At 38.0% G+C, this 72,089-nt stretch overlaps 3 protein-coding genes across 5 annotated transcripts; 1 reads left to right on the top strand and 2 right to left on the bottom strand.

Annotated features, from left to right (window-relative positions):
• Nucleotides 1–10,878: 10,878 nt before the first annotated feature.
• On the bottom strand, nucleotides 10,879–12,474 carry FOXE3 (forkhead box E3). Its single transcript, XM_026706974.2, has one exon. The coding sequence runs from the start codon at nucleotides 12,272–12,274 to the stop codon at nucleotides 10,958–10,960; it is 1,317 nt and encodes a 438-aa protein (XP_026562759.2). The 5' UTR covers nucleotides 12,275–12,474; the 3' UTR covers nucleotides 10,879–10,957.
• A 16,595-nt stretch (nucleotides 12,475–29,069) lies between these two features.
• Nucleotides 29,070–41,404, bottom strand: CMPK1 (cytidine/uridine monophosphate kinase 1). Its single transcript, XM_026707059.2, has 6 exons — nucleotides 41,090–41,404; nucleotides 34,821–34,967; nucleotides 33,606–33,758; nucleotides 31,987–32,063; nucleotides 31,802–31,898; nucleotides 29,070–30,331 (listed from the first exon to the last, which is right to left on the bottom strand). Exons 1-6 carry the CDS (start codon nucleotides 41,273–41,275, stop codon nucleotides 30,290–30,292), a joined length of 702 nt encoding a protein of 233 aa, XP_026562844.1. The 5' UTR covers nucleotides 41,276–41,404; the 3' UTR covers nucleotides 29,070–30,289.
• A 2,138-nt stretch (nucleotides 41,405–43,542) lies between these two features.
• Nucleotides 43,543–68,421, top strand: STIL (STIL centriolar assembly protein). 3 transcript variants are annotated; one of them, XM_026707058.2, is made up of 17 exons: nucleotides 43,543–43,679; nucleotides 46,039–46,105; nucleotides 46,386–46,490; nucleotides 47,635–47,750; nucleotides 48,473–48,660; nucleotides 49,007–49,254; nucleotides 54,805–54,888; nucleotides 55,074–55,160; nucleotides 56,110–56,257; nucleotides 57,253–57,362; nucleotides 58,062–58,173; nucleotides 59,243–60,286; nucleotides 60,723–60,885; nucleotides 61,473–61,695; nucleotides 63,260–63,452; nucleotides 63,974–64,221; nucleotides 67,049–68,421. In XM_026707058.2, the coding sequence occupies exons 2-17, from the start codon at nucleotides 46,071–46,073 to the stop codon at nucleotides 67,869–67,871; spliced, it is 3,927 nt and encodes a 1,308-aa protein (XP_026562843.2). In that variant the 5' UTR covers nucleotides 43,543–43,679; nucleotides 46,039–46,070; the 3' UTR covers nucleotides 67,872–68,421. The 3 variants fall into 3 exon arrangements, with proteins under 3 accessions (XP_026562843.2, XP_087785989.1, XP_087785990.1); XM_087929863.1 differs by lacking the exon at nucleotides 46,039–46,105 and having other exon boundaries at nucleotides 43,572–43,679; XM_087929864.1 differs by lacking the exons at nucleotides 43,543–43,679; nucleotides 46,039–46,105; nucleotides 46,386–46,490 and having other exon boundaries at nucleotides 47,669–47,750; nucleotides 48,460–48,660.
• The last annotated feature ends 3,668 nt before the right edge of the window (nucleotides 68,422–72,089 follow it).

Below are 72,089 nucleotides of genomic sequence, written 5' to 3'. Positions count from 1 at the left end.
AGTTACAGACAGATTACTGATGCAGCAATCTGAGCATCCAGGCATGGGAGGAAATTGGCAGTGGAATAAAGGTTTAACTTAAAATTGATTCAAAACTATAGGAAGAAATGTAGAAGATTGCACTAGGGAAATATGCATTGTTAGGCTACCACCTAGTGGTGAAATGTATCAGATGTTAATAATAACATAATTACCAGCTTCAGAAAGTTGCTGCAAACAAAATCAACAAAAGGACAATTCCTATTGATGTGCTTTAATAATTTAACAAAAAAACCCTCCAATATTTTGTATAAGGGAAACATAGTCAATTAAGTAATGCCTTTATTGCACTGATGAAGTTTAAATATACAGGCTTGTTGTAATCCTGAAATGTAAGTGCAAAACAAGGGTGAACCGGAAGCAGAAAGTGAGCAAGGAATTCTTGCATAAAGAACCTTTCCTGATTTACCCCAACATCAGGTATTCTGTTAATACAACTGCAATAGAACTTAGTAAAAAATGTAGCTGTGTTCTAAACTTTGTCCTCTAATTTTCCTTACCACAGAAAGCCGGTGCTATGTGTGGGTAGGACAAAACTTGGTGGTCTCCTCTTCCCATGAATTTCCCAACACTTTCTCTGACTCATGCATGGTTGGATGACATGATTAACTGGCTCAAAGGCTGTCGGTCCTCCCAGGCATACCAGACAGGAAACATAACAATATGAACTAATTCTACTTTATTGTAAGGCTACATTGACAGAATCATGGAAAGCTGAAGGTACAGACTTCCCACAGCCCCTTTTAACTACTTAATCCATTAGGGTAGGTCTATCTCAAGTTTCTTTCTCTGATCTTAAGCAACTGCGGGCTCTTCCCTGTCCAGTCTGGTTGTTTCCTAGGCAGCATTTCCTCTTTCTTTTCCTTATTCTAGCAAGCCAGAATTTAACAAGGGCTAATAGAATGGTGGTCATTCTGTGCCCGGCTCATACTCTGCTGGCTTGCTGTATTTCCATCTTTCCCAACATTTAGAACCTTTTCCAGAGAACTGGGTCTTCACACAGTGTCTGAACTTGGATAATTTTGATTTGTGATTTGTGCTTAGAGTGAGAACTCTGGATTGATTTGTTCACTCCATTGGTTTGTTTTCTTGGCTGTCCACAGTATTCTTAGGAGTTTCTCCAACACCACTTCTTCCCCAACACCAGTGTTAAGATGAGACTACTGCAAATGTCTCAATCGTACAACCACTGGAAAAATGCCTGCTGTGCTATTTCTGTGTGTCCAGGGTGCAAGGACATTGCTACTCCATTGCCTTCCCGTTTTGGCCTTCAAAGACAGATGAGGGGAGGACAGGATGTTATGCTACAATAGTGTTTCTCAATCTTAGCACATTTAAAATGTGTGGACTTCAATTCCCAGAATTCCCCAGCATGGCTGGCTGGGGAATTCTGGAAGATGAAGTCTACATATCTTTAAACTTGCCAAGGTTGAGAAGCATCACGCTAGAGTGAAGGTTCTTCTATGTTTAGGGATTTTTAGTTTAGTAAGATATGCCATGGGGGACATTGGGCACCTGTTGGCTGCACTGTGAAGAAAATTAACTAGGTTCAAATAAATGAGTTTGTTGTTCGCTACAGAGTAGTGTTTTTCAAACTTGGCAACTTTAAGACATGTGGACTTCAACTTCCAGAATTCCCAAGCCAGCATGAAGTTGAAGTCCACACATCTTAAAGTTGCCAAGTTTGAAAAGCACTGCTCTACAATTAGACAGAAATTCTTTCCATACATTATATTATGAAATACGGATGCAGAAAACGTTCATTAAAAACAGTGGATTAGTATATGAAACAAGAAAGGTGTCCCCCCCCCCCCACCAGAATGTTAAGTTAGGGCAGAAGATCCTTACCCTCAAAGTTCAGTTGTTTCATCCGTCTTATGTGTTGCCCTTCTAGTGATTAATGTAGCACGAAAGAGAAAGCTTGTGGGGGCCATTTCAGAAGAAGCAAAGGTCTCCAGATTATTTCAAACGCTTATTGGTAAAGGAAAAGGAAACAGCATCTTAAATAAGGCCTCTCAAGAAGAAGAAGCTCTTTTTAGAGTGGGAAACTTTTGTCATGCTACCATTGCGTTTCTTCCTGCAAGCAGGGTCCTACCCATAATAATAGAGAAGACAGCATTTTGTGATCCTTTTAGGTTGGCAAGCTCTTTAAAAAAGCAGAGAAAATGCCCGAACAAAGGTGTGTTTTCACATAATGACTGCTAGAGTCAGCACAGTCATTCTCTTATACAAAAAGATACAAACATATTATGCACATCTCTTCCCCCTCACACACAAACACATGTGCACACATACAAAACCTTCCATAGATGTGGAAGCAAACTATATAGGGGCAGATAGCCTTCCACGTAACAATCACACTTGACCTCAACTTTTCTGTTGCCAAGTGAAACAGTTTTTTAAACAAATTTTGCTCCATTTTCCACAGTTGCAATGTTAAGTTAGTAACATGTTAAGTGAATCTGGCTTACCCACTGATTTTGCTTGTCAGAGGGTTGCAAAAGGGGACACCACAACGGTCATAAATGTGATTCAGTTGTAAAGCATCCAAATGTAAGACAGGTGACCATGGCGATGCACGCTATAGTTGTCAGTGTTAAAAAAACAGTCATAAGTCACTTTTTTCAGTGACATAACTTTGAATGGCCACTAAATGAACTGTTGTAAGTTGTGGGCTACCTGTATCTCAAACAATCTCTCACTGTTTTTCCCAACATTGCCTTCTGCTGGTTTTCTTCAGCCAGTTTTAAATCACTTTATCCTCAACTCCTCTGTTACTCTCTACTACTACTTGTATAGTATATAAAATCATACATTGCAATGTCCTACCTGTCAATGAATAATACTTCAGCTTCAACCATAACAACACAAGAGCACACAATAGATACAAACTCAAGGTAAACTGCACCAAACTTGTTTGCAGGAAATACGACTTCAGCAACAGAGTGGTCAGTGTCTGGAATACTCTATCTGACTCTGTGGTTTCTTCCCCAAACCCCAAAAACTTTAACCTTAGACTGACTACCATTGACCTCACCCCCTTTCCCTTGTTCAATCCAAGAGATTTAGAAAACTGTATTATCAGTGAAACTCCCTTTTTTTCTGAAAGAAAAGGTATGGATGGATGTTAGAAAAAAACATTGCTAGTAGATTGTATTTCCTTCATTTCCTAAGAACACAGTATGAACCAAAAAGCAATTAAGTTACCTAAAAGAAAATGATTATTTTAAAGGGGCATTGCATTTCCAGAGAGGATACATTAGTATCCTGAGGTGTACTTTGTACTAATGCATCCCTCAATTCAGTGCCCTTTGCAAACCTTCAACGCTTTCTCTCCATCTGATGAGACCCAATGAAGAGAGTGGTTGTCCCAGCTTCAAGTCCATATTCACGCACAAAGCTCACTAGATGATTTGAGGCTAATTGCTCTCTTTTAGCCAATCCAGTAGGCAAGGTTTGTATTGTGGGGCTAAGATTATGGGAGATCCTTGTGTAAGTTGGTTTGAATACCTCGATCGAAGGACAGAACTAAATGTAATAAATACCAGTTCAGTTAAGCTCACCTTAAAGCAAGAGCATTTAAATTCTCTCAGCTTCTGGGCTATAACAGTTTTAAGCAGCCTGTCCAAACACAGAGAACCATAATAAAAATGGCCCTTCCTGTTTATTTTCTCCAATATGTCCACAAACAGATCCTGAAATCCTTTAAGATTATTTAAGCCTATAAGTAAGCAATGATTTGGGGTTAAAGGAAAGATCATCCTAAAACACAGTACCAGGGGGGAAAAAACGCATTTGTATATCTTTTACAGAAGACTTGTGCACACAAACGTTAAGAAATAATTTGGATTTCTCTTCCATATCCCTGGCAAGCAGAAGAATTAAAGCAAAGCAGCACCTCAGTTGCTATTTTATTTTATAGCACTAGGGGTTGCACTTGAGCTAAGCTATCTCAATTAACATTTTTAGCAGTGAGAGACCCCTGGTGTTCTCTGATCTTGGCTGTTTTTTGGCAGATGTTTTATTACTCAGATTAGGTAACATCATCAGTGCACTGATAATATTAAGTAGTTTGGGTGATGAAATGTCTGCAAAACAACCAAGTTCAGAGAGCACCGGGGATCCCTCATGTCATCCCTAAACTATAAATATTCTCCCCCATCAGTAATTTTAACAGTTAAGGTGTTTTGGGTTTTTTTTTGAAGAGTGGAAAGGGACAAATTGGGTGAAAACAGGGACAAAGGATTATTGCAGACATTTTATTTCCAGAAAGTAAACAATGTTCCCTCATCATTGGCAGGTGATTAAGTCAGGAATATATATGGTGTATCGCCTCAGATGCAAATTTGACTTAGTATAAACCCAGTGAAATCATTGGATTCTGCATACTTATTATTATCATCAAACCTCTATGATTTCAGTAGACCAAAGTATCTGGAACCAAGCCATTAATATGAAATCATGCATGCTAATCACAACAGTATAAAATTGTACAGTACATTTTTACTGTTTGCAGTACAATACATTTACAGAATAACTTCTTAACAATAAGTTGATGAAAGTGAAGGACATGATTTTGGCTTGTTTCATTAGTTAGCCACTGAATTTTGAATATTTTAGACACAATTTAAATGATTAATTAGTTCAATAATGCTGTTTTCTTAAACAGGAAAATATTTTCCATTCCTCATAAGCCGGGGCCACTGAACATTTCTTTTACATATGTACATAATTCCTGAAATTTCAGTCTCTACAAAAAACATTTTGAGAATTTCTAAAATATCTTTGATAAACTGCTAGCTTCCTTTGGTAATTCATGGTAATATAGTTTTTGCTCCAGATTATGACAAGTAAAAGACTTGAGGGGAAAAATGTTCCCTTATAATGGCATAATTTGAAAATGTACTGCCCAAATACAGGCAGTTTTGCTTAGAAAAAGCATGTTGAAAAACATACATCCTGCAGTGTAACATCACAGTCCATATTCACTGATCCTTTAATCAACCCATATTCTAAAGAAACTAAGTGATTTAAAAAAATATTATTAACAAAGCAAGGCAAAAAATCAGGCACAGCTCGGAATAGGGGGATTTGGGGTAATTTATAGCAAAAAGCTGGGATTTGTATAAATTAACTGTAGGTTTGTAAACATCTTTTTTGAATCTTCCTTCAAAGGAAGAACACTTTGCTTGATGAGATTTCCAATTCAGTGTAGTAAAAACCACGTTATTTTTGATATGGTGATTTTTCTTAAATTATAGTTCAGTTATAAACTGTTAGAGATGGTATTTGATCCAATTTTGCCTCCCTTTCTGTTTGAATACTTTTCATTCCTTTAAGCCACATTTAACATCTCTATTTCCAGAACTGAGGAAGTTTGCTCGCATGTTTAGTAACAAAGCAGTTCCCCCAAATTATTAAATTAATTGAAACAAACTGTATTATCTACATATGGTTAAGTAAAGGAAGAAGCAGCTATTTATAATTTGTTTTTCTTTGTTAATAACAATTATTTCCATTGGAGTTTCACCTATCTAAAATAGCAGAGTTTTTATGCCATCAGCAAGGCACCCATAATTTTTTTTTTGTCTCAACCTAAATCCATCTTGGCCCTGCTAGGCTTATGCCCTTCATGACACTTTAATCCAACTCATTTGCTTGATTCATCCCTGTTATAAACAAGCTTTTGAAATGAAAGCTTAAAAGGCTAGTTGTGATACATTAAGATAATCAGGATGGCACTCCTTATATTTGTTTAAAAGCTACTCATTGCCATTTTGTTCATTTTCTCAGTTAAGGGGGAAATTATAAGATTGCCACCTTCAGCTTTTCCCCTCAAGGCTGCTCCCCAGATTCATCTAAAGTCAGCAAGATATATATTTATTCACATTAAGTAATGTGTATAAGCTTTGTTCCTGATGGGAATGCAGGTATTTTTCTAAAAAGTTTCAGAATATGAATATGTATATATGAAGGACCATCTCATGTCCTTCAAGCCCAGATTCCAGTCTTGATTATGATCAAGCTGAATGTCAAAGATGAGAGTCCTCTGTGACAAACAAAAATCCTTACCTTTGGAGCGGAATGATTCCCTTAATTAAATTCAAATATGATGCTGTTTAGTGCTTTGCATACTTCAGTCATTGACTATTGATCTCTTTGGAAAATATTAAGCTATTTAAGTTTCTTAAAACAACATATCATGTGTAAAACACACACACACACACAAATATTAAAATGGATGGGCTAAGTGTAGTATCAGAAAATAAATACTGCAACATTCCAGAGAGGGCTCAGTTGGAAAAAGTTGAGAGTCTACAAGACAATTTCAAGGGTACAAAAAGGAGTCAGGTAAAAAACATAAGAGAGAAGTAATGCGGCTCTTCAGACAACTGGAGCCCAACTGTCTCCGGCCATACTTCAGAGACTAAAAGCCAAAGCTTGCTAAGATCTTCAAGAGCTTTCAGAGAAGCTTCCCAGACAGATGCAGCTTTCAAACTTTCTTCTGGTTTGCACAAATGTGAGATCAGCTTTGAATAACTCAGTTGCCATTAATCAAAGCCAAGTCAACTGAACTGAGGAATTTTTTAGTAAATGCCAAAGACATCTCTGCCCTACATAGATATTGATGTGTACGTGGTACACATGTATTATTAAGTTGGAGGAATAAACGAAAGGATGGTTTGTTCCCTCAGACAACTGTTGTTTTATGGATGCTGTTATTTTTTTTTTATTGAATTACGGTGCTGTCCTTTTTGCAGAGCTGCCCAAAATAATCTGGAGTAGGGTAGCCTAGAATAAATAAATAAATACATACATACATATTTTAAAAATCTTTATTTGAGGCCAACTAAAAATTTTAACCGAGCCCATATTTATCAATGAGTGTCACATTGAGAATATTATCCTTAGGTGAAGGATTAATTTCAACTAGTCAAAAATCACATTTAGATACAAAAAGGAATATTCCACATCCTTGTTTTCTTTTTGTAATGCTGAAATGACATAATAGTATAGACTGACTTGTGACACCTTGAAATTTAACAGTCTGAGTATCCACAAAAGTGTGAGGATTACAAGCTCCCTGTTTCATTGGGATAGGGGGCAATTAATATGAACTGGCTACTTGTTTCTTTTTTTGACCTTCATTTATGTCTTCAGCAATATCTAGAAAAGACCGAGCAATAAGAACATATCTGATCAAGATGTACCACCTAGATCTGTATCCAGAAAAGGAGTTGCACTGAGGCTGTTTCTAAAAAGAAAATCACTTTTGAAAGATTCACATGTGTTCACAGAAGATCGCAGAAAAAGTTCAACTTTTTTTTCTTTTCCTCTTTCTTTAACTCTCATTTGTCCTTTTCTTTGATCACTTTTTCCATGTGTAAATAGAACAGATTGTCACATTCTAACTCAACCATGTCCTGTTATCAGGTCCTGGAATCCAAAATCTAATAAAGTGATTTACTTGCAATTTTCATCTATTGACATTGATAAAGATAAAACTTCTCAGACAGCTATAATTCATTGGAATGTATTTGCCTAAGTTGTAAGTTCAGTGAAAATGAAAGCAAGTTCTGAGTAGAAAATATGTATAAAATATGTATAAAATTATTGCATCATTTATTTATTGTTTCCACCAAAACATTTTAATATATTTCTGTATAGAACAATTAAGAAATCAAATTAAGAAGAAGAATCTGTTAGTCTTCTGAATTGGGCAAATAAAGTAAACCTTCTTTAGTGCAGGTTTTTGTCATGAGTATTTTGATTAAATGTTGCTTTACACTGTCACTGCTCATTTACTAGAGACCATCTAGCTGAATACAGGAAGACCAAATCAAAAATCTCTAAAGCAGAGTCCAAGGTTGACTATAGAAACAGGGCTCTCTGAATGTGGAAACAAGGCTGAATCTCAAACATAGACTCAGAACAACACTCCCTATTAATAATTGCACACATAGTTGCCTTTAGATGCCTCCATATTGGAAAACAGCCATATTAATCCATTCTGGATATGATAACATTCTGGGAAAATAAACCCCTCTGCACCCCAAACCTAAGGATTGGTGGGTCAAAATTTAAGATATTTTTAATGGATTAAACACATTATGTGCCACAAAGAACATTTCAACAAGCATAATTCACTTGCTTTATATCTTTTTTCCATTTTAATGATATACTGTATATTCACATTTTAAGAATAAAGTATACATTCAAGGCAATAGGCAAAACAGAAACAGCTTTCTGAAGCCTGTCCAAAAGGAACACTTAATTTTTTCTGTTTTTTTTAAAAAAACTCAATTGAACAAAAATTCATTCTTATAGTAATAAGTAAAGCTTGTTCTTGTAGAAGTAATAAACCCATGGCTAAACTTACTCAGTGATGAAGGTGGGATTCATATGATTAAATATTTCTGCAAACACACAGATAAAGTCATAAAAAGTCATAGAATAATACCCCATCTAGATACTGAGGGAAGAAGAGTTCTAATCCTGATCTACTACCTAGCATACTAGCTCTGTAAATGCAGAAATTTTATTTTATTGTATTTTTAGTAATCCCGACAAAGCACAGTTCAGATATTGGCTTGCTCCTCCACCCAGGACTAGTTTGAACAAAATTAAAAATTAATACTGAAAATTCTGATATTCGATATTTTCTAACTATCATTGACAAATCCATAATTCAATTAAGACACAAGTATTTAACTTGAAGACAGTAGAAACTCTGAACTCAAAACTCTGTTGCCAGAAAAATTGGAATCCTAGTGTTGTAAGTTAAAAAGGCAGGGTCCAGGACTGCCACTAAATCATTTAAATCATAGAACTTTCGATTAAATAAAGGAGTTTACCAAGATCTTTATTTGGTTACAGGTTTTCAGTCCAATAAAAAATTCTAAAAGTATTTACATGCACTATATGTAGGTGTATTATTCAGGAGGCACTATTGTTCAAAATACAATATGTACAATTAATTATTCCGGTACTATATATGTCATACCTACTACATAGTGTACAAAATTCACATATAATTTTGCTGATACATGGTACAGCAATCCAGTAAACAAAACTGTCCAATTCATGTATATTGAAGCATTACCATGGTGCTTCATGGACACCAAATCACTTCCATACCCAATCTTTGTAAATATCAGTAAATAATGTGCAACGGTGCACAGTAAAGAGTAAATAATCTGCACAACACAACTGTTGCGCGGTGGGGATTTTCAATAGGTGCACATTGCACAGAACTACTGTTGTTGACCCAATCACAGCACAATATACAAAAATTTGCTAGCCCTTAAAAGCTAGGATGCTCTCCCTCAAGCATATAGGTGTAGAATCAAAATGGAGATGTAATGGAACAAATATCACATGCTCATATATTATCATTAGTGATCCAGACATTTTCCAATGAATATATTTTGCAGAAGATAAAAGTTTTGAATTGGACTTGGGAAGAAGGTACTTAAATTCCTACAAAGCTACTAAGTTAATTGAGTGGCATTCAGGCAAATTGTCATCTCTTAGGTCAACATGCCTAACAAGACTATTGTGAGGATAAAAAGACATAATCCCATAATTTCTGCTTTGACAAATTGCTGTTGCTTGGGTTAGTTGCTACTTCTCAGGCTAAACAATGATTAATGTGAAATCATGACAATAAGGATCTGCTGTCCCAAAACACCTTGGAGAAAAGGACAAGATGGAAATGAAAATGCATTCAGCATTAAAGGGAGCCTTAGAAGCTTCTCGGACTTTGAGCCTAGAATTCTTTCCCCAGCCTGGTCTGTTTTTCTCCACATATGGTGGAATAAAAAATCCCTCCAGCCACATCGATGATTAAAAACTAGTTTAAAACTTCTACAGCCTGATAGAGAGACTGTTGCAAACATGCTAGATCCCACCTACTGGCTTTTAAAAATACTTGGGTAGCTGCTTTCCCCTTTTAGCATTTTCATTCATTCAGATTAGCCAGCAGCAAAGAACCCTCCAGAGAAACAGCCTGAGAGAAACTAAGGGAACAACTTCTTTCTTTCTAGAGCAGGGCTCTCCAACAGTGGCAACTTTAAGCCTGGCACACTTCAACTCCCAGAACTCCCCAGCCAGCTTGCTAGGGAATTCTGGGAGTTGAAGTCCGCCAGGCTTCAAATTGCCAAAGTTGGAGACCCCTGTTCTAGAACAGCTTTTCCAATCTCTGCAAGCAACAGAGCATTCAAACTGAAGTGCAGAGCAATTAAGCCCCAAAGTTCACACAGTGGACTGAAAATGAAAATCTCAGAAAGTGAGAAAGTCCCATGAAATAATAAACACTTACTCTGAAAAAGTACCTTCACAATCACTTTCATTAGAGTACTTCTCCCTGAAAAACTGTCACAAAGAAGGCCAGAGGCTTAAATTATTTCTTTCCTAGCTAGCTTGTCTTCCCACTTTGGATGCGAAGGGGTGAATTTATGCTAAAGTCAAGGATGGCACTGATTTTTATTTGAACCCGAGGCAAGGCTTTAAGCCTGCTTCAGTCTTAACTGCCACTCCCAAAACTTGTTGCACAAGCACAAAAAGCCCTATTTGTAAAACAACTCCTTGGGCCAATTGAACATACGGAAAGATTGGACATCAGATGAATGACAGTATTTTGGCCTTTAAGGCCCCAACCCCAGTATTTCAGCTATGGCTGACTGCCCATAAGACAAGATAAATGCACTTTAAGTACAATAATTGAAGGCACGGAATATATATTCAATCCTAAACAGCCAAGGAGCTGCCACAGACATACAGAAAAAGTTGCATTTCTTTGAATCCAATTATGGAATGATTGCTAATGAATAATTAGATACAGACTTCCTTTTGACTATTAAAGAAAAGAGTTCCAAAACAATTTTTGGGTGTCTTTGTAGCTTTGGCTTCCTCCTCTTTACAAATATTTCTCCAGGCCGGAGGAAAAATTTGACTGTCTCAGGTAGGCACCGCCAGTGGCGGCGGCGGCGGCTCCAAACTGGCCGAACCCATTGAGTTGCGAGGCTGCGAGGCCCACCAGCTGTTCCGCGTGTTCCGGGCAAGAAGAAGCCGGGCGGCCGGGTTGCACAGCCAGCCTGCTGGGGGCTCCGTACAGCTGCGAGTGGGGTGGGGAATAGGCGCCGGGAGGCACCGCTAGGTGGCCGGAGGGAGAGGCAGCGTAGGGGTAGGTCGGGCCTGCGGGCTGCCGACCCATTAAGCCGGGACTCGCTTGTTGCGCCTGGAAATAGGTCTCCGTCGGGTTGCCCATCGGACAGGGGCCCAGGTCGGCCACGCCGTTCAGGCCCAAGGAATGGTAAGGCCCCAGGTCCATGCCCATCGCCGAGGAGGCCTGCAGGGCGACTGCTTGGTGCTGCTGCTGCTGCTGCTGCTGTTTGGAACTGATCAGGCTGTCGATGCTGAACATTCGCGAGGGCAGCGCAGGCGGCGCCCCCGGGTATTGGGGAAGGGCGGAGAGCTGCGGGCTGTAGGCGCGGACGGGCGAATAGACGGCATCTCCGCCGCCACCCGGGTAAGCTAAGGCTCCCGAGCCCCCGCAAGGGCCGGGCCTCCCGACCGGAGCCGCGTTGGGGGTAAAGGCGCTGGCGTTGGGCATGTAGCCCGGGTAGGTGGTGAGGTCGGTGCGCTTAAAGCGCTTCCGGCGGCGCAAGAAGCTGCCGTTGTCGAACATGTCCTCGGCGGCCGGGTCCAGGGTCCAGTAGTTACCCTTGCCCGGGTGGCCCGGCTCGCGGGGGATCTTGACGAAGCAGTCGTTGAGGGTCAAGTTGTGGCGGATGGAGTTCTGCCACTTCTTGGGGTTCTCGCGGTAGAAAGGGAAGCGCTCCGTGATGAATGTGTAGATGCCGCCCAGCGTCAGCCGCCGCTCCGCCGCGTTGGCGATGGCCATGGCGATCAGGGCGATGTAGGAGTACGGGGGCTTCCCTCGCTGCACCGGACGCTTCCTTCGACGGCCGCCGCCGCCGCCGCCGCCGCCTCCTCCCGCGCTGGCCGAGGTGCCGGCACCGGAGGGCTGATCGTCCGCCGGCTGCTCGTTTACTCTCTCCGCCGGGCTCCCTCTGGGCTCCGACTTGATCAAGAAAGGCTCCACTTTGCAGCTCGACGGGGAGGCCCGATGCCCAGCGGGGGAATCCGGCCTTGTCCCCTGAGTGGGCGAGTGGAAGGCGTCGGCTGTCATGGTGCACTTACCCGAGAAGAAGGAAAAACCGGCCAGATTCATATACCAAGAAAAAGAGTGTGTGTGAGAGAGAGAGAGAGAGTGAAACAGGGAGTGAGAGAGAGAGAGAGTGTGTGTAAGAGAGAGAGAGAGAGAGAGAGAGAGAAAGTGTGTGTGTGTGTGAGAGAGAGAGAGAGAGAGAGTGTGAGTGAGAGAGAGAGTGTGAGAGTGTGTGTGTGAGTGTGTGTGTGTGTGTGTGTGAGAGAGAGAGAGAGAGAGCGCGTTCGTGCACCAGTGGGAGGGGGGAATGTCGGGGTGGAAGGAAGCAACGGGGTGAATGAAATGGAGCAGCTCCCGCGGGGACCAGGTAATGAGGCTGGTTGGGTCGCTTTATATAGCTCAGTCCTGGCGCCACCCTGGGGCTCCCCCTGAATGGGGCGGTGGCTACCCACAGCCACCACCTGGGCGATTCTCCGCTCCTGGTGGACCAAGCGAGAGTTTTGAGAATGAGGTGGGCAGCTGGGCATTTCTGTGCAGCAGCGCTCAAAAACCCCAGGCGGGGATGTCTTTCGCTACCTGCGCCAGGTGGAGGGGTACTTTTCCTTGCTCCATTGCAAGAGCAGCCCCATCCTCAAGTGCAGAAGTCTCCAAACTTGGCAACTTTAAGACTGGTGGATTTCAACTCCTAGAAATCTCCAGCCAGCTGTGCTGGCTAGAGAATTCTGGAAGTTGAAGTCCACCAGTCTTAAAGTTGCCAAGTTTGGGACCCCTGCCCAAGTGGGTTTCTCAGCAACCTGTCCCAGGACTTTCAGCGGGACTTTACGCAAAGCTCATAAGGTCACTTGGCTCTCATCTTTATTTTTGCAATAAATCCTTAGTAATGTATTACTAACTCTTGTGTATTATCGGAGGCTTCCCTGGAGCACTTCACCGGCTGCTAAGCACCTTTAGTTTTCGGGAGAGACGTTTTTGGCTTTGAAAGCGGAACTGCTCTCAAAGCCAACCAGCTTTGGAGATTTGGAAAGGCCGAGTAGCGAAATTCGCCCCGTAGAGGCGGTGGCGTGAGAAGAACGGGCATTAGTTGGGTGTTTGCAGGAGGCCAACCCCCATTGTGTAGAAATTTGCCGCGGATGAAATTTGGTTGAAAGGCACAGATATCAATAAGAAAGAATGCGTTGCAGTCCCATTGACTCTCCTACACAGAGAGACTTGGGCAGAGGAGAGAGAGAGGGAGGGAGGGAGGGAGGGAGAGAGAGAGAGAGAGAGAGAGAGAGAGAGAGAGAGAGAATATTGTTTTGTTGTTGTTAGTTGCAAAGTTGTGCCTGACCCATCGTGACCCCATGGACAATGTTCCTCCAGGCCTTCCTGTCCTCCTGTCCTGTTCTCCAGAGTCCACGTAAGCTCACGCCTACTGCTTCAGTGACTCCATCCAGCCACCTCATTCTCTGTCATCCAGTTCTTCTTTTGCTCTCAATCTTCTTTTGCATTAGGCTCTTCTCTGGTGAGTCCTTCCTTCTCATTAGGTGGCCAAAGGATTTGAGTTTCATCTTCAGGATCCAGCCTTCTAAAGAGCAGTCAGGGTTGATGATCTCTAGGACTGACCATTTTGACCGCCTTGCAGTCCAAGGGACTCACAGGAGTCTTCTTCAGCACCATAGTTCAAAGGCCTCAATTCTTTGGTGCTCAGCCTTTCTTATGGTCCAACTTTTACAGCCATACATTGTGGGACTTAAACTGTTCTTGAGTGAATTGGCCAATTGCAGAGTTAATTTTATCAAGATACTCCCAAGTCACTTAGCAGTATCAAAGGATACTTTTTTTTTCTTCCCCCAGAGAATTTTAGATGCATGGCATCCACACATGTTTTTCCCATTTGGCAAAAGAACAATTTTCCCTGTGCATTTTTCCCCTTGGGTCCATGCAACATAATCCCAACCCAAACTTTTCTCTTCCCATTGGTGATCTTCTTCCTGTCTTCACTGGCTCTCTATTGGTTCTGTTTTAAACTGCTGCAGATGGTGTCTTCCTGATTCATGTGGAACAAGGATCAGTTTCCCTTCTGACTTTCTGGCTTTTTCCTTTTGGCACATGGAGTGGCGGGGGCCAGAAATCTCCCAATAAGAGGACTGCAGAATTGGGGAAATATCAAACTAGAAATAGCCTTGGAGAGAGAAGAAGCTAGTCCCTGTCCTAAATGTGCAACTAAACTTGATGCTTACAGCCAAAAGACTGCTGTATCCATGGTGGTGCAGTGGTTAGAATCAGTATTGCAGGCTAATTCTGCCCGCTGCCAGCAGTTCGATTCTGACTGGCTCAAGGTTGATTCAGCCTTCCATCCTTCTGAGGTCAGTAGAATGAGGACCCAGATTACTGGGGGCAATATGCTGACACTGTAAACCGCTTAGGGAGAGCTGCTTATATTAAAATGCACCTCTATATCAATGCAGATTGGGAGAACAAACAGCACTCCAATTGGATTATTCACTCTTTATCATGTCCTATCTGCTGAAGAGATCTGCAATTTTTCAAAGCTAGTTAACTCTTTTGTGCCACTTTAAAATACTTTGAAGAAGGGGGGTGGGGGGGGGATAAGAAAAAAATATTGGTACTTCAGAATTTTGATATTGGAGGAGACACCTAAGAACTCCATGCATAGCCAAGAAAACAAAGATAGGGATAAAGACCAGGCTCTCCTTAGACTTCCATAATACTGGAAAAAAATGGAACAGAAAGAGAACCAAAGAATGGCCAACAAGCAGATGATGAATCAACTCAATTATAGCGGTGATGAGTGCATGGTTGGGAGACTGAAAGCCAGGATGGGGACAGATTATCCTGGAGAGGGTCTATGTCATTGCTATAAGTTGTAATAAGTCAATACCAACTTAAGGGCACATTGCCTATCAAAATTGCAGAAATTATTTTGTCGAAAATGTCTCCCTCCCTCATAGGCCAACACACACATTCCTATACAAATTTGGTTTTTCATTTCTGAGTGCAGACTGATGACCTTTTAAAGCATCATCTAGTTGCAAACTGAGCCAGTCGAAAGGAATTTTTGGAACTTAGTCTGTAACTACAAAGAAGTTATCTGATACATACAAAGGCTGTTTCAAACTTCTATCCTTCGTTTGAATCAGCACCCATATAGCATTCTGTCAAGCAATATGGATCACCCATTGTTGCTTCCCAGCTTCAATTGTAGGTAGTCTTCAATTACCAGTTCAGGTTTTGAATTGAAATTGTTTCCTAGTGAAACCAACAAGGATGCAACACAACCAAAAGATGTATAAATCTGTGCTCCTTAATTACCACTTTTCAGCACAATCAAATCAAGTGACCCTTTGGGATTTTCTACAGATGTGAGCCTATTCAGTGGTGTGATGCTATGTCTCTGCAAGATAGCTACACCAAAGCAGATATTGTTGATTTCAAGGATAGATAAAGGAAAACATTCCACTCGCACATATGTACTAGTCGTTTCTGGCTGTAGGGGCAGTGCTCATCTCTGTCACAAAGCCGAAGAGCCAGTGCTGTCTGGAGACATCTCCATGGACATGTGGCTGGCATGACTAAATGCCAAAGGCACATGGAAGCACATAGGGTGCTTCAAAAGACTGCCATCCTATGAACAGCAACTTAGAAAAAAACCTCTGGATATGAGGTTGGACTTGGCATGATAGTTCTGTTGTGCACATACTTAAACTCAGAACTGTGCATTTCAGTTATATAATCTTAGGAAGAGGAGCAAGCAATGCCAATCAAATTGGCAGACAATGGGGATGATATTTATAACAAGATTCTGATGATTAATATTATGTTACAGGCAACTAGCAGTTCTGGAATCTGCCAATTGTCAAGGCTTTCCCACTGTATCCAGTGGACCAAGTAAATGAAACCCAAACTGCATGACTATATGAATTTTAGTGGATTAGTTGTAATAAAATTGTCTGGGAATAGTTCTTCCACATTTCTGCTATCCAGCCAGTGTATGGGAATTGGATAGTTAGGTAGCAATTATTCCCTTAAGGGAATGCATCATGGTAAATGTAGTTAAGGTATCCTGGGAAATGTAGTCTATGTCATGTGAGCACATCTGTAATCCTAATTGGTCACTAAATTGACCCTCGATGGGTTGGGGGAGTTTTCCTCACTCTTGGCTGAATTCATGGACTCCTGGGGAGTTTTCCTCACTCTTGGCTGAATTCATGGACTCCTGGTAACTGTTGTACTTCTATCATTACAAGATGGGAGAAAAAGGATAGGAGATAAACCATCTTTTTACCTACAAGACAGATATGCAAAGGATTGGTTATTAAAGAAGAACTTTGTCACAAATGTGAGTTATGAGGATACCTGATGAACCAATGAAAGTACTTTGTTATGGATGTTTTGTGGAGTTTATCTATCTGCATCTGTACAGGATACAAAATAGCATTTCTCTATTTACCATTTACTCAGTTACTCATTGGTTATTTAAGCATGGGTCCCTCCCTACATAATCTGGGCTTTGCTTTTCAATTGTTTGTGTTTCCTCTTGTAAAGCAGGCACCCACTGATTATTACAATAAACATGGTTCTTCTCAGTGCTGTGCTCCATACTTCTGAAGTTTACTAAATATCCTACCTATGGGATTCTGCTTTCACCCATGCTGCTTTCACCCTGTTTTCCTTTTGTCCTGGAGCTGGAACTCCAGCCACCATCAATCTTGCTGCTTCCATCCTCCCTGCACATCCAGAATGAGATTATGTCCTAGAACTGTATGGCAAATTGTCCTTCCATGAGGTGCAATTATATGCTTGCTTTCCTATGAGCCTTTCTTCAGGTGCATCTCTAAGTGCAGCACAAAGATTATCCTCTTTTCCTGCTGAGTCCTTATTGCCTTAAACTGAATAGAAGCTCCTTTGTGCCTGCAATCTGTGGGTTGAACTAAGAGATGGGGTCTAGACTCTAAAGGAAGATGGAAAGAACAAGCAAACTTCATCCTTGACTGGTTCTGCAATAATTCCTGGATCACACATACTTCCAATAAACAACATCAAAATGAAACTTTGCAGAAGCAACTGAAAATGTGTAATATACGCACTGATAATAAAAGCAGCAGTTCACAGAATCCAGCTCTTTCTGTCCATTGAAATTGAACTCCTGTATCTTTACCTTTACCTTCATGATCCTCCCTTCAGCATAGAACTAGAACTTTCACAAGAGAGTTAATCCAGCTCCCACCACACACACACACACACACACACACACACACACACACACACACACACACACAAAGATGTTCTGGTGCTCTTTCAAACCACTAATTGTATGTATATAAGAAGCTTATATACATAGTTGACAAATGGCCCAGACTGCATCAGGAGAATACTATTGGTGAAGCAATAACCACAGCAAGAATTGTGTTGGGAGAAAAGAACACAACAATGAAAAAGAAAAGGGCTGTAAGAACTAAGGATGACTTTCAGTTGACATTGGGCTGTGGACATTATGAAGGCAAGATCATGAAGGTAAAGGTAAAGATAAAGGTTCCCCTTGCACACACAGGCTACTTGTTCCCAACTCTAGGGAGTGGTGCTCATCTCTGTTTCTAAGCTGAAGAGTCAGTGCTGTCTGAAGATGTCTCCATGGTCATGTGGCTGGCATGACTAAATGCTGAAGGCACACGAAGCACGATTACCTTCCCACCAAAGTGGTCCCTATTTTTCTACTTGCATTTTTACATGCTTTCAAACTGCTAGGTTGGCAGAAGCTGGGACAAGTAATAGGAGCTCACTCCGTTACACGGTGCTAGGGATTTGAACCGCTGAACTGCCAACCTTCTGATCAACAAGCTACTGAGCCATCACGTCCCTATCATGAAGTTACATTACATTAAAACAGTTAACATGACATCTTTGTTTCACTTTTGAAGACGCCTGAGGATAGACATCTTCCATATGTCATTGGGGAGGGCCTTCTAGAAAAGGTTGCGCTCTGATGTCTTAAAGGTGCTTTTCAAAAGGCAACTGTTTTTATCTTTGTTTTTTTATCCTTGTTTTTTTACCTTGAAAACATTTTGCACTCATCTAAGAAGCTTTTTCAGTTCAGTTCTCCAATTCTGAACTGAAGAAGCTTCTTGGATGAGAAGCGAAACATTTTCAAATGAAAAAACAAGAAAGTCCAGGTGCCTTTTGAAAAGCACTTTTGGGACAACCATGACTTGGATGGTTGAGAATCTCCATAGCTCTGGTGTTGGGAAATGGGAAGTTAACAGATTTGGAGAACTGAGGGAATCATGCACCTGCTAAATTGTAGCAATGTAGAATTAATTTAGTTAGTAGTAGTAATTTCTTTCAATATCACTTCTCATGTGGAATAAGACAACTTCCAAGTGTGACAATATCAAGTATGAAATTCATGTTTCTAACCTTGGTTGACCTCCTTTTCTACTGGCCCAATTGATGGGTCAGTAACCTATCTATCTATGCCAGTGTTATAGTTTCTGGGCTGCTCATTATCATGTCCTCCATTGTAGTCTTCACCTGCCTGTTTCATTTCTCCATCTAATTTTCTTGACAGTGGCAATAAAGTTCATTTGTAACAAGATGGGCTCTTCCTGCCCCCAAGGCTTCGAAAATCTCTGTGTCAGTGTGCATTTCCTTCCCTGTCTCAAAGTTTATATGTTCTAAGCCTGAAGCTAATATTTTGAGGCTCCTTTAAAAATTGCTCAATGGCTTAGAAACCAAGATCTCAAAGTCTACCTATCTCACTAGGTGACTCTGTTGCCATGTTCCCAATTGCACATAAATAAAACTAATGGGAAATTCAGTTTCATCTCCATTCAATAAAATGGCAAAAAGAAGAGTTACATTTGCTTTATACTGAATTGTAGATGAAAGGGCATGCTAAAATAATCCGGAGACAATGCTGACTCCAAATTCAGAGATAGCTGTCCAAAACTAAGGATTCTAATAGAGTTTGATAATATTAGTCCAATATTATCAAAAAAAAAGCAACCTAATGATGAATAACTTCAATTAGGTTTTGTCAGCCAATACTGTGGAGGGAAATTAAGTGAATTAATGATTTGATACGAGCAATAAAGGCAGGATAGGGCTCAACCACAAGGACTTCAAAATTCCTTATTGTAGTCCTTGACTTACAACCATTTGTTTAGCAACAGTGTGAAGTTACAATGGCACTGAAAAGGGACTTATGGTTGGTCCTCACACCTACAAATGTGGCAGCGTTCGCGACATAATAAAATTTGGGCATTTGGCTGCCAGTATGTATTTATGAGTCTCATAGGGTCATGTGATTACTATTTGTGAGAGAGGTGGCATTCAGCAGGTTCTGACCAGTTCTGGAGAACAGGTAGCGGAAATTTTGAGTATGACTGGCTGACAAATTCTGGGAGTTGAAGTCCACAAATCTGAAAGTTGCCAAGTTTGGAGACCCCTAATTTAAGACCAGGTTATCTTCAAGACTATTGTTTCCACTATGAACCTATCCAGTTACTTAGATCAATGGTTCTGGTAAGAAGGTCATCTTCAGAAGAACTTTCCTCACTGTGGGTTAAGGCTCTCTTGAAGACAGTCTTGTTGCCAGAATTATTGGATATGCAGGAGACCAACTTCTCCTGTATGGCTCCCAGACTATCAAATGTATTTTTCTAAAGATAGGGAAATAGTAAAAGCATGAGTATTTTGCTGAGCTAGTAAATTAAATTACTAGACATGGTATGTATTTTGATGTTGATTTCAACTGTATTAATTTTGTTTTACTTTATGCCTCATAGACATTAAATGTAGGAACAAACCAAGAAGCGGGTCTATCAATGCAGTAACAAAACATAGAAGTGAGATTTCCCAACTTTATTCTGAATTTAATGGGTAATTGACTGACTCAGCTGTTCATGGTACACCAACCTTTCCATTCCTCTGCAAAATAATGCTGTCGATGAAGCTGCCTCTGCCAATAGAAAATTATAAAGGGGGCAGTGAATATGACTGGCTGACCTTCAAGTCAGATGTTAACAGCTTTAGACAAGTGTGGGAGTTTTACACCCATATCTGCAGAAAAATCTGATGTTTAGTGCCCTAACCGTGAACAGGTCATCCTTAAAGCTCTGACCATCCTAGGGAAAAAAGAAAAAAAGAAAAAAAGAGAGAGAAAGAGGTGGGGGAGGGGAGGGCCTGGGGGGATTGTGCAGGTCTTAATCCTTCTGCCATTCTGCATATTCATGGAACATTGTCATAACACATCGGGCAGTTCAGTGGGACAAAAGATCTGTCGGCACCCCCCTCCCCATTCCTCTGATGAGTGAGACAAATGCTGAGTAAACACTTGGAAACCATTCACTGAGCCGTTCTCATCTGGGTGAAAAAGACCTGGCTCTTTCTTGCAGACCCAGAGCTGCTCAACTTAATAAAGTACGGGCCATGGCTTGTGAAAAGAGTGGCCTACGAATGATGAAAACGTGGATTATCTCATTGCCCTCTCCTTGTAGCCAGCAGGGCTTGCATTTGAAGTGCACTTGGTCTGACATGCAATTACACACACACACACACACACACACACACACACACACACACACACACATCCCCAAAAGGAGGGGTGGCTGGCTGGGATGGCAGAAGCGACAGTGGGACTGCATTTGGAGAATATAACAATGGTGCCTGCAGTTTCTCCCCTAAAACCTATCTGCTCCTTTTTTGGCACCAAGTTATTATTGAGGTTCTAATAAGTATTTTGGCAAACATTGATCCCACACACCTTGCTCAGTAACAGAGACTTGGAAGGGACCTTGGAGGTCTTCTAGACCAACCCTCAAGCAGGAGAGACCTTATACTATTCCAGACAAGTGGTTGTTCAGTAAATTGTTAAAAGCCTCCAGTGATGGGGCACCTTCAATTTCTGAAAGCAAGCCATTCCTTTGGCTAATTGTCCTCTTAGGAAATTTGTTCTTGCTGTTAGGAAATGTTAGTAAATGTTAGGAAATAAGGAGTAACAAATAGTAGTAGTGGTAGACACTCTCTAACTTACAGAATTACTTATACTCTCTAACTCGCAGAGTGTTTGCGATATTTTGATTTTGTTTTGCTTCAAATTTACAAAGATAAAATGGAAGATGGCTGATAGTGAATCTAAGCTACTTAGCACATTTTCATCATTTGAACTCAGGACATTTTAATCCAAACCCAGTTCTCTTATTACTACTCCAAGTATAGCTATACATCAAATATAGTTTCTCCTTTGCAGTATTTTCTTCCTGATAAGTGTTTGGCACACAATGGGCAAGCATATTATACTTCAGTATATAATTGGGTCTACAAAGTCTCTGTTTTTTATATGTATATGTCCACATGCTTATCAAAAAGCAGATTAAGGAGACCGAAGAATTCAGATGAAACATCTTGCTGTCTTCCCAAACTGCTTTTCATTATAAAAAACTCCACTGGATTTAGATATCAAATAAAACCAGCGTTTTATAGGACAGTAATTAAAGCCACTTAACCAAGATGAAAAAGGTTATTTTGCACATGCCCAATAGCAGTAACATTTTTCATAAGGCATCTTCTTGTCATGTCAGAAAAAAAGCAGCTCAGGCAGTAAGCAAAATCTGTGACATACTAAATTAGTATTCAGGCTCTGTAAAATACTAAAATTGCAGCTCCCAGGTATCACAGCTATCAATTGCATTAGCTGCCATTGTTGTTTGCTCAAGAGAACCAAAGTTTTCTTAAATTCAATTGTTTAACATTGAAGGAAAATAACATTGAAGAGGATGAAGCAGCATTAAATACACAGCGCTTAGACCAGGCTATGTTTTCTAAGGCTACTTCAAGCTGACATAATAATATTTATTTTTCTTAAATAAATATTGAAGTGGTGCACTTCTTAATTAATTGGCATGATAAAAGACAAAGAAAGCACGGATCTCCTAGAGAAAGAAGACATAATTCAAATATACAGAAGAACCGAATATAAAGATTCCCCAAATTGCCGATATGTATGCACAACTTGATTATAGAACTGGAAGTAGACTTTCAGAGAAATAAAGTTAAATGGGCTCTAAAAATATTGCTTAAGTTGTGGGAGCTGAAGTGTTTAAAAACTTGCAAAAGGATAGTGTGAGAAATACTTGAGGTTTACAGCTGGTCTGAAACATGTCTATTCCATGTCTATTCCAGTGACAAAAAAGAGCAGTGTTAAAAAAAAAACCTGTCAAACAGCTATATTTACCCCATAGGCTAGTAAGATAATTCTGCAATCCAGGTTTCAAGAATTCAGTGAACAAGTTTGCGAAATATTCAAGCTGAAGCTATTGTAGATAGAAGAGGTTGAGACATAGTGGTTAACACCCCCTGGAAAAGGCAAAAGGATTCTCAAATGATGTCTATTTTATACCTTTACTGTTTTATTCACTTAAAAATATGTGCTGCTAGAAAGTTTTTGACTGAAAACCAGAACAATTTGGGGACAAAGCTGGGTGCACTAGTTCATATGCTTATTGAAGAATTTAGACTAGAATGGAAGAGTTCACACCAAACATGGAGCAACAGCATGGTTCAAAAGTGGGAAAGAACTACCAACTGAAGATTACTATCAATGACCCAAGCATGAGTCTCCAGGAAATTGAAGAAACAGCTGCTGGCAAATTATGTCCAAGAGATCCAAAGAGCTAGAAGCAATTGAATGAGTGAGGGCCAGTCATTTCTGCCATCTCTTGGTTTTAACATTCTGTGAGCTTTTGGGGTGGTAGGCAAGTGACTTGGGGTTTGGGAGCTTAAGGGTCACAGGGATCCTGGAAGCAGCCGAGTTTGGTTTGCTCTGTAGTATTCAGCCTGTCTGGACGGTCAGTTACAATTGCAATAACCCCTGGTATATTTTTCCATGGGACAGTTGTAATCTTGCTTTTGACTAATAGGTTCCAAACCTGACCTTCATCATCCCACTACTCACAACAGTATGGTAGAGGATAGGCAGAGAACAATCAACAGTTACAAGCATAGGAAGGTAAACATAGAATACCCCAAAGGAGTAAGAGGAAAATGAATTTCTTTGCATCTATCTCTTTGAACGTTCAGGGACGGAGCTTCATAACAAATGCAGATTCAGATTCTGAAACCACACTTCAAAAGATAATTTCAGCTAAAAAAGATGGATTGACCTCAGCAAATCAAACTTGATGTTCTTTGTATCTTCTCCTCCACTACAGTCAAGTCTCATTGCCCACCTCAGCTAAGGAGTTCAGATAGTCCTTTTGCCTTCCAGCTGACATTCTTTCAAAGGATTGGAACTGAGTCTAATTGGGGGAATGAATTCTTCCAGAACTTCCACTCTTTGAGGAGTTTTATATTTTATAGTTTTATTTACTTTGCCATTTTGCTCCCAATAGGTATCCTTGCAAAAAGTAAGTTCCTGAAAACAGTTCAGGCAGTCTCAAAATCTCTGTTAATATTTTTAAGCAAACTTTTATCAATTGAATACCGCTACCTTTAATGTCCCATTAGTCTATGACAGATATGAGTCAATCTGAGCAGTCTTCTCAAGGACCCATAACTGAGACCAAATGGGTATTTTCATCCCTCAACTCAAGTTGGATTCTGATACCTTGGTAAACATTTGCAGCATGAGATTTAATAGGCATGCCTGCTGTTTCTCAGGTGGCTCTTAAATAAACAAGGTCAGCTAATCTCAAACGTTAAATTCAAAAACTGTCAGTCAACCCAGGAGGTCTTGTTACAGGGTCAGCTATGTTCTAAAAACTTTCAAGGTTGGGTTTGACATGTCAGTCTTTTGACATACAACAAAGCATTGTTTTTCATGTCAGTGTCAAATATCTAACATTAGGGATTAGTAGCCGGGAACCATAATATGTTTGTTTTTTTGTTATTCCTTCTGTCTTACCAACAAAATAAATAAGAAGGCATGATATAATTCATCTTATTATTACTCAGTAATGCAAAAGGATATATTCTGTTTATAAATTATCTAGCAACATAGAAGGGTTTAGCTAGAAGCTAAATTCTAGCTAGCAGCAGATGTGTAAGTACAATCTATAAAGTTATATTTAAACACAACTCTTACTGAACTCAGCAGAATTTATTTGTTCCCAATAAGAAGGGTATAGAATTAGAATCTTAATATTCTTGACTCCTTCCTTTCTTAATTATAATCATTTAGGACCATTTGGAAACTTCTAGAGGTGATTTAATTTGAAGGAATTCAATTGAAATGCCCCTTTCAACTCAACGTTCAGATTTATATAATATGCCAAATTAAATCAGGGGATTCAATAGCAAAATGCAATCCATTTTTTTAAAAAATTCAGTCTCATCTTGTTTCCATATATAGACAGGATTGGGGGAGGGGTGTTCTGTGATGTTATGATAATTTAAATGAGTACTTGGCCAATTCTCATTCACAAATCCAATTATTAGAGGACTTGGAAGGTGTTGCTCTGCTATTTGTCCCTCGTTCTTCTACTAGTCTGTTTAGGCAGGTTCAGAGAGAAACACACATATACGCAGAATGAAAGCGATACCATTGTTGCTCTTTTATTACCTGGTTTGTGTGTGTGTGTGTGTGTGCCTGCCCACATACATGGGATCTTCTGTTAACCGCAAATCCATATGATCTTCTGCCCTTAAATACTTCCTTAGCTATTTATATAGCCTATAGCACAGTCCCTGTTAATCTTAGTGTCCAATCTGTAGGTCCTCAACTCTTTCAAATTTTTCTTTCATGCTCATTCCCACAAGTCTTATCTTGCTAATATTATTCATCTGGTGGTACTGAGTTTGAATTATCATTTCTGTCATAGCCCATTCAGAACTTTGTTGTTTAAAAAAAACCCATACAAATGCATTAGAATTTTTAATGGCAGTTTATGAGAAACATTAACTTCTAATATTTAAAAAATGGTAAATCATTGTGTGTGTGTGTGTGTGTGTCTATATATCTATATACATATCTATATATCTATATACATATCTATATCTATACCTATATGTTTTCTTAAGTTTTCGCAGGTACTTACATGTATGGTATTCAGCTTTGTTCAGGTATTTTCCCATGTCATTATAGTTGTGCTCTTAAAGTTGTAGCAACGTTTCAGCAGAATCTCATCTGCCATCATCAGGCAGTATTGTGTTCGTCTGTGAGTCAGACTTTCACAGCTGTTTCAGTTTTAAATTTGGGGCTAGCCTACTGCTGTGCCAGAATGGTTTTTTTCTTAATCCTGATTGGTTGGGAGTCTTGATCTGTGTTTATTGGTCTTGGAGTTTGCTGTGTTTTGCTTGATTGGTGTTTCTAATATCTTCTGTCTGTTTTGTGGTTTTTTTTGTCTTGATTGGCTGGCAACATTGTCTTCTATTGGAGGCTTTTGGTTTAGCTTGGCTCCGAGTAAATGGATGGCTATCATTTATTAGGAAGATAGGTTTCATCTGGGTGCCTGGTTGGGGTGTGTTTGAGCTGGAGGTATCAGGGGGGATCTGTTTGTACCCAGGTGTTTGCCTGGCTTGTGGTGTGGAGATTTTTTTGTTTGTGAGTGCAGGTTTCCAAATAATTGACAGTCTGGTGGAATAATCTCTTCTATTCATGCTTTCAGGTCTTTTTTCAATCTCTATGGCTTCTCTGATGATTCTGTGGCTGGGGTTTTCTATAGTGGCTAGGGTTTGGTGCCACTGAAGTTGATGCTATAACCTGTTGCTTTCATGTGTTGGACTAGTGAGGAAGTGTGTTCCAGCTTTTTTACTGCATTTTTGTGTTCATCCAGGCGGGTACTTATTCTTCTATTGGTCTGTCCAATGTATGTGGCAGGGCATGATGCACAGGGGACTTCATATATGCCTTGGTTTTCCAGGTCAATTTTATCTTTGGAGTTTCTTAGGATGGCTGCTATTTTTCTAAGAAACGCAAACCACTAGCTATTCCCCAGATGAAATACTTGGAAATGAGGAATATTCGCACAGATATATAGTACATACAAATGACTTTTTATTCATCCTGTCCTCAAGGCACAGAAAAACTACAGAATTATAACATTCAGTTGAAGTCAGATAAACCTGAATAAGTCTGTCTACAGTATATGGCCACTAAATGCTAAACCAATACATTACTACTGTAACAAACTATAATATGTAACCAAAGAAATGAAAATACTATAATAAATGCTATAATAAATAATATTTTATAGCATAGACATGTGTCTTGTTATTGTTTTTTCTTTAAGGGCAGTTTATTATTTGTTAAACTGGTACTATCTTTGGAGACCTCCTTTCAATGCAGGCTTACAATATGATTTTAGCAGAAAACTGATCAGCAATATCAAAGGAAGTTGAAATTAAAAATTAAACCAGCAAAATGTAAAGCCGAAAATCAGACAAAATAGTCCTCCACAAGTGTGCAGAGGGAAAGGCTCAGCGAGATACACTGTCAGTATCTAACTTATTCTGAAACACAGGACACTCCTTCATTTTATTCTGCTTTGTTTCTCGTCAAAAAAGCTGTTCTTCACAAATTTGGTTAGGCACAATCATGGCAAGCAGCAATCCTGGGCAAGCAGTGAAAGAAGAATCTGACAGTAAATGGTGACCTGAATGCACACCCTCCTTCCCCCGCCAATCCTTCCCCCAGCCATCTTTTATTAAGCAAGAGAGACAAGAAGTATTGAGGAAGACTTAAAAGATTCTGGGATGTGATGACAGCTTTTATTCGGGAGAAGAAAGAAGCAAGGTGATGGGATTTGGGTCCAGACTAAATCTTTAGGGCAGATAAGTCTTCAGTATAAACCAAAAGGCCAGAAATAGAAAGCAGCTCATTTTAGAATAATAAAAAGCTTTTGACTTTATTAGGCTTTTTATGGCATCTTTCTTCCCAGAGACACGAGGAGTGCACTTGGATTTCTTCCTTTATGGAATTTGGCTTGCAGCAGCTTGTGACACCACAGCTGAGAGGCAATATCACTTCTGCACACCGAGGACAAATTGTTGGTTGGTGCCCACCTAGCCCCACCCTACCTTTAAAAATGTACTCTTTAAATCACCCCAAGGCCGAACATTGCTGAACTCCCAGTGCATCTCAGAGGCTGTATTTCATGCTTATCATGTTATGCCAAACAACTTTCCTTCTGAGAAATAGGTACTTTATAAAATTAATATTTAGCCTCTCCTCCAGAGAGTTCCAGCGGTCAAATCAGAAATACTGCAAAATAATGTGCCATTTTAAAATACATCAACGGAGATACAGAAAGTGCAGTTGGATCATGACCAAATCTCTGAGAATGGTGATTCCGGAGGGTTTTCTGGGATCCCAGAGCCACAATTGGATTAGAGGAAGAGGAAAGCCAGAGTCAAAGGCCTTCGTGATAACACTTTGTGCCAACGTCTCAGAGTGCCAAACACAAGAACTGCACATAGAGGAAGAACCCCAGTGTCTTAGTGACATAGACTAGACTACTAGTATTTCTGAAGATAATGAGTATATATTAAGCTTATTTAAGGCTGAATAAAGTTCACAGCACAGGCAAGCAGTTTGCCAATGAAGTGGCAGATTGTCTATTAGATACTAGACTATAGCAATTCCTATGAGGAATGTTTTTCACACTGCATTTATGGCTGCCAGATGCCAATTACATCTTCAAATGTTGCAATTCACTTCTGAAAATGCAGTCTGCTGTCCTTAGGGTGACTCTTTTAAAAATGTAATGATTATAAATGCTATAAGGTTCAGCTACCAGGGCCAGTTGGGAGATTTCCACTCTCACCATTCACCAGGATGCAGCTAATTTACATCAAAGCATCTCATTTTATCAAAGAGGCATCCAATCCCAGAAGCGTAACACATTTCCTGCTTATGCAGTTCCTGTTTTAAATTATATTACTTTTATGGGATAGTGAGCATTTCTGAGGGACAGGAGCACCAAGAACATAAGGTTTTTCCTTTATCAGCTTAGTCCATTCAATACACAGCAAGTATTCCCCCTTGTGGCCAACTGTGGCAAGGACTGAGAGAGAGCACCTACATTTTTATCAAATTTGCAATATTCATGCCTTATTTAACGACAGTGTGCTGCTCTACAAATTAATATTCTTTTCCTGCAAGGCCATCATACAGGAAAAGGAGTGGTTTCTCTTTCCCTAGAAATATTTTAGTATTTTTCCTTAAAATGTTCACTGACTAATACCTAGACATTAATTATGAGCCCTCAAGTCATTTATGGAGATTCTCAGTCATCCAGATCATGGCTGTCCCAAAATAGCTTTTCTTCAAGAGGAAATTGGACTTTCTGGTTTTGCTTTGAAGACGTTTCGCTTCTCAACCAAGAAGTTGAAGAAGCTTCTTGGATGGGAAGTGAAACGTCTTCAAAGAAAAAAACAGGAAGTCCAGTTGCCTCTTGAAAAAAACACCTTTGGGACCTCAAGTCATTTTCAACTGCTAGTGACCATGTAGGTAGACTTTCTCCATGAGTATCTATCCCCTAATCTGTTCTTTCATGTATCTAATGGTGCATTCATAACTGAGTCCTTACTGCTGTTTCTCTTTCCTTCCACTTTTCCCAGCATTAGAGCTTTTCAAGACAGCTGGGTCTTTGCATAAATGAAGTAGGATAGATTTATGTCCTTAAAGATCAAAAACAGCAGCTTAAACTGTGCCTCAAAGACAACTGGTAGCCAATGCAGACCTGCATATTGAGAAGTAACCACCTTGTCTTGATTTGTTCAATCTATCGGTTTGTTTGAAAGGAACCTAAATATAAAAAGGGGAAAAAATACACCCCACAAAATATTCAGTTGTATCTTTTTACATCAAAAATTTAAACTTTAAAGATGCAATCACATCAAATGAGGAAACATACAAATTATGTTTTATACTCAATTATTTATTTAAAATTTGTTTCTCCTACCAGTACAGCATACGTTGAATTAAAAAATAAAAGGTATCATTTACATTGGTCAAATTATATCAAAAGTATAATTGAACAAAATCTTCAAGGTATGGAAAATAATTAGGATAAAACAGTCATACGAATATTTCCCTCCAGCCAATCTCAAACACTTCAACTTACAGAATAAATAAGCAATTTTGTTACAAAATTCCTCATCATTTACCATGCAGCAAAATATGTGACAGAAGAACGTTGGTGTCATAGCTGCCCTCAAACATCAGATTGCAAAATTCTACCTAGTTTTTGAGTATCACAAATACTCAATGCTCCTATAACTGGTAAACACATGTACAAATAAATGGCACCTACATAATCTGCAAATTCAATCTTAAACACATTTAAACACACTGGTTTGTAGTAGCCTATCTCTGAAAATCACATTTACACTCCACTAAAATAATGAGACTTCAAATACCTGTGTCTTCCTGTGATCTGTATGTACCATTTCTGTTAAACCCAACCCACATTACATTGTTGGGTCTGGGTTGTCTGTTAGTCTCTATGATCCTCATATTGCAGCACCCCTAACAGTTTGGCCAAAGAGCCACTCCCCAAACACACACAGGAAGTTTCCGTCCTGTGGGTTGAATGACCACTTTTTGGGAGGTCTTTAGCTAATTCTTTTTCATTTCCTAGCAATCCTTTAAGCAAAAAGTATGACATCAGAAAGTATGCTAGGTCTAAACTGAAACTTCCTTCTTGAAAAGACCAAATATGTATTTATTTTTAAGCAGTACAAAATAAAACTTCCTCATACAACTTCCTATATGGTACAAAACTATCAAGAAACTAAATGGGCCCTTTCATTCATATTTACAATTTCAGTTTGTGAGACTCTTAAAAAACAACATGGCTTTTGGCAACAAGGAAAAAAGCATGCTTTTCAGAAATAATGTGTTTGCTATTTGTTTTTTCCTAAAATTAAGATACTTTCCTAACTTCAAGTCAGTTTCAATGTCGATATTTTAATGAGCCGCTTCCAAGTCATATTTTAAATGCTGTTCGAAATAATATTTTTAAAAATTATTTTAAACACACATATTTTAAGAGGCATATTTCATTACTATTATAAAATGGACTATAGTAGCAGCTCTTAAAGCAAGATTCAAGCATTCTAGAAAGGTGTTCAAGGAAAAAGCTAGCCTTCTTTTTCAAAGATGTTCACCACTTTTCCAAAAACCTGAAAGAGATATTACGAAACAAGGTTGGTATATAATATCAATAAGAACATTGTGAAAAATGAGCAGAATAGTTTACAGAACAATTCTGCATTCAGTTCTTTGATTCCTCTAATCACTCTGCATGTACACTTAGTTTTCTATTATGCAGTAGTGGACTGGCATAACAATTGGGATAAGATAGTTGGGGATAACTTTCAGAGCAAAGTTTAACGCAATGGTGAGTTTAATTTGGAAGCCCTGTCCCAACTTGTTCAAATATAGAAAAATTGACTGCCGATGTTGCACGTTATACATTGGCTGAAATGCATTTCATGAAGTGTTTATTAAAATAAAATAGCGCACTCAACTCCCACAGCAGTTTTGTATTTTAAAAACACCTTAATTCTTCTTTTTAAAGTGAAGAATGGACACTTTATAGAAGTATGTTTTTATTTACTATGTTTCTGTAAGCCAATAACTGAAACTCTCTGGACAGATTTAAAAATACAAATACATTGCAATGTTTCTAAAACACATAAAAAGTAGACAACACACACACAAATACATACATACACATACACACATACATCTCTGGTGTATTAAAAATAGCCGGTTGGGTATAGTGTTAAAAGAACCAGACGAACTCAGAGATGATTAATTTGAATCCTGTCTTAGCCACAAAGCCTGCTGGGTATCTTTGGACCAGTCACTATCTCTCAGCTGTAGGAAGCAGGCAGTGGAAAAACTATTCTGAAAACATTGCCAAGAAAACTTTCAGACTGACTCAAAGTCAAAGAAAAAAGTGGGCTTCAACATTTTTTAAAAGGTGTAAATATAGGTGAAACAAAACTTACTGGTAAATTAGCCTTTTATTGATAAATATTTGCATCTGTCAATCACATTCCATTTTGGAATGATTTTTCTGATTGATTTTTTTTGAATCAGATAGTGTGAACTCTTTCCAATTGTTAGCTACAGAGAAATATACCAAAGCTCTTTGATTAGATATCAGGAGCAATTTGTCCTTCTCCTGTATATCATCATTTACAGTGATCCCAGAATTTTCAATAATGGTGATGAATTCCATTCACCTGAAAGCTACCTATGTTGGGGGAAATACTATACATACTTTTATTCTTTGCCATATTTGTGTGCTTAATGAAAATTTCAATACCTGTGTTCTAAAAGCATACTTTATGGGGCTTTAAATTGCTGTTTTTTACTATGAATATATTATCTTGTGCATGTATGGAAGTCTCAAGAAATATTGCACAACTTACTGAATTTTTAATAACTTATGCCACTTTGAATCAATGATCTCAAAACAGTATTGTTGTACCAATAGGATCATTTTAAGACTGACACAAAATTAGTTGTATTTTGCTTGGTATACAAAAGAAGCAAATATTTGAAATATACAAAATCCCAGGAGCAATTATATATAAAGCATTAAGCAATTTAATTCCAAATTTTTTGTTTTTGCAACTTACTTCATCGACAGATTTGGAGGCATCCACTTTCCTAACTTTGCCCATTGTCTCATAGAGGTCTATTATAGGCTTAGTAGACTCTAGATACGTATGAATTCTAAGATTAAAAATAAATAAAATAAGAAATCATTTAATTAAAAAACATCAAAAAACCAAAACAGTAAAATTCTGAATGCATGCTGTACCTTTTCTCCAAACTTTCCCTGTTATCGTCACTTCTGCCACTGCTTTTTCCTCTTTCAAGACAACGATTAATACATATCTTTTAAAAAAAAGTAAAAATAGAGGTTACAATTTTATATTAAATATTTTACATGCAGAAACTTAAATCTGATCAATATGTGAGATTAATTGCCTAATGGTTTATACAGAGTATTTATCCTATTTGACATTCAACATATCAACAATGAATACTATCCATGTTCTTCTGTAATGCCAGTTCTTACAGGGTCATTTGTCACCAGTTTATTACTCCTCTTTTATTTACATTTGTGGGGCATACAGATAGCTCTTATTTTCTATTAAATAATTATGGTCATTTCTCTCTAAAATTAGCAAAATGTTGCTACATTATGTGTAAACTTCACCCACAAATGGTTGCTAATAGTTCTTGTTCTTAGGGGATACTTTTGTGTTCATTTTATTCATTGTATTGTTACTGATCAATGATCAAAATAAATTTCTATTTGTTTAAAAACTATAAATATGATAAAAACTGAGGCTTTATTACCAGGTTTTTTTAACATGATGTGCATTTACTTTGGACAAAGCCAAACCAAACCTGATTGGAACTTTAAACCTCTGAAATAGTGTAAGTTATCTCCTCTCAAAAGCATTCATCTATTTTGAATAATATGGTCAGATAGCATGTAGTGAATAATTATGGACATACTCCTCACAATAAATAGGAATGCCAAATGGAGAGAAAGACAAAATCTATACACAGTTAACAAATCTTGTCTTGTGGTTTAGGGTTGTCTGAGAAAGACGATGGCTAGCTTGGGTTTGTGAATCACATTGCAAATTGCCTCTGCTTTGTTTATCAATCAGGTACAAGAATCAAAATTAGCAACCAGTCAGCAGCTCATTTATAGTTAGGCAGGAGTTGTGAACAATTCTGAATTATGTGCAAGGATGGCTGTTATATAAGATTCAGATTCAAATAAAGGAAATTATAAAAAATAAAATGAAGCAATCAAAGGAAAAGGTGAAATGGAATGATAAACATCGATATTTTTTGCCATAACACCACAGCATTTCAAATTTAGGACTTTATACTATTATTTGATGCAAAAAGATACAACTTATATCTATCTATATAGTAATTACCCCAGGAAAGCATAACATTTTTCAGCTCGCCAAATAATTACAGTACATAAACAAGGAGCCTCTGTAGCACAATGGTTAGAGTACAGTACTGCAAGCTACTTCTGCTGCAGCCAGCTGCCTGCAATTTGGCAGTTCAAATCCCACCAGGCTCAAGGTTGACTCAACCTTCCATCCTTCTCAGGTGAGTAAAATGAGGACCCAGATTGTTGGGGGCAATATGCTGACTCTGTAAACCGCTTAGAGAGGATTGTAAAGCACTATAAAGCGGTATATAAGTCTAAGTGCTATTGCTATTCTGGGGGAAAATACCATGACATTTACATATTGATGTCTATTGCTGGTCTATGACCATAATAAAGTTATATTCATTCAGACATTTACATATTAACTAACTTAAATCCTGATATTCAATATGTAGGAGAGAAACCGAATAATCTTTATTTGTTCTGTATAAAAGGAAATGTACTAATGTTACCTCATTATCACAGTCAAAAAAGAGAACAAAAGATACATCCACTTTTCCATCCATTGTTTTATTCCATCCCTGAAGATTATCTTCATTTCTGGGAAATCCATCAATTAGGAATTTATTCTTCTGAGAATTAGCTGCCATAGTTTCATCCATAGCCTAGAGAACAATAGCAGATTAAAACATGACATGAGAGAATAATATATGCAATCAATAAAGCAGTTCTAATTGGAAACCGTATTTTATTTTTGACACAGCCAAATAAAATACAACGTTCTTATAATCATGTTTTCATATCATCTGAACACACACACACACACACATATATACACCAGAACTTTCATAAAAAAACCCAATCCACCTGAATTCATTTCCACTATTTAACTATCAAAGAATTTGAAGAGTCTGTCAATAAATTATCATATCATGATGAAAATAACCCATTTGCCATTGTACCTAGTGCCACATGAACAGATTTCTTCATCTTCTCCGTCAAAACTTTTTGAATATTGCTTTACTGTCTCTCCTGAATATATTGATTATATCTTTATTTGGTTAGAAGATAAGAAGATAATCCTGTCCCTCACAATACTACTGCCTCCTCTGTCATTTTGGCATTTTTTCATTTGAAGAAACCGAAAAGATTCAAATGAGTTTACAAAATCTAGCACAATTCGGGTCTGTTTTAGGTCAAAGTATATCACATGTCACCGAGGTAGAGTGCTTTAGCCCAGAATTTTGTCTTTATCATGAAAAGAGATGTAATACATATCTTCGATGAAATGTAATAGGTTTGATTCTCTGGAGGAAGGGGTGCATTCCAGATGAATAAGAGGCAACTCAGTCCAGATATTTTGTGTGAAACCAAGAGGGTGAAAACAGACTCTCCCTATTAATTCTCAGAATATATACTAGCTATAGATAGTAAAGTGCTTCAGTTCGACAAGATTCTATCTATAAGTGTGGAATAATAAAGAGCTCTGCTTGGAAGAATCACTTTCTGTCTTTCTTGGTTCTTGGGTCTGACAATATCTAATGAAATTATTTTGAATAATTATCTATCCATGAATTTATCTATGTTCCTAAAGAGAAAAGCATTACTTCATGAAAAGTGTAATCCATCTGTCATATATGTTATTTTACTACTAAAAGTCAAATTAAAATACATAAATATCTTAATATATTGTTTTAGATTTATATGGGAAATGGAATTAAACTTACCCTTTTTAACAAGCTGATTGTTATCTCAACAGGTACGATCTTCCCATCCTTAATATAATTTTCAATTAGTTCTCCATACTGAGAGCCTGGTCTTTTTCTCTCATCTCGAAGGAGGTCACCCGCAGAAAGATGGGTATAACCATATTTCTAAAGAAAAGAAACCATAATTAAGTTAAATCCATATAAAGTGTTGATTAGATAAATGTGCTTTCTTTACATGATGGTAATAAAGACCTGGCTGTTCTCTCATATATTTGGGCGAGGAAACTAAGTGAGCTCTGTTGACTGATTGCTTTTATTACTGTTCTTTTCAGTTATAAGTTGGAAATTATTTATTTGACTTCAAACATTTGTTTGGATAATTGATTTCGTTTGATTTTAACTTTTGCATGCCACCAAAATTCATTGATATGAGATGGAATAATTTATATTAAATATAAACTGAGAGCAAGCCTCACTCCTTACTAGCACTGATTATGTTACTTAGTTTGAGTAATGAAACAACTGCAAGAAAACAACCAAGTTCAGAGAGCACCAAGGACCCCTCATTTCAACCCTGAGCTACTCTCCTTTATAGATTTCCTTTGAATATTTTGAAAAGAATTTTAAACTATTTAGAAGTTATACTATATAAGATTCACATCAAGGCAAATATAAAATACAGACACTGGCACTTCCATCACATTTCTTTGAAAACAGAAAATTCTTGAAAGTTTAGATAAAAAACAAAAGAATTTTTAAATAAAAGATTTTTTTGTATATATTTGAAGTTCTTCTTCAAATTTATTGTATAAATATACAGTATACCAAAGTATACCAAAATTAGAAGATACAAAGAACAGTATGGGGGGTGGGGAAGAGAAAGCCAGTTTTTCTTGTGGTTAACATAGTGGTTAAGGCACCAGGCTAAAAAACAGGAGACTGAGTTTTAATACTGCTTTCGTTATGAAAGCAAGTTGGGTGACCTAGGGCCAATCTCTCTCACGGAGTCAGTCTCAACCCAATTCACCCACCCCACGAGGTTACTGTTGTGGGGAAAAGAGGAGGAAGGCATGGATATGTTCACTGTCTTGAGTTATTTGTAAAAATAATAAAGGCAGGATACAAACAAACAAACAAACAAAAATGGAAATAAAGCTAAAATCCAAAATAAGTGCAATACTAAACTGCTCAAATGACAACCTTCAAAGGTTTAAAGCAGAATTACTAAATTACAGGATGAAATAAAATCCTAGAAAACTAAAATACAAATTTACTAAAAATGTTAATCTATCAAAATACTAAAACAGAATCTAATGTCAGACCAATGTCAAAGATTCACAGTATTGCTTCATATAAGGCAGGGGTGTCAAACTCACGGCCCACGGGCCACATGCGTCACGTGCTGGCCACACCCACCCCCTTTAGCAAAGGGGGAAGTCTCAATACGTCACGTGACAACAAAGTGACACTGCAAGTTTGGCACCCCTGATATAAGGCAACAAACAAATATAAAGTCAAATAAAAGGGAAAACCACATATTTTTAAATCTTCCTATACTTTGCAGGAAGGCATCATGTTCTTCTTTATCTTTTTACTATATCTGCCAAGAAATATTACAAGTCAGAATTTAGAGGAGTTATGATAAACTGTATAACATAAACATAAGTATATCATAAGTTATATTATATACACTGCTCAAAAAAAATAAAGGGACCACAAAAATAAGACATCCTAGATCTCAATGAATGAAATATTCTTATTAAATACTTTGTTCATTACATAGTTGAATGTGCTGACAACAAAATCACACAAAAATTATCAATGGAAATCAAATTTAGCAATCATGGAGGTCTGGATTTGGAGTTACACTCAAAATTAAAGTGGAAAAAAACACTACAGGCTGATCCAACTTTGATGTAATGTCCTTAAAACAAGTCAAAATGAGTAGTGTATGTGGCCTCCACGTGCCTGTATGACCTCCCTACAACGCCTGGGTATGCTCCTGATGAGGTGGCAGATGGTCTCCTGAGGGATCTCCTCCCACACCTGGACTAAAGCATCCCCCAACTCCTGGACAGTCTGTGGTGCAAGGTGGCGTTGGTGAATGGAGCGAGACATGATGTCCCAGATGTGCTCAATTGGATTCAGGTCTGGGGAACGGGAGGGCCAGTCCATAGCATCAATGCCTTCGTCTTGCAGGAATTGCTGACACACTCCAGCCACATGAGGTCTAGCATTGTCTTGCATTAAGAGAAACCCAGGGCCGACCGCACCAGCATATGGTCTCACAAGGGGTCTGAGGATCTCATCTCGGTACCTAATGGCAGTCAAGCTCCCTATGGTGAGCACATGGAGGGCTGTGCAGCCCCCTAAAGAAATGCCACCCCACACCATTACTGACCCACTGCCAAACTGGTCATGCTGGAGGATGTTGCAGACAGCAGAACATTCTCCACGGCATCTCCAGACCCTGTCACATCTGTCACATGTGCTCAGTGTGAACCTGCTTTCATCTGTGAAGAGCACAGGGCACCAGTGGCGAATTTGCCAATCTTGGTGTTCTCTGGCAAATGCCAAACGTCCTGCACGGTGTTGGGCTGTAAGCACAACCCCCACCTGTGGACATCGGGCCCTCATACCACCCTCATGGAGTCTGTTTCTGACCATTTGAGCAGCCACATGCACATATGTGGCCTGCTGGAGGTCATTTTGCAGGGCTCTGGCAGTGCTCCTCCTGTCCGTCCTTGCACAAAGGTGGAGGTAGCGGTCCTGATGCTGGGTTGTTGCCCTCCTACGGCCTCCTCCACGTCTCCTGATGTACTGGCCTGTCTTCTGGTAGCGCCTTCATGCTCTGGACACTACGCTGACAGACACAGCAAACCTTCTTGTCACAGCTCACATTGATGTGCCATCCTGGATGAGCTGCACTACCTGAGCCACTTGTGTGGGTTATAGACTCCGTCTCATGCTGCCACTAGAGTGAAAGCACTGCCAGCATTCAAAAGTGACCAAACCATCATCCAGAAAGCATAGGAACTGAGAAGTGGTCTGTGGTCACCACCTGCAGAACCACTCCTTTATTGGGGATGTCTTGCTAATTGCCTATGCTTTCCACCTGTTGTCTATTCCATTTGCACAACAGCATGTGAAATTGATTGTCAATCAGTGCTGCTATCTAAGTGGACAGTTTGATTTCACAGAAGTGTGATTGACTTGGAGTTACATTGTATTGTTTAATTGTTCCCTTTATTTTTTTGAGCAGTGTATATTATATATTATGATGTATATCATAAACGTCTAACAGACAGGAAGCAGCAGGTGAAGCTAGGCAGAATCACATCTGATACGTACAATCAGAACAGCCCCCCCCCCAGGCTGTATGCTTTCTCCACTTCTCTTCTCCCTATATACCAATGACTGCATCTCAAATGATCCATCTGTTAAAATACTGAAGTTTGCTGGTGACACAAACAGCGATTGGTCTCATTCAAGACAATGACGAATCTGCATACAGACAGGAGGTTATACAACTTGCCTCATGGTGTAACCGGAACAATCTGGAACTGAACACACTCAAAACCATAGAAATGATGGTAGACTTTAGAAGAAACCCTTCCCTACTACCACCTCTTACAATACTAGACAACACCTTATCAACAGTAGAGACCTTCAAATTTCTAGGTTCTACTATATCACATGACCTAAAATGGACACCTAACATCAAAAAAATCATCAAAAAAGCACAACAAAGAATGTTCTTTCTGCACCAACTCAGGAAGCTCAAACTGCCCAAGGAGCTGCTGATCCAGTTCTACGGAGGAATTATTGAGTCTATCATCTGCACCTCTGTCTGGTTTGGTTCTACAACCCAACAGGACTGACACAGACTTCAGAGGATAATTAGGACTGCAGAAAAAACAATTACTACCAAACTGCCTTCAATCGAGGACCTGTATACTGCACGAGTCAAAAAGAGGGCTGTGAAAATATTTACAGACCCCTCACATCCCAGACATAAACTGTTTCAATTCCTTCCCTCAAAATGACACTATAGAGCATTGCACACCAGAACAATTAGACACAAGAACAGTTTTTCCCCCGAAAGCCATCACCCTGCTAAACAAATAATTCCCTCAACCCTGTTCAACTATTACAAGTCTGCATTACTGTTAATCTTGTCATCGCTCCTTATCACCCACCCCCTCCCACTTGTGTCTGTATGACTGTAACTTTGTCACTTGTATACTTATTATTTATATTGACTGTTTCCTTTTATCTTTTCTTTTATGTATACTGAGAGTATTTACACCAACACAAATTCCTTGTGTGTCCAACCACACTTGACCAATAAAGTATTCTCTTCTCTTAATTTAAATACCCTGAAAGCCAGCCCAGCCCAGTGCTCTCTAAGCAGTTTACAGAGTCAGTATATTGCCCCCAACAATCTCGGCCCTCATTTTACAAGGGTTCTCAGTTCCACCCATTTTAAAAGGATGGTGTTGATATGTTACACAAAGCCTACTGCAGCCCTCAAACTGATGGAATATTCTACTCCTGGTCTAGTCATGTCAAAGCTTTGAAGCTAATCTTATATTTTTGCATTATATTGTGTTTATTATTTAACAATAATTTGTAAAAAAAAATCACAATTGGCAGTATTTACATCACAAAGGCAAAAGCCACCCCATTTATTTATTAGATTTACAGTATATGTTGTGCTTCTGCTAACTGAAGGCAGCATGCATAGACGTTTCTCCTCCAATTTTCTACAAATATATTCCGATATAGGTTGGGCTGAGTGAGGGTAACTGACTCAGTCACCCAATTAAGTTTCCATAACTCAAGGTGGACTTTATCATTTAAAGGAATCTGTGAATGAATCCAGCCTCATTTAACCTCTCTTGCAGAGATCATCAAAGACTCCCCCCCACCCATGCTTCTTTTCAATTAGGTTAACAGCTACACAGTAGAGCTTCTCTAAAGGTTCAACCTTCATACTGCTAATATAGTGCCAAAAATTTCTTTTCCCTTTATTGAAAGGTATTCAGCTATTTATAGCATAGCATTTACTGACCATCTCAATCCCAAAGGAACTTACCTTGTGGACAAATTAAAGGTCATTTTCATGAGCCATTAGGAAACATTCGGATTTGCTTAGGTACGGTATTTGTCTAGTATCTTAGAGCCTCAGTGGCACAGTGGTTAGAACTGCAGTACTGCAATTTGGCAGATCGAATCCCACCAGGCTCAAGGTTGACTCAGCCTTCCATCCTTCAGAGGTCAGTAAAATGAGGACCCAGATTGTTGGGGGCAATATGCTGACTCTGTAAACCGCTTAGAGAAGGCTATAAAGCACTATAAAGTGGTATATAAGTCTAAGTGCTATTGCTATTTTCCTGTTTCAAACTTTAATCTACATAAAACTATCAATCCAAATTTCCCCAAAAGTTTTAACCACAATTATTGGTTGGGGAAAAACTAATGATTAACAACATTGCTCATGTTCAATGTATATTGCTGAGATACAAAAACCCTAGACTTTGGCTACTTACTTTAGGAAGACTGATAGAAACCACTGCAGATAACAATATTTAGCCTCTGGTTTATTTTTCTGCCAACGCGGCAACACCATCAACCGGTAAGAAGGAAGGGAAAAAAGTATCCAAGGTCTTAGCCAAGAGAAATCTCACGCAGAAGAAGGATCAGAATATGATTTTTAAGGGCATTTCTGCTTTTCCTGAGTAACCTATTTGAACGTTACTATATACCAGCTTCAACTCTGGATTATATAAATAGGGGAAATCATTTACAAAAGAAGAGAGAGAAACGTCCTATAGATAAGAATCAAAATCACAAAGATGAAGAGCATTTGTAAAAAGAAAGAAAACAATACCCGCATCAAGAGCAATCAAGCCCATTTACCTCACATTTCCCCCAAAGCCGAGTTTTCTGAGTGTAATGAATTATGGGTTGGTTTCGTTTTTCGTTTTTGTTTTTTGGTAGTCCCCAAGCCCTGATAAAAGTTCTGGGGCACCGCTTTTGATAGCATAGCTGAACCCGTCAGATCCGGTACCAGATTCATCTGGAATACAGTATGCTAAGAATCTTCCGGACCGCAAACCTTTAAAAAACTTCAGACCCCACCATTCTTTGCGCTCCTCGACTAAGCAAGTTGCCGGCACTCCTCGAAACACAACCGCCTGCTAGAAATTGTAATTCCTTCCCGACAGTAAGGAACAGAAACGCGGGGGAGGGGAGGACCACGAAGTGCTATCACCGTCCCTCACCTCCACAATGCGGGCACACTGGGTTCCTTTTCCGGCTCCAGGCCCGCCGAGAACGAAGACAACGACCGGCTTCATGAGGAGCAGCAAGCGAGGTGAAAGGGAGGAAGCAGCGGCGAAAGCGTGGAGGCGAAGGAGCGAAGCAGTTACGCGACCGGCAGTTGCCCCAAAGAGACAACGGCAAAACATACGCCGCCAAGAAAGAGGGAGGGAAACCGGGGGAAAGAATCCGGCCACGACTACAGTCAAACCGCCGACCGCTCCGGCTGAGCTGGCTTGCGAAAGCGCTTCCGGGTTCCCGCCCTTTCCGTCTCTCCCGCTAGTGCGGGAGGGAGAGAGGGGGAGGCCCGGAGAAAGGCCTGGCGGGGGCGGGCCTGGTTTAGTGGTAGTGAAGGCAACTACAGTAAGGTTCTCTGCGAAGGGCTGACGGAGGGGTGGGTGTCAAGGAACCAGTAAGGTCGCTTTGGAAGAGCAGCTTCGATTCACTTGATGAAATGTAAAGGGTTTTGTGTTGTAATACAACACGGTATACGTCTTGTATTACCTCTAGTGTACGGCAGGGAGGGTATGGTTTTTGTGTTGTTTTTTTATATTGTAAACTGCCCAGAATCACCTGTGTGAACATTGGGCAGCCATATAAGTTTAATACATGAATACTTTAATAAATATTGTTTGTTAAAAGTCTAGAGACGGTGCATGCTGCAAATTGCATGCTGCAATTTGGTCTCCTCCCAAATGTTCGCTTCTTTGCAAAACTTTGCCCAATCCTATCTGACTGTGTGGTGATTCAAAAGAAAGTGCGTCCAACTTTAATTCTAAGATCCAAAACTATTTGGTTTATTTGAGGGCATAAGAACACATCCAAAGAGCAAAGGTATTTTAGCAGATATTTGGTACAATTCTTGGAAATGGCCGATTTTTAAATTGGGTTCACTATTCAAAATGTTGAAATAAATTTAAAACTACTATAGTCGAGAAGTGAGCTGGTTTTAGAGAAGTCACCAAGTTGAGAGATGTAGATAAATGTAGCTGATAAATCTTTAGAAATATTGTAGTGCTGAATTTTAAAAGTATTTTTTTATTTTAAAGTTCAAACAATAAGCTAGGTAAAGAAAATTGTAGTTGCCAAACTTGAATCAGTTAAGTAGCCAAAAGGTTCTCCATAGCCTAAAATTCATAGTTTGTAATTAAGAAATTCTTCGTTCAATATGTCCAGAATTTTTTTCTCTAAGCAACACAATGACTATTTTTATTTTCATAAAGTCTTGTATAAAAAGATACAATTGCCCATTCAAGAGATCTATTGTGGCATGTACAGCAATATAATTATTGTAGGGGAAATAATTTCCTTGTTGCCTTGAGTATGAAAACTTATAGAGGACACAACAAGCTATAAGAATTAGAGCAATCTTCCTCAACTTGATGTTCTGCAGATGCGTGGTATTTTCACATAATGCCATGAAATGTTTTTGGTTTCATTCATGCTAATTTCAGAACCTAGTTTATTGAAATGCCCTTGGAAAACAAGGATAGATCTTTGTTGTTTTCTAATGGTAGCCTGTTGGTTTGCAACCCAAATACCACCAGCTTTATAGAGCAGTGTTTCTCAAGTTCAGCAACTTGCTGAACTTGATGTAGACTTCTAGTTCATACTGGCTGGGGGAGATTCTGGTAGTTTGAAGTCCACACCTCTTAAAGTTGCTGAGGCTGAGAAACACTGGCTCAGAGTGAACTAAAATCTTAAAAGCCAGCAGTGGGCACCATTTGACTCCCTATTTTAGGCAGTTTCTGTCAGGCAGGTTATTCCAGTGTTACAGACCACATAAAAGCGCTGCTTTTGCCCTTTAAGTCATCTGGCGTAGATACAGAGAAAGTAGATTAGCAACTCTCCAATTACTTCATGTTGGTATTTACGGAGCTGGTTTCGCAGCAACTTGAAAGAGGCTGCAATCCTATACTCACTTACCTGGGATTAAGCCCTACTGAGCTCTGAAGGGCCTGAGTAGGACGCTCCTAATCCCACCAACGTACCTGAGATTTACTTCTGAGCCAGTAGAGTATCTAGGCTGTAAAATCGTTAACCGTCCTTTCCTAATCATGTTTGCTCAAAGGTGTTTTGCGATTACGGCTGCTGTCTTTGCTTTAGAAGCGATTACTATGGCAACGGAAAGAGCTAACCCCCCCCATCTTGGTTTAACCTTGGCGCTTGCGCAGTAACTGGACTTCTTCAGGCCGTTTAAAAGAAACCTGTTTTTTAAAAAATCCCATCCTTAAGAGATGGGCGCGCGCGCGCAAGCTTAAAAGGCGGTTTTATTTCCTTAAGAAGCTTGGTCATTGGTTACGACAAACCATTAGGCGGGAGCGGTGGTTTTGATTGATGCTAAATGAACGATTCGAAAAGGGTGGTAGGCGAAGGAAAGCGCTTGTCCAAAGCGTGGATTGGCCAAAGCGCGTTGCCGTGTGGGGCTTCGGATTGGCTGATTGTGCCGCCATTGGAGCCGCCACAACAGGAGGGGAATAAGAATTCAGTTGCTTTGGTTGAGCAGATTGTGTCCGGCTCTAGGATAAAAACAGTCTGAATGAGAGTTGTGAGGTAAATGAGGCGATATTGCTCTTGAGGCGGGTATTTTGGGGGTGCAAATTCTCATCATCTTTATCGTTTCACTTCTTATCTATAGGGCGTTTCCCTCTTCTCCTTTTGTAAATGATTCTCCCTTTTTTATACAACCCTGGGTCGAGGCTTGTAGTAAGGGTTCAAATAGGTTACTCAGATAGTGCAGAAGTGCCCGGGAAAATCAAACTCCGATCCTTAACTCTGCTACCACCTTGGATGCTTTTTTCCCCCTTATTTCTCACTGGTTAGGCGGTGTTGCCGTGTTGGCAGAAAAATGAACGAGAGGCTAAAATATTGTTATCGGCAATATTGGTTTCTGTCAGTTTCCCTAAAGTAATTCGCCAACGTGTGGATTGTTCGTCCCTCAACAATGTACATTGAACACGGACAGTTTTGTTAATGATTAGCTTTTCCCCAAGGAATAATTGTGGTTAATGCACGGGGCTACGAATGAGGTTTACGTAAATCGAAGGTGTTCAGAGTATGCTTTTTATTATATTTTATTTATTAAATGTTTTTCCTGCCTGTCTCGTATCAAAATAAGTCTTCGTGCTTCAGAAATAATATTGAAGAATTGCAATAGTTTAAAGGTCTGGGATCTGGGGACATGTATGTTCATCAAGGTTTCTTATTTGGCTATATGTCATCTTTTATAGCCTCTTGGTACCTTTCTACTTATTTGAGTTATTTGGGAAGCATCTTTCTTGTAATTCCACTGTAAGGCTTTTATGTCACTGAATCCAATCTCTTGCTCAGTATAGGCTCCAAATCAGAGGTCTCCGAGCTTGGCAACTTTAAGACTTGTTGACTTCAACTTCCAGAATTCCTCAGCCAGCAAAGTTCACTGAGGAATTCTGGGAATTGAAGTCCACAAGTCTTATAGTTGCCAAGGTCGGGGACCCCTGCTCTAAATGAAAGCATTCTTCCTAGGTGGATCTCCAGCCTTAATCTGAACCCATCCAATTGAGAGGTGGTCACACTTCTTAGTAATTGGCTTCACTATTCAGTTCTTCAATTTACTAAACAATTGTTTTTGTAAACTGAATCAAAAGATGGTGCAAATACCTCACATTTATTGAACAAGATGTAATACATGGAATCTGACTAATTGAAAATATAGTCATTTGAATCAAGAATTGTACTGATCCTTAGACAAAGAAAAATAATGTAGCTAATAGTATTTCCTTTTTCAATAGCATGGCACATTACTGACTCATATTCTGCTTATGGTTAAGCACAATTCCAAATTTATTTTCATATAAACTATTCCCAATCTGAATATTCCCTCCAATAGGCATTCCCATCCTATTTCATTTACTTTTCCTAGGGGAAGAACTTTGCATTTGTATCTCATCTTCCCAGCTTTATTAAATTTAGAGTTCTGTTTGAGCATTAGCTTCATAATTTGAACAAGAAACCTGACATGAAATGACTATTTTGCAATAAATGACAGAATAATCAAAGCCTATCCTTCACTCCTGCTTTATGCCTCCTTCAAAAAAGTATTTTCTTCTGGATACAAAGAGTCATGGTGCTTTTATTCTTTCCTTCAAATATTTAACCCACAAAGACTTAAGTTCAGATGTGTCTGCTTTCTTATTTTATAAGCCTTCTTTTGATCCATGTCTTTCATATTCATATGATCTACTTCTAAGTTTAACATGGCTTAGGAACTGGACACTTAGAGACTATCTGCTTCCACTTGTAATTGCACACTCAGTAAGATTGGGGGAGATAAGCTTCAGCCTGGGTCTCTACTCCTCTAGAAACTTACTTTCCAGTGTCTAAAAATAGGATATCTCTTCTACAAAATAGTGTGATTTGTTTAGCTTAGAGCAGCTCCAGTCATTTGAAGTTTTTAAAGGCTATGGTTGTCCAAGAAGCCTTTGGGGACTGAAATGAATATGCCATACCTCCCTTCCCACAAGACTATGATAGCCTATATTAAACTGTTTTCTTTGTGTATTAGGTTTAATGATGATTACAGAGCATTGTTGCATTAGTTGAATTCTTGTTACCAAGTTGGTTATAAGTGAAGCCAATTTATATTCTTGAGTAATTAGTAATGGGAAAATCACTCAACAGTCTTTCACAATGAATCCTGCTGTTGGTTTATTGTCCATATTTCCTAGTCATATAAATTGCTGCAACATAGCAGGTATAACTACAATTTATAGGAATTGTAAATTGTAGTTATATTTGTTGAAGTATAACTATGCTGAAACTAAAATATATCTGTTTAGGATTAGTGATACTTAACAATAGAAGTTATTTCTGTTGGAAAAAAAATGCTAAAAATTAATGCCAATTAATTTTCCTGTATTATATTTTTTTATAGAGTGGAAAACTTGAATTTCATACATACATATCATGGAACCAATTTCCCCTGAATTTCAAAACCAAAGGTATTGATACTTTGTTCAGATGCAATGGTTTTAAAGACTACTGATATGGAGAGTGAATATTTGCACTGAATATAATTTGTTTTTGTTTTTTTTATAATATTGATTTAGTAGTTTGTTTAGTAGTTAGGTAGGCTATCAGGAATTTGCAGACTAAAGTAGTTTCTTATTTATAGTATGTAGTTATGGACACTAAGATGAAATATCTGAACATTGGTCATCACCTTTTTTCCAACTATACCCAAATCAAATATGGTAAATCCAAAATTGTTTTTTCTTTCAGAGGGGTTTGGGGAAAGATGCCATCCTTTAGTTTTCCTGCATCAAAATTTGCACTTTGGAATCCAGCTCCTATTGGAGAAAGCACTGTTTCTCACATAAGTTATAGGTAAGATTTATAATCTTTCAGGCTCAACATTGTAGAGAACGTTTGGGAGCACCAAACACCTTTTGAGTTAACCTTTAAATAATATAGAATATTGTCATTAAAACATGGGTTTTCTTGGTGTTTAACTTGGAAAAGGGCATATGACTATATTTAGGTAATAAGATAAATCAAAAGTTAAATTTTGGGAAGGATCAAAATGATGCTCCGAGAGCTTTTTCACTTTATCAACTTGAATGTCATTTTAATCACTGAAGTTCTGAAAGACTTACTTTTTAAAAACAAACCTTAATCCCTTAATTTGGGGTAAAGTTGGGGCAACTGAATGGAGCTGAACCCAGATGCCCTTCCTGATGCCTACGCAGAGTTCACAGCAGATATTTTGTTTTTGAGCTGAGAAACATCTGTTGCTACCTAGAATTGAACTCTCAATTCTTCCGAATGAGAGGCAAGTGTCTTTACTACTGGGCCACCACGCTGTTCCTCTTCTGAGTGGCTTATCTATTACTGTAAAATATCAGCATAAGAACAGAGCAAAGAATAATAAATGCATTACATCAGTGGGACAAAACATCCTGATCAAAAGTCAGTATTCTGTCAGGAAGTGTATCACCTCATCCTACTCAGGGCCTAGTGAAAGAGCTATGATTTTTCAGTTTTGCCCATACGTTTTGAGCCATACAAACCTCAGGGGAGATATTGTTCTATAATTAAGTGTACTGTAGCTGCAGAAGATGTTTATTTCCTAAATCCCACAAGATAAATCAGTTAAAACGAGGAGAAAGTGGTCCCAAGATAATTAGACTGTAAGCCATGAAATGTTTTATAGAGGACAACATTTAAATTGTATGTGGAATCTTACTAGTAGCCAATGCAGCCCAGTGGGTAAAGATCTTACATGGGATGCCCACAACTACTATCTCTAACTACTTGACCAATTGTAGCTTCTAAGTGGTTTTCAGGGTATGGAATGCATTGTGATCGATCAGATGGGAAGTGACTGAGATATGACAGCTTGAAATTGCTTCTTCAACTTCTATCCCATTGTCCGTCCCCCCGGTGTGCTCTTTAATAATTTTGGGGAATAGCTAAATATCTTAGTTTGGTATGTTCATAAAGAGTAAATTCTGTGTCTGTTATCTCTTAGGAATCCCAAAGTAATAATTGCTGAAAAAACACTGCGGCTTGCCCATCGTCATGCTAAGCAAAGTAGAAAGAAGCCGTTCACCTGTTTTTTAGTTGGCACTCTTGCAGTAGATGAAAGTAAGTATGCAATGATTCTATTTTTGATTGAATAAGTAAACTTTATAAATTTGTTTCTTCTTAACATGATTTTTGTGACATAACGCCAGGAATAGAAAACATTGTACTGAACTTAGAATCTGTTATTTACAATTATGTGTTTCATCACTAAGCTGATTCTACTTAATAATGAATGACCACCTTGAATTTCTCAGTCCCTTGGGTATATAAATGATTCAAAGATGCTTCTTTACAGCTTAGATTTATTTCAGAGTTATGTTATTCTCTTCTTACATGGAAAGGAATTGAAGGTTTAAGTAATTAAAACAAGAATATTTTATTGGGCTCAAAATAGGATAGTGCACAGGACTCCACATGGTTGCTTTGAAAGCTGTGCCAGTGTATACATAAGTCATTTATAAGAAAGAAATTGAAGGAGGTGTGTACATTGAGTCAACAGGAAACTGCTTTTGAAGCAACTGCAAAATCTGCTTTAATGGATTGGAGATGCATCTTCATTTGTATTCTTTCCTATTGTATGTTGAGTACTCTACCTGTTGTGGAGTACATGGAGTCAAAATTGGACCTTTTGTTTTTTACCATATTCTGAGTGCATTCTAGTTGTAGTCATTCCAGTTCTTTGGATCAGTTTTTATTTAGATTTTGACACTGGTAAACTTTAGGAGTAGTTACTATGAAATAAAAATTGAAAGCATGCTAATTGTCCTAGTTTTCTGGCATAGATGGTGAACGTGTATTGCTAACAGTAGACCGTTTTGATCCTGGTCGTGAAGAACCAAATGGTTTGGGGAAAATTCCCACAGCACCCCTTCCTGGAGACTTTTTCATCCCATGCAGAATTGGTGCTTCAGAATGTTCAACAAATGATACCATAGTACACACCTTTGAGGATTTTAACTTAGCGTTTAAGGTAAGAATTTGGGGAATATTCCTTTTATTCTTTAGAATGATACCTTGTCTTGACTGTGTAATATTTCAGTCTCTATATTATTATATTGCATATTTGAACATGTAAAATCCTTGCAGACTCTCAATATCCCGTATCATTCATATTTTCTGACACTCCTTGGTGGCAGAAGCAGAGATAAGAACAATTGGAATATCATCCGTATTGTTTTGCTTATTCTTTTCAACTGTGTTGAAAACATATGGAAGCATGCCTAAGAAATTGTGCTATTGGTGATGTCTTTCCCTGTTTTAAACAATTCCTAATGATACTTCTATCTGAGATGCATTTTGATACTTTCTTACTATAGATACTGCATCAGAATCTGAACAGCCAAGATTCTTTGGAACTTTCCAAAGTGCTGACCTTAAGAGTTCACATCTCTTCAGTGGAGAATATGGACAACTTAAATTTTGATTTTCACTGGGCAGCAGTTACGATGGCCAATGTTTTAAAATGCACTCCTGTGAAACCTATCCCAATAATTCCTACAGCCCTTGCTAGAAACCTAAGTAGCAGTATGAGTATTACACACATCCAAGGAACTTATAAATATGGGTAAGTTAATTTGAGTTTGGCAATGTCTATTATTTGTGATTCATTCAAGAGCAGTTTTTCATTGAATGCTTTCTAAGGGTTCCAGTTCTTAAATGAAATAAAAAGAGCCAGTTTGAAATAGTAGTTAAAGCCCTGGGCTAGAAACAGCAGGCTATGTGCTCTCGTTCTGCCTTAAAGACAAAGGCACCTGGATGACCTTGGACCAGTGCTAGAATGTTGTACAGGCACACGCATGAAATGCTTCAAAATAATATTGCAAGGCTTCATTCTTTTAAGGCAGCTTCTGGAAGTTTACACTAACCTCCAAGAATTGTAAACTGAAAATACATATTAAGCTGAAAAATGCTGTAATAATTTGTCAAAAATATTTAACTCAGTCATAACTTCTAACAATGGAATACACAGTGATTCTTGAAAGGTTTTATAAAATTCTACAGGAAACCCGCCTGGACCTGGTGCCTTTCCATTATTTTGTTTCTTAAGTGCTTGGCTTAACTCCATCATTGTTATATTGCTTTCTAGCATTTCTTCAATCTCTTTAGGTATCTTAGGTAAATTTGCATTCTGCAGGTACTGTTTAACTTTCTCCTCATCAATATCTTCTTTCTTATATAAATGTTTGTAAAAATCATGAATAATTTCTTTTTTCTTTTTGCTGCCGTGACAAGTTTTACCTTGGTCATCTATTAACTGCAATATTTTCCTCGACTCTTTCTTCTTTCTCAACTTATATGCTAGCCATCTACCTGGCTTATTTGCATCTTCAAAATAATTCTGTTTGGCATTCCTAATTTTCTGTGCCAGTTCTTCTTTCTCTATTAAGTCCATTTTATGTTTAGTTATATCCAGTTTCAGTTTAACGTCTTTTTTCTGTGGCATTTTCTGCAGTTCTTTTTCGAGTCTTTTATATTCATCCTCCAAGGCTTTAAAAGCTTGCCTTTTCCTAATATTCTTTTTTCTTGTATAATCTATTATCAAGCCTCTGACATAAGCCTTCATTGTATCCCAAACGTTCTGTCTTCTTTTCTATTTTCTTTAAAAAAAAAAAAGCCAATTCTTTCTCCATCCATTGTATAAATTCTTTCTCCTTTAAAATAGTATTATTTAATGTCCATCTCGATCTTTTTTTTTGTCCCTTCCATTTGATTGTCAATGGGTTATGATCAGCCCAAGTACTTGTTTCAATATTTACTTCTTGAACGCTAGATATTAAGTCTGTTGAGATCCAAATCATGTCAAGTCTGGACCATGATAAATGTCTATTTGAATAGAACGTATATTGCTTAAGTTTAACATTTCTTTCTCTCCATATGTCTTTTAGAGTTAGGAAGAGTTTTTCTATTATACTTTGCTATTGTTGCAATATGATCAAGTTTATTGTCCACGATTCCGTTGAAGTCTCCCATCATAATTATATTAACATAGTCCAGTCCAGCCATCTTTGTATGTAATTTTTTATAAAATTCTTCCTGTTTATCATTCGGGGCATAAATTGCAATCAAAAGTATCTTTCTATTATTGTCCATTATTTCCACCATTAATATTCTCCCATCTTCATCTGTATAAATCAGTTTTGCTGGGATAGCCTCTTTGATATATAAAACCACCCCTCTTTTCTTACATTGAGTCAAAGAAGTAAACAATTTCCCTAATTTTGGTTGTACTAACAATTGTTCATGTTGCTTTTTAATATGTACTTCTTGTAGACAAATTATATCAAACTGTAGTTTCCTTAATTTATGGAAAATCTTCCTTCTCTTAGCAGCTGAATTCAGTCCATTTATATTCATTGTAATCAGTTTTTTCTCTTCCATGGTTATATTTTATATTTAGATTTAACCACTCTCGTGGGTCTTGATTCACGCTGATCTTTAATATCCACCTGTCCACCTACTGCACCTTCTTCTTTTCCAATCTCCATTTGTTCCTCTTGAGGTTCAATTAATGAAACCTCCTTTTCTGCCTCTCCTTCTCTCCCTCCAAAAAATTCTGCGTGGAACAGTTCTGCTTTCTCAATTGAATCAATTCTATGTCTCTGTTCCTGCCACGTGAACATCAGTCCTTCTGGGATCAGCCATCTGTAAGTCACCTCCTTTTTCAATAACATTTTGGTCAGGAATCGATATTCTCTTCTCATCTCTCTCACTCTTCTAGGTATTTGTTTTAAGACCAAAATTTCTTTACCTTTATATTTCAATGTCTTCTCTCTTGCCACTTGCAAAATTTGTGTCTTCATGGATTTTTTAGTAAATCTAATATGGACTTCTCTGGGCAGATTATTTCTCATCGCATATCTTGTAAAAACTCGATATATCTCATCTATTCCATCCATCATCTTCTCTTCTGTTATTTCCAAGGCATCCGCCAAGATTCCAATCATTATCGCAGCCAAATCTTGTCCTTTTTCTTCTTCTATATTTTGAAATCTAAGATGGAATTCTGACCTATCCAACTCCCACTTCAGCATCCCACTTTTTTCTTGTTCAATCACTGTTAGTCTATTATCAATATTTCCAATCTTCTCCTCTCTTCGTTTGCCCCCTTCTTCGACTTTTTGAAGTCTCTCCTCATACTTTGCCATCATCTGTTGAATACTTTCCACTTTTTCCTCCGTCCTCCCTGTTCTTTGTTCAATGGTATCTGTTTTTATCTTAAGATCTTGAATTCCTTGCATAATCATCTGTAAGGTTACTCTTTCTTGTTCTTTTTCTTTATCTTGCTTTAACATTGTCTGAATTGAACGCTGTCCAGATGGTGGGGAGGCAGAGGTAGACACAGAGGCACCCGAAGATATAAGTTTCTTACTCATTTTAAATAGTTCCAGCTCTTCAAGTTCTTTCAAATTTTAATCCAAAAAGAGTAGCCAATTATAATCCAAAATGAAAAAGCCAATAATAAAAAAAAACCAATAATAAGGGAAAAAGAAGAAAAAAGAGAAAAAGAAAAAGAAAGGGCAAAAAAAGAAAAAAGAAAAAATTCTTCAAGTTCTTCATGACCTTAATCCAATTAAAAAGTAATCCACAAGAGAAAATAAAAATAAAAACCCAGTAGTAGTAATAATAAACAAGACTAAAGCCAAAAAGAAGAAAGAGAAAAAAAAAACAAAGAGAATAAGTTTCTTCAAATTCCACACCTTAATCCAACCAAAAAAGTCTCAATTGAAAAAAAAAATAGTCCATTGATATACATTAAAAAGAAAAGCAAAAATCCCAATGGAAAGGGAAAAAAAATAAAAATAAATCAAAATAAAATAAAAATGAAAAGTTCAAAGGCTTCCCCTTGCAAATAAATCAAACTTAAAAATAAAAACCTTACTAGAATAGAAATATAAATTGATGCTGGTGGAGGGGGTGGCGGAACTAAAAAAAGGGATTAGAAAAAGAAAGTAAGCAACAATACACTGCACTCTGTTTAATTATCCAAGGCTCTAATTATGACTCCCTTCTCTTTCCCACAAGCTTCAAAGCTAAACCATAAATGTTTAATTATAGACAAGAATCCAGAAAGACACCTGTAATATTCTACAAGGCTCTTTCCTCTATCTTATCAGAAGATGTCCTTGAGAAGGAGTCTTTCACCTCTTTCCAGTTCAAGTAAAATATTTCCAAGCCTCTGGTTGGCAGTGTTACAAAGTTTCTTAGTTCTCACTTTCCCCCCTCCTCTCAGAACAGCATAATTAAAATTTTAAAAAAAGCCCGCAAGGAATACACAAACATATAAAAGCAAAAAATAAAAAATAAACAAAGGGAGCCTCTAGCCTTAAAGAAAAAATAATATGAAAAATCCAAAGGGAGAATAAAATATATAAATATAAAAAGGAACAGTCCAGTTATCCCGTAAATAACAATGAAGTCCGGAAGCAAAGAAAAAAAAAAGCAAATAAAGCCTCTCTTTGACGTCTCCCTTGGAAAAAACGCCGCTTAGTCAATTTTGTCAAAAAAAAAAATCACACAGATTTCTTCTAATAATCAGAGTGAACTTTCAAAACTCAAAAAATTAAATAAAAAAAAAGTTTCTCACCCAACCGACAGACTCTCTTTCAGACTCGTTCTTTCTGGAGCCGCCCCGACTTCAGCAGCATGGGGGCTGCCTCTCCGCTGCCAGCAAAAAGAGCTTCTCCCGGGTCATCCACGGATTTTGCGATATCCCCGGAGTCCACAGATTATGCTCTTCACAATAGCTGTCCCTACGGGACAGCATAGGTCCGTTTGGACCGGCCGGTAACGAAGATATCGGCTGCAATCGAGGAGCTCGATTGCAAACCGTATCGTCACGGCGCAAGCTCCTCCCTTCTCCTATGCTTCAAAATAATATTGCAAGGCTTCATTCTTTTAAGGCAGCTTCTGGAAGTTTACACTAACCTCCAAGAATTGTAAACTGAAAATACATATTAAGCTGAAAAATGCTGTAATAATTTGTCAAAAATATTTAACTCAGCTATGAGGGAACACAGTCTCTTATACAGGTACTTAATAACAGAACAGTAAAGTGGATGGACGACAGCTAAGAATGGAAATGGGGTAATGTCACAGTGCTTTCCTCCAATCCTTGATCCAGCATACCAACGTTAATTGCTGATTCCTGTTTTCCTTGTCAGCCCTTTATGAAAGACCACTTCATAAAACAGACACAAGAAATACCCTATTGATATAATATATAATAAATTGGAATGCTTGACAGCATTCCCTTCCTTCCACCTTAAACCAAAGAGGGTCATGGTGGGACAATCTTGAATTTCTTCCTTGTCCTTTCTTATATCCCAGGCTGAGTTTATATTTTCCCAATACTTGCCATGTGTCTTCTTCAAGGCCATCTCTCTACTCTCCTAACACAGAAAGGTTGCTGTCCTTATTGATTTAACATGTGATAAGTTTAAAAAGTAGAACCAGTTTGATGTAGTGATTAAGATATCAAACTATAAACTAGGAGACTGTGAATTCCAGTTCTGCCTTACATATACCGGTAAGGCCAGCTGGTTGATTTTGGGCTATTCGCTTTCTCAGGCCTAGAATGAGGCAATTCTAGGATTACATCACTATGACAGCTATACAGATAATTTAAATGTTTGGTTCTTCAAACAGAAAATATGAGTGGTGGGGTTTTTTTTTTGGCTGGGTAGGGGTTTTGGTCTTCTTTTTAACCATTTGAAAGTTGCTGGAATTGTTTTCATAGGATGGTGGTAAAATTAAATGCGTTAATTAATATGTAAAACTGCCAGTAGCCTGGCTTCTCCATCTTATAAGAGTAATTTCCAGTAATAATTAATTAATACATTGTTCTATTCCTTTTGGGTAAAATATATGCACTGACCATTTTTGTTTCATAAGAGTGCTGAAAAGAATTCTACACAAAATTGTTCTCTTAACATTGTATCTATTGTGTGAAGCTTGTACTTTTCTCTTATATTTAAAATGTGAAGAATTCATTCATGTGTTTATCTCCTTTATTTGCTATTTCTCTGGCAAAACCTTTTTACTAGTTTGGAAATCTCTTCCATTTCTTTAAAATCAGTTTTCTTTGTAAAAAAAAAGTCATTTGTTTTACTTGCAGTTATCTTTCAATGGATCAAACAAGGAAACTTCTTTTAATTCTGGAATCAGATCCCAAAGCATGCACATTGCCTCTGATTGGCGTGTAAGTATTTGGGTGATGACTTTTTTTCCATAAAAAGTTTCTTCATTTGAATTTGTATTATAACAAATATTTGCAGTACATTTGCAGATTACCTCAGATATTCAGTACAGATTTTATTTCTATATGATATGCCAGGGGTTGTAATATGATTGTTCAAAAATATCTTTCCTCCTCTATTCCTCTAGCTGGTTGAGTGGACTAGTTCACATTCATAATCCACAAGTTTGGGCCTTTTGTCTGCGATACTTATACAGTTTATCAATCCAAGAGAGGTAATTATAATTAAAATTAATCTCAACTAATAGTAATAGGGATTTTTTTCCTTACTATTACAGTAATAGGAATTTGTTTTTAGTGTTACAGTGATAGGGATTTTATTGGGTTTTTATATTATTTTATATTTTATTGCTAAAATACCCAAAGTGTATATTTGAAAAGGTCATTAACGTAGATAATTAAAATAAATAGTAAACAAAATCAGAATTGGTAGATAGCATAAAATACTATTAAATATTTTGGGCAATTAAAAATGTACCTCAGAAAGAACAATATATAGTTGTAATATATACTGTATAAATATTATACAAGAATAGGTAAAACAGATTTCTAGACCATAGAAATGTACTGTACTGTTTTTGTATTGTGCTGTTTTAGAAAGTGGGATAGAACTTTTTACAAGCCCAGCTAGATACCTGTGCCCAGTACATAATCTTATTGGAGAGGTCTTCTAAAACATGATCTGAACTAAACTTTTTAAATGGTTGGAGACTGTGTCAAAGAGTTGAGTATTTTATATAAACCCAGAGCAAGACTTTGCTTGCCCCATTGCAAATACAGAGAAAATTTATTTGGGAAGAGATGGTATCATCCTGCATTCTACTTACATGCATTTATTGCTTTACAAACTATAGCAGTAATAACAAGTTTTGCACAGTAGTCCAAGAAGATAATGTAATTTTACTGTTTAATTATTTTATGGTAAATGATGACATGCTATACAGTGATTGAGATTCTAGCATAATTAGCTATATTTTGTATTATATGTTTTTTAAAACATGCTAAATTCCTCTCAACATTTGTAATTGGTTGGTTGGTTGGTTCAGTTTGTATAACCATCTCAAACTAATGACACAGCAGCGAACAATTTATGTTGTTGCATGGAAAGTCTAAATTTGTGATTTTTGCATTGCTTTGTATACATAATATTTTTCTTCTCTTTAGGGTGTTTTCTGAAACAGGAAGGTTTCTTGTAGTTCTTTTTGCTCTGAATCATAAAGATCCAAAGTTTTATGAATGCTTGCCTTATGATGGGCGTACTGAACTAGACTTCCAGCTACTTACATGCAAAGAAACATTACATCTGTTCAAAGTAAGTTGCTTTGACTTTCTGTTATTTTGGATATTGAAATAGCATGCCTCTACTTTGTTTATAAGATCAAAATATTATATCAAAATATTCAAGAATTAGAATGTGTGTGTGTGTGTGTGTGTGTGTGTGTGTGTGTGTGTGTATATATATATATATATATATATTCATATTCAAATTGTGAAATGATTTTGTTTATGGCTTCAAATGTCCTTAACACTCCAATCTCTTTAGAATTTTAAATGGAGCTTCCAAAAGTAACAGCTGCTATTGAAGTTTCACCATGAAAGAACTAATTTAGGATTAAGACTGAAGATCCAGATCTAGATTTAAATTATTACTTAACCTGGGATATTTATTCTTGAGCTAGTCATTCTTTTTATCCTAATCTATCTTGTAGGTTTAAAAAGAGAAGAATATAGATGGAGAATCTTGACAACTACCTGATTTTTGTGTGGAGAAAAAAAAAAGAAAAATTATGGATCTGAAAAGAATAGTTTGGCTTTTTGATTTCAACACTAATCATAAAAGATGTTGGGCCAACCATATCTTAGAAAAAATGCATTTTGAATAATTTACATATTCTAAAAGGTTTAATTGTTACTTTTACAGAGCCAAACTGAAAAATAGGTTTGTGGGATCCCTGCTGTTGTTGAAAGGGATAAACAATTCTTCTCAATTTGGAAATAGTTAGGATAGGATTATTTATTTTGCGTCATTTTTTGGATTAGCACAGTAATTATAACTGCTGGAAATAGAAATACTTCAGTACCTCTATACTGCACCTAATATGATTGTTAGAAAATTGCAGCAATAATGTTCTTTAAATTTTTGCTTCTGAGATTATCTATAGTAGTCATGAATCCCCTACATATACTGTAGGTACATAAAAACTTTTGGGCAATAAATAGTCAGCAGCACTATTGTTTGATGTAGAGAGGTGCACTTTTGTTGTGATTAGATTGTCTGGCTTAGTACCTATATCTATTTCATTTCAGGAAGTAGAACCTTCAGATAAATACCCTATCCAGTTTGAACTGAACTCAGAAAATATAAATGCAGAAACAGAATTCTTCAGAAAAATTTCAAAAAACATTCCCATAAACAGGTGAGTCATTTTTTATATTCTCCATGCAAATAATCTGTACTGTTTGTTTGCTTCAGTACAATCATTTCCAAAGTTTTTACAATATCTTGCATTAATAAAGATTTTCATTAGGAATAATTAATAGCTATCAGATAGGTATTCCTGTCTGCTGCCATGTGAAATGTATCTTCCAGAAAAGTAGAAGAAAAGACAATAGGATTTTTTAGATTGTTCGTTTCATTAACACAATAAATTGTTATTTATTATCCAAAAGTATACCCAAGAGATATCAGGCAATATGTGTGTATTTACGTTTTTGTAGATTTTACTTTCTAATCTCACAGTATAAATTTTCTTTATTGAAAAACTGTATTAGGAGAAACACTATTCCTCTAACCAAGAAACAAATGTAATATTTGTAGATAAAATAAAATTAAAAAATTAAGAGACAATAAAATGTATATGTATTAACTGACTTGTTTATAAATAGTTGTTCAGCTTTCTCTTGTTTAATAATGATCATAAAATGTGTAAATTGCCATGACATGTCAATGAGTTGCAGATACTGTTTAAAGCTGCTATATTATAAAATGGTATATTGCATATAAGAATAAGAATATTTAAAAATCTATTATTTGTAAAATGTTACAGGAGTAAAAAAAAAAAAAAAGATAACAAAGTTATTTTTTACTAGTTTTATAAAATTTTATTTTTTTATAGTTTATCCGTAGATTGTTCACCCAATAAACTTTCTGTCAGTGATCATGACTCTGGTGTGGAAGACGATGTATCTCCAAGACCTTTTCCCCGTCCTCATCCCATCAACCAACTGGTATATTCTCAATTTCCTGTCTGAAACCGGTCACAATAAATTAGCTTTGCAGAATTTATTTTGAGTAACTGGTATTACTGGTATTCTGCTTCAGAGTTCTTTCAGATAGGTGTTATATCATAATCCTGCCACTAGGTTGTACTACAGGACTCTTAACCCTTTATTGCTGCTTTATCTTCAAATTAAGTTTGAACGAGACACTTTCTTAGGACTCTGCATAATTATGCTGTGGGAATATGCAAAACTAGCTGAACCATGGCAAAATTACTTGACTCAATAAAATAGGGAGGTGTTCTCACAACATATTGACACAAGAGCTAGCCAAAGTGTGGATATACTGATATGCTTATTAAGAACTTAAATGAATGCCAACTGAATTGGATTGGTTTTGTTTTTTTCCTATTCCTAAACTGAAAGTAAATCAGTAATAGAAAATCAGTAGCTGCAAACATTAGGTTTTATAGTGTTACGTTGGGTAAAGCATTTTTACAGTCTTTTTCTTCATGTGCTCCTCACATTAAGCAGTTGCCATGTAAGATTAAGAGTATCTTGGTGACGTTTCGGCAAGGTCCCACTTGCCATCCTCAGGCTGGCGCTTTTGGCTTCGTGCTTTTGGCTTCGTGCCTCCTGGTAGAGATATATTCAGTGGTGGGATGCTGCCGGTTCGGACTGGTTCTAGCAAATTGGTATTTGCGACAATTAGCTGACCCCACCCTATCCTGTCCGATATTTCCGTCTTTTTCAGCTCAGCTGATTCACGTGGCGCAGTGGTTTACTGCGCCTCAGCTGTCCTACTTGGGCTGCCCTAGACAGAAGGCTGTAACGGTTCAAATTGTCGTTTTTTGAATGCTGCACACACTTTGAACGCAGTCACAGAACCGGTTGTTAAACCAGTTGCAGCCCACCACTGGACATACTTTTTTTTGTTACAGTGTACACCTAATCTTATTCTTTCCCTTTGCACTAAGTTCTATACAGGGTGTAGATGATAAGAGAAAAATACTTCAGATTAATTTGGTAAACTAAGAATTCATAAATATTTTTATTTTTGAACTGTCTTGGTTTCCAGATGACTGAGATCCATCCTTCAGTTCCTGAGCTGTCCATTGTACTTGAAGGCATCTCCACAGAATCTGTACCAACATCCAAACATGCTGTGATTAAAAATCAATCTTCATTAGTACACCAACCTGCTAAGATGGCATACTCTGTAGCGCATGCTCCCCAGCAGACTCAGAGCTCTGACGCTGGAAGACAGATCTTTGCTTTGGCTGCCAGAGAGCCTCCTCCAAAGCAAATACCAAGTCATCTGAAACACAGGCTTGCATCTTTAAAACCTAACAAAGGACTGCAGTCTCCACTACAACTGCAGTCCAGTCCAGCTGGCTCTCAAGCAAAAAAGGGCTGTGTACCTACTTCTTCTCCTTCAATATCCTGTAACGAATTTCCACAAAATACATCTCTGCTTCAAGGTGCAATTCCTTCTGAAAGACCCTTGGCAAATAGTGATGATGTTCCACAGAAAGGAGAACTTTCTACTAATGGCTTTTCAGCACAAAAATCTAACAAACAAAATCTAACTCCTGTGGTTTCCCAGTATCCCTGGCATGCTTGTACACTATCACCATCTTATTTGCGAAGACCTCTGGGAGTTCGGGTACCAATTCAAGGTCCATCATGCTGTTCTCCTTGTATTTGCAACTGTCAGCAATATGGCCATATACAATATAATCCAGCAAATGTTTGGCAAGGTTTGTGTAATGACAGCCCTGAAAATCATTCAGGTCCTACCCAGGAGAGTACAAAATTAATGTTCCATCAGAATCAAGAATATGTAAATGGCGGCTGCAATCCAGTGTATGCCACAAGTAGCCCTATTAATGTAGGCCATCATGGAATAATAGGGAATTGTTCTGTTAATAATAACACATCCGCTGCAGTAAGAATGTCATCTCCAGTAAATCCTGGTAGTGCACAGTCACATACAACACATTCAGCTTGTATGCATCTTCCTGCTGCAAATGCCGTATCAGATAATGAAATGGAATTATCTTCAGATGTTTACAGAATTCTTGGTGAACAGCATAGGCAAATCAAGCTACTACAGGCTCAGGTTGGTTGGGTTATTTCAGTTATCTATTTGGCTTACTGAAGTATGAGTACTCTTTCACATCATTGGTGTGACTTTCAAACTCGGGAGTTTGAATTTGGGAGTTTCTGTTTCAATCTCTGAGGCAAGTAGAAGTTTTAATGTAACTGGATAGTACTGTGTTTTTAGTGTTACCATTTCTTATGCTGGAAAGTCAATATTGAACAGAAGCTAGCTAAATTAATGATTTTCTTTAATTTCAACTACCTATTTCTGTGTGCTGTGGTATGCTGCCCTACTTTATCTTATATATGAAAGTGGTTTTAAAACACTGCCTTATGTAGTTCATAGAAAGGAAAACAGTTTTCAATATATGTAGGATAAATTGTTATCAAGTAATTCATACTAATTGGTTCTCCTTTTACCCAGACTGTTCAATTAACACAGATTTTGTTTGCAGATCCAGCAGCTTTTAGAGGCACAAACTCTTCATTCCTGTGCTTCCAGATCCATAGAAAACAATAGCATACAGTCTGAGAAGCAAGTAGAATTTGTTGCTATGGAAACCCAGTCTTCTCCAGGATTACACATGAAGAAAAGTATCAGCATTGCAGTGAGTACAGGTAATGTTTTATTGTACATTTTCTTTAAATGACACTAAACTTGGGGGGAAATGCTAAGCATTGGAGCCATTTTGTTCTGGTTGTTCATAGTTTGATGAATCTATCCTTTAATCTCTGCAGAAACCTACTTAGTGTCCCTTGCTATAATATAACAATATGTTTCAGATTTACAATTTTGTAAAATATTCTTTTAATTTAGTTTGCTTATAACTAACATAAAGCAAATGTCAACATGTTTTTTAAAAAATCCCACCAGCTATAAATTGACACATTAGGCCTCTGTTACTAAAGATATATTTTCTAATGGGATCATAGAACCTCAGTCCTGGTTAGAATTATGTATGCCAGTTTTAGGATTTAGCACCACATACAAAGACAAACTGGTGATAGATTAGCATTTTTTGTTGTTTAACAAATGTTGCATGTGTAGTAAGAATTAGCCAGTACAGTAATCAGACCAGTTATATCAGAAATGCAGTAAGTGCACTGTAAATGGTGCAAAGTTGTTTCAAGATGTACATCACATACGGTGTATAGTGCAGCAGCCTAGTTTAAATTGCACAGTATTTTTATTTGATTTCCTACAGGTGCCAGCTTGTTTTGGAATACCCCTTTGGAAAAGAAGAAAGAGTCTGTGAAAGAAGATGAAGTTGAAATTTCCAACGAAGACATCACTATTTCTTTGAGTGCAGAAAAGGACAGTAGTCAAACAAGCATTGCCTCTTCATTAAAAGCTGTTGATATACCCAGCTTTGTTGATAGTGTCCATATTGTTGAAGGAGGAACTAATCAGTCTTCTGCAGGCCTGTGGTAATTTTTTTTAAAGTTGAATTATTCTTTGACTTCTTTTAAAGTTTACATAAATCTTTTGTTATGTTTAAGTCACCTATGATTCCACCCCCACCCCCACCCCCCCAAGAACTGAAGCTAGTATTGTAATTGACTTGTAGTATAAATACCAGGTCGGCTTGGTTCAGCTCTATACTTGTGCTAATATGCTATATTGCTGTATCTTGTATTCTAGGGTTTATTGCTTATAGATAGCAGCCTGAATTGGCCAAATTGAACTGTTCTGCACTATGACATCTTATGCATTTATACCTCAAAATAAGTTGTCTATATATTTTCTATATTTTCCTCCTATTGAAAATCTAACATTTTAATACTAAGAATAGGATTTAAAAGCAGCTTAATTCAAAAATACTGTTTAGATTTGAGTCCAGGTAGCTATTTTCTTCTTAGTAGTTACTTTAAATGAATTATATAGCAACTTCTATAGCAATATAGAATCGATATTTTGATTCTAGCTCCAACTTGGACATTTTGTCAACTTGATTTTAAAAGCTGTATTCCATTTGTGAATATCTGCTCCAATGTTGTCAATCTCAATTGACCTCAAAAATTGGGATAGCATTAAACGTGAAAAATGTAAGGGAGCACAATTTAAGCAGTTCATCTCATCCATGCCAGCCACATTTTTGATACCATAAGATGTTCATAATGAGAGGTTTTACTCAAATTAATCCTTTGTGTGATTGTGAGTGCTCTGGTTTCCGGTCTCTCTTTTCTTGGAAGCCTCAACTTATAGTCAGGGAAACATCAATAGTTGCAGTCTGTAGACTTTCTTCAATATACAGGCATTGAGAAGGGATTTGCTTTGCAAGGAGCTGGCTATCCATGTTTCTTGTTCTGGTCAGGAATAATACACAAAATAGAATTATCTGTATGATCAGAGTAATTAAAAACATATTTTTCATGCACAGATAATCAAAATGAATGCTAGATACACCCCGGAAGAAAAGTTGGATTTAAACAATTGACACATGCAGCTCATAAAGCATTCAACAAAAAATATTAAATCCATATTTATTTTAATAACTGGAAAATGTTTTCATATACAAGTAATATACTAATGGAGATACTACTGTTACCTTCTGGTCATGATTATGAACATATTGCTTGCAGTAAATGAAGACGAACACTTAAGTTATTTCTGATTTAAGAATTGCAGTGGCACAGTGGTTAAAATGCAGTACTGCAGCTGCTGACTGCTGGCTGCCTGCAATTTGGCAATTCAAATCTCACCAGGCTCAAGGTTGACTCAGCCTTCCATCCTTCTGAGGTTGGTAAAATGATGACCCAGATTGTTGGGAGCAATATGCTGACTCTGTAAACCACTTAGAGAGGGCTGTAAAGCACTATGAAGCTGTATATAAGTGCTATTGCTAAAAACTTAATAAATATTCCGAAATGTGAGAGTTTAATGATAATCTGAAAGCCTTGGGAATATGAGATCTAGTTTAAGATATAAATTCTGCTACAGTGATAAATCTATTGATAATTTAATTCAAATCATATCTGTTTTTACTAATAGTAATGGACCACTTGCCATAGGAATTGACCAAACTTCACTGCGGAATGAAAATGGTAACAAATGTTTGCAAACCAGTCTGTCAGAAGGAACTGAGAATAATTTTGAACCAACTGATAAACAAAATTTTGAGTGTACCATTACTACCCCACCAAATGTATCACCTGATGATCAAAAAATGTATCAGGATTTATTAGTAAGTTTTGTCTGCTCAATATAACTATTTAATTCTAGTGTTTAACAGTGTTGGCCCTATAAATTTGTTTCTATTTTTTTAAAGTTCTTCATAGTAAAATCTTTATTATCCATGTATCTTGAACTTCCTTAAAGTACTCAATAGGATACATCCAGTTTATTGTTAATATTTCAGAACTGCCTTCTACTACTTACATGATTATTTCTTTTTAAAAATGGGACAAAATAGTAGGTTAAATTGCATAATTACTTAAAATTAAACAGAATTACGATATTTCAAATGTAAACTTGGACAGATTATTTCTAAATGCATACATTCTAAAGACTCATGCTAAAATCTGTTTAACTATAAGCTAGTGATATAAGTTGTGCATCTATGATTTGAAAGCTAGAAATAAATTGCTTACAGGTTTGCCTATGGTGATATGAATACATTGTCAATATACTATGAATTCCTATGGAGATGTGATCCTGAAGTTTTATTCATCTAATTTTGTGTTCTTCTTTGTAATATTTCTATAGGGTCAGGTAAATCGATTTTTGAAGGAACCTGATGAAAGTGGTCCCTCTCTGAAAGAGGATCTGATTAAAGATGAATGCACTACATCCTTAAAAATAAACAAGGCACAAAAAGGAAGCTCAGCATCAGACAGGGTCCTAAGAGATAAAGATAGTGTTCTGAATGCAACCTTGAAGCAATTAAGAAACCTTGGAGTAAATTTTGATTCTCCTGAGAAGATGAACAATGTACACAAAGTGGAGAATGCTGGGTAATGGCAATTTACTGTTTTTTATTTATTGCTAGGTTTTATATAGTACCTCAGTATAATTCTGAGCTGCATACAAACAACAAATCAGTTATTGATGTCTTGACCACATCCTACAGATACTCCTGCTTCCATGCATTATTATGCTCCAGCTATATTGGCATGGGCTTCCTTGCAATTTAAATCAGATTCTGTAGCATTAAGCAGTGTTTTGAGTTTCTCTAGCGAGGAAAGAGTAGTCGATTTATGTTACATGGGAACAAAATCTTGTCAGGTTCTCCAGAACAGTGGTCGCCAACCAGTGGGCCGGGGACCACTGAAAATTTTGGTGGTTCGCAGAGAAATGTTACCCCCAAAGCAATTAATCCAGGCTGCGTGGGAACACAAGGCTTGTGTCGCATTGCAAACAACACGTAGTGAGGGGAGGGAGGAAAGGGCGGAGGGGGGAACTTGCCCCATTCGCCCCACATGCCTGGCCTGGCCACTGGGCTGCTTCTTTCCGCTTCTTCTGCTTTTGCACGCAAGGAAAGCAGCAAAAGTCTTCCTTTCTCTCCCCCAAACTCTGCCAGAAATGAGTCTTTGGGACCCTGTAATCCTGCTCCAAGAAGCTGCGCTGGCAAAGACTCATTTCTGGAGGAATTTGGGGGAAAGAAAGAAAGACTTCTGCTGCTTCCCTTGCATGAAGCCAAAAGTCTCTCTCTCTCCCTGAGAATGGAGCTTTGGTTGGATCCTGTGATCCAAAATAAAGAGTGATCGGTCAGTAGGAAAACGGGGTAGGAAATTTTCCTGAAGACTTTTTTGGGGATTTTCCCAGGGTCTCTGGTATGCAGGATTTAAAATTATGAGTGGTGGTCCCTGAGGTTTAAAAGGTTGGCGCCCCTTGCTCCAGAACACTGGAAAAAATGAGTACATATTTATATTTCAATATGTACATTGAGACACTCTGACTTGTGATAAAGGTAAAAGAACAGAAAGGACTAAAGCTTTGGGAAAGATGTCATAGTGTTTTGTCATCTAGAAAGGGGAAGTCTCGGGTCATCTAGCACAGGGGTCGCCAACCTTTTGGACCTCAGGGACCACCAAACTCATAATTTTAGATCCCAGGAACCACTAACTGGTTCTGTGGGCATGGCTTAGTTTGTTGGTGTGGCTTGGTGGTTATGTGACTGGCTGGGCATGGCTTGTATGTAAATATTATAAATATTGAATTTTTTATAAAAAAGAGCAACTTTTACCCAAAATCAGGCAAAGCAGGCAGGCAGATTGAGTTGCTCACAGAATTACAGATTCATTCAGAGATCTATCTATCTTCCATTGGCTAGCTCAGTCTGTCACATAAAATTTGCTTACAAGCAAACTCATAAAATTAACTCACAACACACCATGTATGTAAGTATTGATTTTTATATATATAAAAAAGCAATTTTTATCCAAAATCAGGCAAAGCAGGCAGACTGAGTTGCTCACAGAATCATTGAGTGATCTATCTATCTGTCATCGGCTAGCTCAGTCTCTCAAATTTACTTGCCGTGAGTCTGCACTGAATTTGCTTGCAAGCAAACCTTCAGTCCTAAGAGAGGTTTGGTTGTGCTTAGCTAGAAAGCAAGAAATCCAACCATTTCCTGCTTCCTAGCTGATATAAATTTCCTGGCACAGCAGAACAGATGATGGTCGGAAAAAGGAAAAATAGCAACTTAGCAGACAAGCTTGCCGGGTAAGGAGTGAGTGGGCGGGGAGGGTTCTCGCGGGCCATGTGGGCTGAGCAGCCTTGTGTTTCTCTGCAGCCTGGATTAATTGCTTGGGGGGGTGCTCTGGGGGTGAGATTTCTCTGCGACCCACCAAAATTTTCTCACACCAGTGGGCCGCGGCCTACCGATTGGTGACGCTGATCTAGTGATTTAGTTTGATAAGATTTTTTTTCAGAATTATTATTACATTTTTTTTTCTTGATAAAATGATTGTAATATCCCACCGAGAACAAAGTCTGGATAGCCTTGATTATTAGTAGAAAATTTGAAACATTGTTACTGTCTTCAACCTTCATGGATTGAAATCTGGTTTTTATTACCCAACATTAAAATTATTTCCAATTCAGGATTTGGATGCAATATTGAACTATTATTAATGAGAATGAAAACTACATTTCTGATTTCTTTCCTACAGTCTTGTCTGTGCAAATCTGGCCTATCTATATGAAAAACTTATCAAAATTTATAAAACTTTAATATTTAATAAAGCCACAAATGACTGAATATCCATGCAACTTTGTCTGCCTAATAATCTGAAATATATGCGACAGTTGTCTTTTGCAGTAGCTATTGAGAGATCAGGGTGACTGTTCAGCAGATTATAAATTCTCCTTTTGCACCAAATTGCTTAAAAAGCTTACAAGGCTAGATGTCAGTACTACCTATCTACTTTGGTGGTGAGATAATCTGGACAAAACCCATCCTTACTCCAATCATGACTTGCATTGAATATAGTATATTATTTACTTTTTTATATATAACATCAACATGGTTTTTTATGGACAAGAAGGCATTATAAAGGACAGAAATAAAAGGCTGTTCCCAGACATGCAAATCAGACCATCTATATTAAATTCCCCTGATAGAGACAATCTTACTAAAATTAATCACTTTATAAATTTCACTGACAATATGAGAGCAACAATTTATATGTCTTATTAAAGCTGTCAAATTAGGAAACTATATAGATACTAAAACAGATGACATTCATAGTATGTTCACATTTTATGATCAGCTGGTTATTAAAAAATTGAATAAATGGTAATGTCAGAATTATTTTAATGTGTCTTTTTCTTTTCTAGTGTATTGGCTTGTATTAATCCTGAAGCAATAGTACCAGGACTAAACTATATCTCTTTTGCTAATGTTGGTATGAGTGGCTTAACTCCCACTGGAGCAGACCTGAGCATGGAGGCGAATGCTATTGCTCTCAAGTACCTGAATGAAAATCAACTGTCACAGCTTTCTTTAAATCATTCAAGCCAGAGAAATTCTGTGACTTCATCTTTACAGACTCTCCTGCAAACTAATACAGAGAAGTCTTTGATGGGCCTTGGTTTAATTTCTCCTGGCAACATGTCTTTTGCAACCAAGAGATATATGAGGAAGTATGGCCTTCTTCAAAGCAGCGATGGTAGTGATGATGAAGAGGAGCAACCATCCGAGAACTACAAGAGCAAAGAGAGCTTAGAGCCTGTTCTGCACTTGGATTTCAACCCTGTTTTAGAGGGCTTTGCTTCTTGGAAAGGCTCTTCTGAAAGAACTGGTGAGAAGCAGATAAATTTTGATTCAGAAGACTGTAAAACTGAATCGTCTTGTCACCTGCTGCATTCAGAAGGACCCATCTTAAGAAATGTTACAAATGCTGTTTTGCCACCCAGAATCCTGCACCAAAATAATGAAACTCCGGACCCCTTTTTAAAGGATTTAAAGCCAAAACTGAAACTTTTGCCTGGAGAAGCAGAATTTACACAGCATCCAGACAAAGAAAACCTAAATGTTCACATTGTGACTGGAACTCCACAAACTCCCTCTGTTGATAATTTAAATCAAACAGAAAATGTTAATTTAGTAGGCACTTTTCTCGATGTAAAACAACTCAGACAGCTACCAAAGTTATTCTGACTTATTTACAAATTACTGGCATCCCCTTTTCTTTCTTTTCTCATGGTTCAGAAAAATCAAGAGATGCTGCTGGCTAAATATAACTTAAAATTTTTCTTGCTGATCAATAAATGGGAGAGTGGTTCCTAATTTCATATTGAGAAATACAGCAGGTTGCACAATAAATTTAAGTCTTTATGCATACTAGAATACATTTACATTCCAAATGGTCATTGAATATAATCAGGAAACTACTAGTATATAGGGTATTTTTAAAGATGTTTTTATTAAATCCAACAAGAATGAAATTATCCATGGTGAAGCAGACAATGAGTTTAAAGCAAGTTTGATTTGAAGTATTTACCTGTTTTAACTTTTATGAATTTTATTTTATGAATTTGAAATAAAACGTTCTATGATTATTTGTAACAAATGCAATTAGGAAACAAAACTAGGTTGACAAATAATAACCATGTTATTTGTATGACTTGCCATAAATACCCAACATTATATTCTGTAGTTCCTGATTTGTTTAATATTTTGTGTGCTGAAATAAAATGGCTAGACTATTTTCGCAATGTGCTAACTTTTAGAAAACTGCTTAAAATATAATTAAATCTAACTTGATTTACTTTATGTATCTATAAATCAAGAGGCTTCACATTTATATTACAAACTGTATGCTTAAGGAAGACAGGTGAACAAGGGACTTGAACAACCAAAGATAAGCTCTCATCACTGCTTTTCCTTACTTCTGAAGAGAGAAAATTTTCAGGATTATAAGCCAAACTAAATAAAGTATCTTTGGTTTGGGTAAACAGCCTTCTTTACATTCAGATCTCCTTAGGTCCACGGATACCTTATATTCATAGTACATTTATCATCCTGTCAAATTATAAAATACTGTACTTATAATCCAAGGAGGACTAGATTGGTACATGCTAAAGAGATAATGCACACAAGCATTATGCATATGTTATTGAGTCTTTGACTCCCACTATGCTCTCACTAGCTTATGCTGCCTACTCATTTGCATGATCAGCCTGCCAAGTGAGCTAAGGTGTTTCATGTGATTCATATCATAATACACACGAAAGTGATACAGGGAAGACTCCATCCTATGTGGCTTTATTCTGCCCATTCCCATTTTACTGAAATTTATGAGGTTTTTGATATGCCTTGATAAGCATTTTTGCTAGAAGCTCAAGTGTGTTGGGAAAACATTCTCATATCTCTCTTGCAGCCAAATTAGTGCCCAGCAACTGGCTTCTCCATTAGTTCTGTTTCTGTTTTTTCTTCCTTTCATGCAATTTCCCCCCCTCTCCCCACAAAATCATTTGGGAATCAACTCTAGGCTTCTAACCAGAAGAGAGTTGGAAGAGAAAACCATTAATCTTGTATTTGGAAACAAGGTGTATTTACACAATTTTCTATTTATACAATTCCAGAATCAATGGAGAAACTAACATTAGACGCAACAGCAGCATAGCACTGTTGCAGTGGCAAGAATAAGGAATAATTGGACTTTTATTGATATTTTGCCCGTTTTCTTGTGTGAGTTGGTTTCAAACATTTCCCCTCTCTGCAAAAGTGTTTATGATATTTGGTTTCTGTAACCATCTGTAAGAGGACCTCTGTTGGCACTATTGGGAAGGTGTGTATCCCGCCTTTCTGAGATTATTTCTGGGTGTTTTCCATGTATACTGTCTGAATTAGAATCTGACATGGTGTTTTGTTTTTGTTTTTTGCTGCCCTAATGTTATTATTGAGAGCTGGCTTCCTCTAAATTCTTCACATTATTTTGACATTTCTTCTTGTGTTAGTTGTGAAGTCCTGTCTGACCCATCACGCGACGTTCCTCCTGGAGATACTATCTTTTGACACTATCAGGTACTCAAGTGGGAGTGGAGGAGGGGCAGTCTGCCAGAAAAGCAAAGACTTAGAATTACATAATAGAGCCAAATCCCCACCCCACTAGTGCTCCATTTCTTGCTGGCTGATAACATGCTGAAGTGGGTTGTAACAAAGCCAGAGCAGAAAGCCAGTTAATTGAATATTGTATGTGGCATACACAAACCACAACAACACAATGTAGTTGGGAACCACATCTTATGCAATGCAAACTGCCAGTGTTATGATGCTACTGGTCGGTGGTGCAAAGATGAGATGGATAACAGTTGAAATGGAAGAATAGCTCCTCTAGAGTTGCACTATGATTCCTGGTATGCACCAAGAAATATTTGAGGATTGTTTCACACAACGTTTTCAGGATCCTTAGCCCTTCAGCAATATAAGATGTGTGGCTCAAAGTCATTAGATCTTACCGCAAAATACCGATCCAGGGTTAGGCAACTTGGTGTCCTTCAGACCAGCCAACAGTCAACTGTAGAGACCTGAAAAGAGTATTGTCGACTCTAAAACATCTACAAGAGGGGTCTCCAACCTTGGCAACTTTAAGATTTGTGGATTTCAACTCCCAAAATTGAACTCTGGGAATTGAAGTCCACAAGTCTTAAAGTTGCCAAGGTTGGAGACCCCTGATGTACGAAGTACCAGGTTGTCCTATCCAGGTACAGTATTTGATTCCTGGCTGGGACTACGGAATGGGAATGCCATGATCTCAGCATAACTCCTTCCACCTCTCAATGGGATCCTGACCCCAGCACAGAGAGGTCTGTTTATCAAATGAAGGGCAGGATGAGAGAGATGGAAAAGGCAGAGGAGAAACGTGATCTCCATTACTGTGCCCGCCCGGGCAGACGAGTTTCGTCTTTCCCATTTCCTGCCTCCGGTGGCTAAAGGAAGTGGCGCTCGTGTTTCCTGACTCTGGTTTAAAACCCAGGCCCAGCATACAGTCGTGACTGCCCGGGGAACCGACGCTTCCAGCCGTTTCCCTTCGGCGTCGTGAAAAACTTCTCTAGGGAAAAAATAACCGGGGTTGGGCGGGGGGGCAACGTCCAGATCTGGGCACCTGGGCAAAGCGGGGACGGCGGATATTTAAGCCCGCCACTCATCTTTCATTTGCCCTGGCGTTTACACTGGGAGGGTCACAAGCCTTTCTTTGACCGAAGCCTTTTTTCCCCCCGTTTCCCCACTTCACTTTGCATTCCCCTGGCTGATCGCTCTCTCTTTTAGACTGAGACACTCCAGAAATGGTCTATTCCTCGGCGGCGGCGCAACACACACACACACACACACACACACACACACACACACACACACACGATGAGGATGGGGCTTGCATTGGCACCGGAACTCCCCAGGCGCAGCTAATGCCACTTTGGGACCCTGGCCGGAAGGTCGACCTATTCAATCTCCCCTTCCCACCGAAACTTCATTCCCCATACACGGAATAAAAAAACCTCTTTGTCTCCCGTAGTCTAAGCATACCCTCCCCACCATGCATGGGAAGAGACCACCAGATTTAATCAGTTTTATTCTGTTTGCAAAGGTGCTTTGAAGTTAACAGGACCTCAGGTGTTAAGTGGGGAATCCCGGCATCTCTCCCATCAATGGCATTCTGTGGGAATTTTCCAAAGATTCATCAGATCAAGTAATCTGGATGAAACTTTGGGAAACTCGGAGAGAGACAACAAATTCAAGTCTTATTCCTCGGTGGTATGGAGTGTAACCTACAAGGTCTTGTAAACTAGGAGCAGTTACTTCTACCATAAGCGAACCATCATTGCTGCGATGAATGGTACTGTTTTGCTGTTATTGATTGATAAGACCTTACACCAGGGGTCTCCAAACTTGGCAACTTTAAGACTGGTGGACTTCAACTCCCAGAATTCTCCAGCCAGCTATCTTAAAGTTGCCAAGTTTGGAGACCTCTGCCTTATGTGATCTCTCACTTTATTCTAGCAGAGTGAGCCAACCCGTTGTGAGATCAGATGCTTCATGGATTTGTCTATGCACACCTTCATGTCTCTCTCTGCATCAAGATGGGTCCCTGCTCTAAGGACACAACCAGGCTGTTCAAAAACTCCTGCCCTTCTTCCCACAAGCAGAAGTTGGCTTTCCATACCACTGTGGGCCATGGCATGAATTATGTGGTTATGGTTTCCGCATCCTGTGTGAACATAGCAAAGGTGGCTTGGAAATTTATATTAAGCTCAAGAATTGCAGCTCAGGAAAAAAAACCCAAACCAGTAGGGTATTCAATACACCATGATCAACCATGATCACATGATGTGTAAATGAGGATGATATTTAAAAATCTCTTTGTCGGGATAGTTT

This window comes from Pseudonaja textilis, chromosome 3 (genome assembly GCF_049901715.1).
Source record: "Pseudonaja textilis isolate UNSWEBS1 chromosome 3, rPseTex1.2, whole genome shotgun sequence".
NCBI lineage: Eukaryota > Metazoa > Chordata > Lepidosauria > Squamata > Elapidae > Pseudonaja > Pseudonaja textilis.
The sequence above is the reverse complement of the archived record's forward strand: the minus strand, read 5'-3'. Positions and strand labels throughout refer to the sequence as shown.

Excerpts from the sequence above, each read along its gene's own strand:
- STIL (XM_026707058.2), top strand. The coding sequence starts at position 46,071 with ATGGAACCAATTTCCCCTGAATTTCAAAACCAAAG. Across the intron at positions 48,661-49,006 it reads ATTTTAACTTAGCGTTTAAG|ATACTGCATCAGAATCTGAA; the intron begins GTAAGAATTTGG and ends TTCTTACTATAG. Across the intron at positions 64,222-67,048 it reads CACAAAGTGGAGAATGCTGG|TGTATTGGCTTGTATTAATC; the intron begins GTAATGGCAATT and ends TTTCTTTTCTAG.
- CMPK1 (XM_026707059.2), bottom strand. The coding sequence starts at position 41,275 with ATGTTTTGCCGTTGTCTCTTTGGGGCAACTGCCGGTCGCGTAACTGCT. Across the intron at positions 34,968-41,089 it reads AGTGTGCCCGCATTGTGGAG|AAATATGGTTATACCCATCT; the intron begins GTGAGGGACGGT and ends TCTTTTCTTTAG. Across the intron at positions 33,759-34,820 it reads CAATCAGCTTGTTAAAAAGG|GCTATGGATGAAACTATGGC; the intron begins GTAAGTTTAATT and ends ATTGTTCTCTAG.
- FOXE3 (XM_026706974.2), bottom strand. The coding sequence starts at position 12,274 with ATGAATCTGGCCGGTTTTTCCTTCTTCTCGGGTAAGTGCACCATGACA.